Raw genomic sequence first — 72,089 nt, 5'->3', positions numbered from 1 at the left:
CTGTGAAAATTGCTCACAACATCGCAGTTACACGTTCCAAAGGTGCTGCAATTGCTTTCTGCTCCACGAGCCGACACAATAAATGTTTCACTCGCCAGATGGCCAAATACCTTCTGACGTTTTCACGTTGCTGGAAGCCCTTTACCCATCAGATAACAATCCGAAACCACAGTATTAAAAGTACAATGTGGCCCACAGCATCGTTAACAAGCCAGAGATAAATCCACAGTGGCAGATTCATCAGTGCCCAGGACTGCGCTGCAAAACAAGATTGATTAAAGGGGAAACCAAAGCAGCTCTTAACCAATTCCTAATTTGGCAAAGTGGCACGGGTACGGTAGCATAGTGGTTATGTTACTGGACTAGTAATGATTAATGTTCCAGGGACAGAAGTTCAAATCCCACCAGGCAGCGGGGAATTTAAATTCAATTAATGAAATAAATCTGGAATTTAAAAACTTGTGTCAGTAATGGTGACCATGAAATTACTGAATTGTCATAACATAGAAACATTAGAAGATTGGAGCAGGAGTCGGCCATTCGGCCCCTTGAGCCTGTTCTGCCATTCAATGAGATCACGGCTGATCATCTGGAAACCCATCTGGTTCACTAATGTCCTTTAGGGAAGGAAATCTGCCGTCCTTACCCAGTCTGGCCTATATGTGACTCCAGACCCACAGCAATGTGGTTAACTCTTAACTGCCCTCTGTGGTTCAAGAGGATGGCTCACCACCACCTTCTCAAGGGCAATTAGGGATGGGCAATAAAAGCCGGCCTTGCCAGCGATGCCCACATCTCAGCAATTAATAAATAAAAAATGCTAGCTGATTTTAGTATGCCACAAATAGGGGTGCTACAATTGGCCTCACTGCCCTGGGTTAGGAAGGGGAAATATCAGCCAGGGTTCCTGCTCCTGATTGCCATTGCTGGGAAGGGAGCATTGGATGAGGGCAGGATCAGGCTCAACACACATTGGGCCAATTTCCTGTGATTTGTGCCGAGGGAATATGTGAAGAGACCTGTGATATTGAGCCTCACCACCTTTATATTTCCAGGGCTTCCCCCAGTGTGGTGCAGCACCGGCACTTACAATAAGCTGAGGGCAAGCATGGAACTGAGGCAGATGGGTGGGGTGAGTGCGGGTGGACGGGGGCGCAGTGAGTGTGGTGGTGGGGTGGGGGGGTACATTGTTGGATCTCCCACTTCATTTTCCTCCAGCTACACCAGAAGGGTCCCCAGACTGGCCCTTTTCAGCAGAGAACATGTAGAGGGCATTGGTGAGGACATGTTTGGAGGTATTCCACATTCACCCAGCATGTACGCGCGCCATTTGTTATGGTCCTTCATACACTGAACTCCCTTTCAAAATCGTCACAAGAGGGCTGCACTTGCTAAGCAGCTTCACGATGCGCGAAATGTCTTACAGTTTCGCCTCTCAATGTTGTGGGTAGGGCCATGGAAAGGTAATGGGTTTTGGGAGGGGCCTGAAAGATGGCAGATTATCTTCGGTGGAGGGAAAGTGCGGCATGTTCTTGGGGCAACGATGTTGGAAGCTCTTTGTGGAAACCAAGTTGATGAGTGGCAGGAGGGGTGTGTTACTGGAAGTAATTAACAATCTGACATAACCAGGTAGGAATGGTCTGGGCTATAAATATGGGTCCTTGGGTATTGATGGCAGGGAAGATTTCCCCACCCCACCCCGAGGTGTTGTTGGACCTGAAGATGTTGTGCCCTGTCAAACTGGTGCTGCTCATCTAATCCATGCAGCGCCAGGGGAACGGCCAAACCAAATCCTACTCTATAGAGGCAAATATAGATGTTCAATGCACAACCCGAACCCTATGTTCCTATATCTTGAAAACTTCGGTCAAATCATCCTTTAACCATCTAACCTCATTACCCAGTCAAATACTGGATGGTGAGCATTTATGCTTGTTGGCTGAGAACAGTATTATGCCCACTGTGTTTGAAGAAAGAACTTGCATTTATATAGCACCTCTCACATCCTCAGGATGCACTTCACAGTCAAGGAAGTACAGTCACTGTTGTCATGTATCAACACTGGCACCCAATTTGAACACAGCAAGGTCCCACAATGAGACAAATGACCAGATCATTTGCTTTTGATGGTGTTGGTTGAGGATAACTGTTTTCCAGGTCACTAGAATTTCACTGCTCGTCTTTAAATAGTGCTGATGTAAGAAAACTACTAGGCACTTGGTTTAAGCGTTAAACAAAGCTTTAATCAACTGTTTTACAACATGGAGGTCTAGTTGTGTCCTTCACTAGTTCATGTTAAGAATGTCCTGCACAAGCTGGGCCCGAGCCGAGTATTTATACTCTTCCTGGACAGCGCCACCTGCAGGATGCTCAGTATTATTTCATAAGTCTTTCTTTCATGAATGACTGATTCATGTCAAGTGCCATGGGATTTTTTACATCCACCTGAGAGGTGGTGGACAGGACCTCGGTTTAACGCCTCATCCAAAACCGTGCCGCACTCGCTCATCACTGAAGTGCTGGCCTAGATTATGTTCTGAAGTTTATGGACTGGTACTTGAACCCTCAACCTTCTAACAAAGCCCAGGAGGGCTAGCCCTGAGTCAAGGCCGACACCAGTAGCCTGTTGACAATCACTATCAAGCCTCTCACATGAAGAATGGCTGGTTGGGTGAGATACCAGAGACTGGGGAATTTGCAACAGCTGGCTGTCTGTTTCTTGCCTGAAGACCTGGTGGGGTGCTTGAACACCCATTTGCCCGCCTGATCCAATTTTCAGACAGGTCTTTAAATGAGCACCCAGCCCAAAACAGGCGGGGAGGCTGATTAAAAATGCAAATAGGTTGTAGGACCCCGACTGCAATTTTCATGAAGAAATGGCAGAGCTTGCAAAGTCCATGCTGGTCCCAGTTTTGTTCAGGTGTTGAGAGTTCCTTCAAGGGACTGCTGGAGGCTGCTCCGAAAATGGTAAGGGTTTGCTTTTTGTAAAAGATGTTTGTGGATCTCGTTCCCGCCCAGGATCCGCTTTCCGTAATTACTGGCCAGCGGTGCTACACAGAAACTGGATGATTCTCCACCAAGCCAATCCGGGCAAGCTGTAGTGAGCGCCGGTTTACCGTCCACAGCTCTCAGACATTTAACTGAGGCCCAAACTGTTGTGTCCGTCAGTAGTAAGACACAAGACTGCAGGAGAACGGTACAACAGGTGTTTACTCAACGTGGCTCACTCTGGAACTGAACTGTACAGATTACTACTCAGTGCTATACACAGGTGTGGTCACTGCCGGTACTACAGTATACATGAGCTGTAAAAAGTAGTTCCCCCCTTAAAGGTATATACATTACACAAACCTAACTCTGGCCAGAGACAGTCACCGCGGGTGTACCTGCCAATATTGCACCTGTTCCGGGTCCAATCTTCTCCGTTGTTTTGCTCCGATGAAACTGAACTTCAGCGAGGAGTCGGGGGGAGGAGAAGCGAAAGTGGACGGCGGGGGAGGGGGGTGGAAATAAACAACTACTCAAAAGTAATGTTAAACTAAATTATTTATCGGATGCTCCGCAACTCTGTTTCCACAGTCACACTGGAAATCCTGAGGATGGGCCATTCCAGTATCTTTAAATCTCCACTGAAGGAGGGACAAGTGTCATTTTAACTGTTAAGTGGGAAATGGAATCTAAAGATTGGAATCCCCTGATCTGTGCGATAGTTACAGTGCAGGAGTTACAGAGCAAAGCCTACCTCATCATCAGTTTGTATCTCGAGGGGAGCGGGGGGAGAGGGGGGCGGGGGAGAGGGGAGGGGGAGGGGGAGAGAGGGGGGCAGGGAGAGAGGGGAGGGGAGGGGAGAGGGGAGCAGGGGGAGAGGGGGGCGGGGGGAGGGGGAGCAGGGGGAGGGGGAGAGAGGGGGCGGGGGCAGGGGGAGAGAGGGGGGCAGGGGGAGAGAGGGGTGCAGGGGGAGGGGGCGAGAGGGGGGCGGGGGAGAGGGGGGTGGGGAGAGGGGGTTGGGGGGAGGGGGAGAGGGGGGCAGGGAGAGGGAGAGGGGGGCAGGGAGCAGAGAAAGGGGGGCAGGGGAGGGGGAGAGGGTGGCAGGGGGAGAGGGGGGCAGTGGGAGGGGGAGGGAGAGGAGGCAGGGAGAGGGGGGCAGGGAGGGGGAGAGGGGGGCAGGGGAGGGGGAGAGGGGGCAGTGGAGGGGGCAGGGAGAGGGGGCAGGGAGAGGGGGGCAGGGGAGGGGGAGAGGGGGGCAGTGGGAGGGGGAGAGGGGGGCATATAGAGGGAGGGGGCAGGGGGAGGGGGGAGGGGGAGAGAGGGGCAGTGGGAGAGGGGGGCAGGGAGAGAGGGGCAGGGAGAGGGGGAGGGGGCAGTGGGAGGGGGGGAGGGGGAGAGGGGGGCATTGGGAGGGAGAGGGGGGCAGGGGAGAGGGGGGCAGTGGGAGGGGGAGAGGGGGGCAGTGGGAGGGGGAGGGGGGACATTGGAGGGAGAGGGGGCAGGGGGAGGGGAGAGGGGGGCAGTGGGAGGGTGAGGGGGAGAGGGGGCAGTGGGAGGGGAGAGGGGGGGCAGTGGGAGGGGGAGGGGGAGAGGGGGGCTGTGGGAGGGGGCAGTGGGAGGGGAGGGGGGGCAGTGGGAGGGGGGCAGGGGGAGGGGGAGAGGGGGCAGGGGGAGGGGGAGCAGTGGGAGGGGGGCAGGGGGAGGGGGAGGGGCAGGGGGGCAGTGGGAGGGGGGGCAGGGGAGAAGGGGCAGTGGGAGGGGGAGAGGGGGCAGAGGGAGAGGGGGCAGTGGAGGGGGGCAGGGGAGAAGGGGCAGTGGGAGGGGGAGGGGGGGCAGAGGGAGAGGGGGGCAGTGGGAGGGTGAGGAGGGCAGTGTGAGGGGGGAGAGGGGGCAGAGGGAGAGGGGGCAGTGGGAGGGGGGGCAGGGAGAAGGGGGCAGTGGGAGGGGGAGAGGGGGCAGAGGGAGAGGGGGGCAGTGGGAGGGTGAGGAGGGCAGTGTGAGGGGGAGAGGGGGGGCAGTGGGAGGGGGGGGCATCAGCCATCCAGGGTATGTGTTGGTGTTCAGTGGGATGGGGCGGGCAAAGCACATTTCACTGTTCAGCTGAGGGAGAACATAAGAACATAAGAATTAGGAGCAGGAGTCGGCCATTCGGCCCCTCGAGCCTGCTCCGCCATTCAATAAGATCATGGCTGATCTTCGACCTCATCCCACTTTCCCGCCCGATCCCCATATCCCTTGATTCCCCTAGAGTCCAAAAATCTATCGATCTCGGCCTTGAATATACTCAAAGACTCAGCATCCACAGCCCTCTGGGGTAGAGAATTCCAAAGATCCACCGCCCTCTGAGTGAAGAGCAGCCAATGTCTGTCTGGCTGACGTGAATGGGCCTCCAGGGTCCCTATACTGCTTCGTAGAGGGGAAACCAAGACATTTGCTGTTGCTCAGTGGGGGACCCCCTGTCCATACACAGCCAGTGGGGTGGTCTGCACCCCTGGGGTCTCCCCACTTTCCCCGCCACATTCCATGACTGTCCGTGTTTCCCTCTGCTGCTATTCTGCTGTAACCACTTACAACTCCTCTGGTCCCATATTTTGTTTCTCTACTTGTCTCATTATCACCTGCTCTTGCCTTGCACATCAGTTTGGTTATTTAATCGCTCCCACCCTCCACCCCATCACCCTCTTGTTCTTTCCCTGCCCCCTTTCCCTGGCTCTGTATTTGCTTAAAAACGGATCACCTCTAACATGGTCCAGTTCTGAAGAAGGGTCATCGACCTGAACTGTTACCTCGGTTTCTCTCTGCACAGATGCTGCCTGACCTGCTGAGTGTTTACAGCATTTTATGTTTTTATTCTAAGTTGAATGTATTTCAGCTCAAAGCCGCTTTTGACCATTTGTTCTTTGTGTAATTTGTTCACAGTCCCAGCAGATGGCAGCAGCTCCTCGCGTAGCCAGTACATTCCTACAGCGTACATTCAGGGTGTACAAAAAGTTGTTGATCAACTTTTAAACCTTTCATTAAGCAGCTTTTAATGTTTTGAGAGGAATGTGTCTGCTTGGACATTGATGAGCTCGTTTAAATACAGTTTTAAGCAACACAAACAACTTAACATTTTGCAACAGCATTCAAGATATTGCAATTCAGACCTTGATTTTTTTACTTAATTAAAACTGCAACTTTGGAGGTGGGGGGGTGGGGGGGGGGGGGAAATACAGAGAGATAAAAATACAGTAAAGCGAAGAGGTGAAGATCTTCAGCGTAAATTCACGAATGTCCCGCTGCGTGCAGGGAGCCAAGCTCGAAGGCAATATGAGTGGGAGAATGGGTGCTACGTGCTTCCGAGCACAGCCCTCCCTGGGAGTGCAGGACGGAGGGTCTGCCCTTATATATAAGAGAAATGCAGCAATTGCAAAATCCCAGAGCTTCTCTTAACCACGTGTTACTTACAATGGTATGTCCACAATTTAATTAGAGCTGATCCCAAATATCTTCAAATAAGGAAAACTTTGTATCTTTGGGATTCCTCTCAAAACAGCTTGGTCATAAATATGATCTACTCCGCTAGTAATCCAGGGCAGTGCTGGTTAACTCCCACTGGTGCCAGGTTAAACCAGCCAATAGATGGTCGGTTGAAACTATATATTTTTTTAATTATTCTTAAATAAAAGTACTAATGGGACAGTTAAACTATTCAAATCAATATGATGCACTCTATTTCTGTTACAGCACCCAGCACCACTCTATTACCAAGTGAACACTAGGGTCACCCAGCTGCCCATTTCCATTGGAGGCAAAGAGTCATTAGTGCCCATGTAAACACCCACCGCTGCTTGTGCCCAATGCTGTGGGCTATCACTTTCTCCTGGCTGTAATTGGCCTTAGCTGGCAGGCTGCTTGCAGCCCAGTGGCACATGGAATTCAATCCGGAGAAGTGTGAGGTGATGCATTTGGGGCGGGCTAACAAGGAAAGGGAATACACAATAAATGGTAGGACACTGAATAGTGTAGAGGATCAGAGGGACCTTGGAGTGTATGTCCACAGATCCCTGCAGGTAGCAGGCCAGGTAGATAAGGTGGTTAAGAAGGCATACGGAATACTTTCCTTTATTAGCCGAGGCATAGAATATAAGAGCAGAGAGATTATGCTTGAACTGTATAAAACACTAGCTAGGCCACAGCTGGAGTACTGGGTACAGTTCTGGTCACCACATTACAGGAAGGATGTGATTGCACTAGAGAGGGTGCCGAGGAGATTTACGAGGATGTTGCCAGGACTGGGGGAATTTTAGCTATGAGGAAAGATTGGACCGGCTGGGGTTGTTTTCTTTGGAACAGAGGAGGCTGAGGGGAGATTTAATTGAGGTGTATAAAATTATGAGGGGCCTGGATAGAGTGGATAGGAAGGACCTATTTCCTCTAGCAGAAGGGTCAATAACCAGGGGGCATAGGTTTAAAGTCATTGGTCGGAGGTGTAGAGGGGATTTGAGGAGATCTTTTTTCACCCAGAGGGTGGTGGGGGTCTGGAACTCACTGCCTGAAAGGGTGGTCGAGGCAGAAACCCTCATCACATTTAAAAAGTGCTTGGATGTGCACTTGAAGTGCTGTAAACTACAGGGCTACAGACCAAGAGCAGGAAAGTGGGATTAGGCTGGATAGCTTTTTGTCGGCCGGCACGGACAGGATGGGCCGAATGGCCTCTTCTGTGCTGTAGATGTCTCTGATTCTATGATTCAGTGGAGTGTTTTTCTATAGCTCCGCAGCTCCGCTTCCAGTCCATCAAAGTTCGCTGCTGCTGAAGAGGACACAGTGACAGCTAAACAGAAGGCGCAAAGGAGCCGCATTTCCCGAGCCAAGTGATACGTTACCCTAGCCCTAATTCGGGTGGAACAATTTCCTGATCTGGAGTAGCATCAGGATCTCAGGTTACTTCTGATTTCTGGTAATGAATGCGGTCTAGAATTGGGCCTTTACCTCACCCGCTCCATACGTTTGCAATTCCCGATGAGATGATAAAATGAGAGTGGAGAGTTTTCACACACGGCGCAAGAGCCTCATTAAAGCTCCGGATTTAATGGATATTTGTGTCAGCCGATATCGGCCATAATTCCCGAGCTTTCCACCAGGAATGCTCTGAGTTTTGAACATGCAGATCAAACTGGGCCCTGGAGGAAGGGATATTCCGGCCTTTGACAGATGGTTCTCAATGTTGTGCTGCCCTGTTTCTTGTTGCAGTTGAAGTTTGTCTGTTGGTGTTTTCTGCTCTTATTTGTCCTTTTTTTTGCATTTTTCCCCATTTTTGAATATTTTGTCCGTATCTTGCCCCTGCCTTTTCACCGCCTTAGCTATATTCATGCCCCTTTGTCCTTTTAATGGCTCACTGAGATGATCTCAATATCATCATGGTAATGGTTCTGCTGTAACCATTTACTCCTCCTTTAGACCCATCTTTTGTTCCTTTACTTGTCCCATTACCTCTCCTTTTGCCTCGCACCATCATCCCTTTTGTCTCTTAATCTCTCCTGCCTTCCAAGCTATCACAGACCGTCCCTTTTGTTCTTTCCTCCCCTCCCCCCTCTCCCTGCCCCTGTATTAAAAACCAGTTACATCTCCAGCTTATTCCAGTTCTGACGAAGGGTCATCGACCTGAAACGTTAACTCTGTTTCTCTCTCCACAGATGCTGCCTGACCTGCTGAGTATTTCCAGCATCTTCTGTTTTTATTTCCGATTTCCAGCATCCGCAGCATTTTGCTTTTGTCTCAATATCATCTGTCTGTTTTCACCTCTTTCCAGCTTTTCAAAAACTTTGTTTGTTGTCCTTTTAATCAGTAAACTGTGACAAGACTTGGCGTCACTGAGTCTCGACTTTTACTGATTATTTTGAATCTGTTTTGTTTAATCCTATTGAGTCTCGCTTATCCTCCAGCTCTGATGAAAGATCTACTCCAGAAATGTTAACATGTCTTTTTCTCTTCAGATGCTGGCAGACCTGCGATGTATTCCCAACATTTTCTATCTTCATTTTGGATTTCCAGTTATTTTTCTGTTAGTCTATATTTGCGAGTAGACATCCAATAATAGGCTTGTACAGCAGATATTCACAAACAGGTTTACTTTCAGATATTGCTTCAGATATGAATGTTGGGTGGTCTTAGAGAGCTCATTCGGTAAAATCATACTCCAGGTACTGGTTAGTGACGAGATAGCCACCTCTCATAGAATCACAGAATGGTTACAGCACAGGAGGAGGCCATTCGGCCCGTCAAGCCCATGCCGGCTCTCTGCAACAGCACTGCAGCTAGTCCCACTCCCCCGCCCTTTCCCCGTAGCCCTGCAAATTTTTTCCCTTCAGATACTTATCCAACTCCCTTTTGAAAGCCGTGATTGAATCTGCCTCCACCACCCTTTCAGGCAGTGCATTCCAGATCTTAATCACTCGCTGCGTAAAAATGTTTTTTCTTACATCACCTTTGGTTCTTTTGCTAATCACCTTAAATCTGTGTCCTCTGGTTCTCGAACCCTTCTGCCAATGGGAACAGTTTCTCTCTATCTATTCTGTCCAGACCCCTCATGATTTTGAACAGCTCTATCAAATCTTCTCTCAATCTTCTCTGCACCAAGGAGAACAACCCCAGCTTCTCCAGTCTGTCCACGTAACTGAAGTCCCTCATTCCTGGAATCATTCTCGTAAATCTTTTCTGCACCCTCTCTAAGGTCTTCACATCCTTCCTAAAGTGCGGTGCCCAGAATTGGACACAATACTCCAGTTGAGGCCACACCAGTGTTTTATAAAGGTTCATCATAACTTCCTTGCTTTTGTACTCTATGCCTCTATTTATGAAGTCCAGGATCCCGTAAGCCTTTTTAACTGTTTTCTCAACCTGTCCGGCCACCTTCAACAATTTGCACACATACCCCCAGGTCTCTCTATTCGTGCACCCGCTTCAGGATTGTACCCTTTAGTTTATATTTCCTCTCCTCATTCTTTCTACCAAAATGTATCACTTCGCACTTTGCTGCGTTAAATTTCATCTGCCACGTCTCCGCCCATTTCACCAGCCTGTCTGTCTTCCTGAAGTCTATCACTCTCCTCCTCACTGTTCACTATACTTCCAAGTTTTGTGTCATCTGCAAATTTTGAAATTGTGCCTTGTACACCCACATCCAAGTCATTAATATATATCAAGAAAAGCAGTGGTCCTAGACCCGACCCCTGGGGAACACCACTGTGTACCTTCCTCCAGTCCGAAAAACAATCGTTCACCACTACTCTCTGTTTCCTGTCACTGAGCCAATTCCATACCCATGCTGCCACTGTCCCTTTTATTCCTTGGGCTTCAACTTTGCTGGCAAGCCTATTATGTGGCACTTTGTCAAATGCCTTTTGGAATTCCATGTACATACGTCAACCGCATTACCCTCATCAACCTTCTCTGTTACCTCATCAAAAAACTTGATCAAGTTGGTTAAACATGATTTGCCTTTAACAAATCCATACTGGCTTTCCTTAATTAATCCACACTTGACCAAGTGACTGTTAATTTTGTCCCTGATTACTGTTTCTAAAAGCTTCCCCACTACCGAGGTTAAACTGACTGACCTGTAGTTGCTGGGTTTATCTTTACACCCTTTTTTGAACAATGGTGTAACATTTGCAATTCTCCAGTCCTCTGGCACCACCCCTGTATCTAAGGAGGATTGGGATATTATGGCCAGTACCTCCACGATTTCCGCCCTTAATTCCCTCAGCATCCTAGGATGCATCCCATCCGCTCCTGGTGATTTATCTACTTTAAGTACAGCCAGCCTTTCTAATACCTCTTCTTTATCAATTTTTATCCTACCAAGTATCTCCACTATCTCCTCCTTCACTATGTCTATGGCAGCATCCTCTTCCTTGGTGAAGACAGATGCAAAGTACTCATTTAGTACCTCAGCCATGCCCTCTGCCTCCATGCATAGGTCTCCTTTTTGGTCCCTAATTGGCCCCACCGCTCCTCTTACTACCCGTTTTCTATTTATAAGCCTATAGAAGACTTTTGGATTACCTTTTATTTTGGCTGCCATTCTAGTCTCATACCCTCTCTTTGCCCCTTTTATTTTTTTTTCACTTCCCCTCTGACCTTTCTATATAGAGCCTGATTCTCAGATGTATTCTCGACCGGACATCTGTCATACGCACTCTTTTTCTGCTTCATCATACTCTCTATCTCTTTCATCATCCAGGGAGCTCTGACTTTCACAGAAATCACAGAAACCCCACAGTGCAGATAGAGGCCATTTCGGCCCATCGAGCCTGCACCGACACATATCCCACCCAATCCCCGTAACCCCTACACCAACACATATCCCACCCCATCCCCATAACCCCCTGTATTTAATCCCCCTAACACTAAAGGTCAATTTATCATAGCCAATCAACCTAACCTGCACATCTTTGGACTGTGGGAGGAAACCGGAGCACCCGGAGTAAACCCACGCAAACACGGGGAGAATGTGCAAACTCCACACAGACAGTCGCCCGAGGCCAGATTCGAACCCGGGTCCCTGGCGCTGTGAGGCAACAGTGCTAACCACTATGCCACCGTGCTGCCCTTTAGTTGCCTTGCCTTTCCCCCTCATGGGAATGTACCTCAACTGTACCTGAACTATTTCCTCTTTAAAGGCAGCCCATTGTTCCATTACAGTTTTGCCTGCCAACCTTTGACTCCAGTTTACCCGGGCCAAATCCGTTCTCATCCCACTGAAATTGGCCTTCCCCCAGTTAAACATTTTTACTCTCTGCTAACATTAAGGTCAAAAATGACATTTAAAAGGTTCTGGGCCAATGCCAAAAACTGCCTGGAAACTTTATAAACTTCCCTTTTGACCAGTTGCAGTTATAGATTTGAAAACTGAAGCAGTTTCAGACTGGTCTCTGGCCTCTTGCGTTCCCCGATTTCCATCGCTCTGCCATTGGCGGCCGTGCATTCAGCTGCCTGGGCCCTATGGTCTGGAATTCCCTCCATAAACCTCTCTGCCTCGCTACCTCTCTTTCTTCCTTTAAGACGCTCCTTAAAACCTTCCTCTTTAACCAAGTCACCTGTCCTCATATCTCCTTATGTGGCTCGGTGTAAAATTTTGTTTGAGAATGCTCCTGTGAAGCGCCCTGGGACACTTCACTACATTAAAGATGCTAGATAAATGCAAGTTGTTATTGTTATCCCAGACAGTGAAGTCATGCATCAAGACACAACATGTGTCACTAGTTTATCAAAAATCATCCATGAAGAAGGTCGCAGAACTGAACATGCCGACTAATTATCAAAGAAGTTAGCGGCCACAGGGAGGAGTAACTTTCAGGAGGGGGACAAGAGAGAACTTGTAGCCACAAGGATCTTACATTATCCAGAGATGTATTATTAACTGCTCAATGAAAACATCAAACCACACATTTTGTTGCTCAAATATTTTTTTTTAATTTTCAGCTTAGTTGTCACTAAGGTGAGCTTCACAAGAAATGAATACAAAATCTCAGTGTACAAAGTCTATTTAAACAAAGCGGAGTGTCTGCGGAGCGTGCTACCAGACTCAGTGCTCACCTCGGGCTGTTCATCTTCACACGTTGTCTCTCAATTCCCCAAAGAAGTTTTCATTTTTAATGAAGTCCAGTTACCAATCCAAAATAAAATGTAATGTTAACAAAAAACCAACCAACAGATTTGCTTATTTATTCACCATGGGGAATATTTTCTCTTTTTAGAAAGTAAGGTTTTTTTTTTATAAACATGATTTCAAAGTCCGATTATCGTCGAGTGACGGCAGCAGAAGGCCAATCACAACTCATCGGAAATAATGAGGGTAATTTTAACCTAACCCGGCAGGAAACCCACGGGATTGAGGGCAGGGCTGCTCTCACACCCCGCCCCATTTCACTCTCCACTGAAGTCAGTCGGGTGTAATATTGGGCAGGAGTAAACCACCCGATCCCATGGATTTCCCGCCCGTCGAATTAGGTTAAAATTACCCCCGATGTTTTCAAACATCTCAAGCACGTAAATTGGCACCACCGGCATCACTTAAATGTCTTTAACCAGCTGCATCAGCAAACTGGAGTGGGAATGGACTAATGGAGACTTTTGTGAATCTCCAACCCAACCTAACTCATCTATGACAGGCCTCCTGATCAATGTTCCTTCTAATTTTGTTTGGTCCTGTGCGGCCCCTTTAAGGGTCTACGTGGGCCATTCAAAATACCTCATGTTATAAATCTCATCATCAAGAAACTACTTATGAAATAACACTGGACAGCCAGCTGGTGGCGCCGTCCAAGGAGTATAAATACTCGGGCATTGGCCCCAGCTTGCCAGGGACATTTTGTAAGACAAGGAGCTAGTGAAATACAACTAGACTTCCATGTTCTGAAACAAGTTGATTAAAGCCTTGCTTTATGTTCAAACCAAGTGCGTAGTGAGTTTTATTACGTCACCTCGCATGCAGGGTTTTTGTACTGAAAAGTTGGTAAGCCGGCTGCGCGGGTTCCCTGGAGCGCTGCACAGCCGCACAGATTACAAGGAACATTGCTCCTGATCGAACACAACTCAACTCCAAATGATTGGCCCTCCTTACCTGGCCAACTCTCGATCCCCGACCTTACCTGGCCAACTCTCGATCCCCGACCTTACCTGGCCAACTCTCGACCCCTGACCTTACCTGACTTGACTCCCAATATCCACCCACCTGGCCCGACACTCTCCCGATGTCAGGCCTCCTAACCCAAGCCAGCTCCCTCATCCGCCTTCCTGACCTCACCTGACCTCACCTGCCTTCCAAACCCAACCGATTCCCGATTCCCAATGCCAGCCCACCTGACCCAACATCAGGCCTCCTAACTCAGCCCGGCTTGCTCAGCACCCCTCCTGGCCCAACTCAATTCCCGAAGGCAGCCCACACACTCAAATAGTTCAACTTGTGGCTGACCCACTTTCTGTAAGTTGATTGATTGGAGTGTGTCAGCTGCCCTCAGGACTTGTGCTGTGTCACGGTGACTCCCTCGGAGGATCGGGTTGGGTCAGAAGGGCCGTTATCCACAGTCGGGTCTCAAAACTGAAAATGAAGAAAAAAATGCCCTTTCACTCATCACTTTAGTCACATCGAACCCCCTCAGCCTCCTTTGAACAGTTGCAAAGGCTTTTTTTGCACTAGTTTTATTTCTATTATTTATAATACAAAAAATGTTTTAAGCATCACCAAAATAAAATATTTCCTTTTACATATCATTCTGTTTATACCTTTTTCTATCTATCCCCAAATTTAACAATGTATAAAAACTGCCTAACCTAAATGAAGCAATTTATTCTTTTATTTATGATGAATAGAAATGTTTTAGTTTTTTTTTAAAAGCCTCCAACCGTTGGAAAGGGATTGAAACCCGGGGGTGGGTCTGGACTGTGTGCGATAGTGTGGAACAGGTAGCCTGTGTTACATCCCTCACAAATTGTATTCCCAAATGGGGAGATAATAACGGGGAGAGGTGTAGAACGGGCTGCCGACTCGCTGTCACCCAGTTCACACTGTCGCACATCGTCCAGATCGGCCTCAGGCAGGTCTGGCTTTGAGTTATAGTGAGCTCGTGCTCAACACCACCTGCGGACACTGGAGAAGACTGTATAGTTTGGGCATGAAGAGGTCACAGGAGACATCGGAGGGGGAGACAGATCATAAACAGGCTGGGAATTCGACTGAGGGACAACTAGGACACTGCAGAGAGACAATGAGCCCCAGTGTGAGGTCTGGGCAGAGAGGAACCCAGAACAACGCTGCAGCCATGGCAGGGTCTGTGTGTGCCGCTGACAGAAGGTGCTTCACCAGGCTTATGAAAATCGAAGATTTCCAGAAATCATGCAGCGAGCAAGTCTGTTAACTTTGAGGGAAATCATTTAAAAATCCTGGAATTGATTACAAAAAGTCAGTAAAAATTGAAAACGAAAGCCCTTTTGTGCAAGGACATATCCTGGAGGTTCAACCGACCAATATTTGGATAAGCTCAGGGTTGGCACAGGGCTGAAGGTGGCGGCTTTTCACAGGTCAATACTTTACGCCGTTACAGTTTACAGCCAAACATTCTGAAGTCATGTTTGTTGGAAATAATACCTTCGTTTGAAAATGGGACCTTGTGGAAAGTACTTTTAGGAGGAAAACAAATTCATTTGTTTTGCCAACTGCAGCACGTAAGCAGTTGATTTGTCAAAAGCGTCAGGGTGAGAAAGAACAAAATGCTGGTTTCGGTAGCTGCAAACGCCAATCATTTCTCACAAACCTACACAACATCACTAAGGTCCCTGTGAGCTTTTACTGTTTAATTCACCAGACACTTGCATCAAACTGCCTGCAACAGCAGTTTTTGGCACATCAGTGACTATAACCCTCCCACACCACTCCCTTTCCAGCGCACACATCATTTACTTCAAGTGTTTTTAAAAAGTTACTAATAAATTATGTACTACTAGGCAACAGTGTATTTATTGTGGAGGAAATGGCTGCTGGTCATATCGACCTGGACATTGCTGCTGGCCAATATTAAATTCATAGAATGGTTACAGCACAGAAGGAGGCCATTCGGCCCATCCAGCCCGCGCCGGCCAAGTGGACAAGTTCAGATTAACTTGTTTGGATGATGTTCCTCTGTCTGATATTTTAACATCAGCAGAATTATTCTAAGTAGGTTAACAGCTGTGCTAAAATAACACAGAGGAAAGCTACACAAATACGCTCAGCTTTCGTCTGCTAATATCTCCCACAGGAATTTCCAGGCGATGTGAAATGCTCTCCACTTATGGCAAACATTTCTTTTATATATTAAGGGCAGACCTGGTGAACCTGAAGTAGCTTTCTACAATACATGCTGTACAAAAAGTAACTATTCATATACAACTAACCATCAACGGCTATAGAAACTAGAGCATATTCTATGACGTTTGTACATTATAATATCATGAAAGTAGCTCATTATATTTACATTAATTTTAGCTCTATAATTTATTGTACTATAAACACTATAAACATATTCGACATATAAATATTTAATTCTATACATGGAAAGCTTTGAAACATTAATTGATAATTACGTCAGTCAAAACCGTAAGATATTCAAAAAGTTAGTTTTGCTTTCTGACCACAACAACATTTTGCTCAAATGGAGAAGTGTAACTGGTAAACAATCAAAGCTCGCTTCCTACACAACCAGAGGAATCTGCTGACAGGCCAGTCACCCCCATCTCGTTACATATTTTGTCAGTAGTGTGGGCACTCGCTAGTCCCGTTGGCTCCTATTCGGCTGCTCTGGCACCACTCCCCGTTAAACCTGGGAGTCTGCCCCGAGACTGTTGAGCTCCTCCGGGGTCAGTTTCTCTGGAGAGTTGACCCCCACTCCCTGGCGGAAACCGGAGGCAATCTCATCAAATGTCCTGCCCTTGGTCTCAGGGACTTTGAAGTAGGTGAATACGAAAAAGAGGACCAGTAGCACAGTGAAGATGATGAAAACGTAAGGACCACAGAGGATCTGTTGAGAGGAGGGGGGGAAAGAAATCCTTTCAATGACAAAAACAAGTTCTGACATTTGGTGATAAAGCCCCCACCCCTTCCACCGGTGGTGCTTATCAGGGACAGGCACCTATATCGGGCGCTAACCAATTACCATCACCATAGGCGTCAATTACAAAGGTGCCACTTAAAGCCAGCCGGCTATTTTGTCCGGCTCAGTATTTACCGATTTCAAAACTCCACTGATTTCAGGCAAAGTCAGGTCTTCCAGCAGCTTTACTCGAAGTTTGTTCACAACCTTGGTGTCATATTTGACCCTGAAATGAGCTTCCGACCACATATCCGCAGCATAAGTAAGACCGCCTACTTCCACCTCTGTAACATCGCCCATCTCCGCCCCTTGCCTCAGCTCATCCGCTGCTGAAACCCTCATCCATGCCTTTGTTACCTCTTGACTCGACTATTCCAACGCACTCCTGGCTGGCCTCCCACATTCTACCCTACGCAAACTTGAGGTGATCCAAAACTCTGCTGCCCGTGTCCTAACTCGCACCAAGTCCCGTTTGCCCATCACCCCTGTGCTCGCTGACCTACATTGGCTCCCGGTTAAGCAGCACCTCAATTTCAAAATTTTCATCCTTGTTTTCAAATCCCTCCATGGCCTCGCCCCTCCCTATCTCTGTAACCTCCTCCAGCCCCACAACCGCCCCCCCCCACCCCAAGATAGCTGCGCTCCTCTAATTCTGCCATCTCGAGCATCCCTGATTATAATCGCTCAACCATTGGTGGCCGTGCCTTCTGTTGCTGAGGCCCTAAGCTCTGGAATTCCCTCCCTAAACCTCTCTACCGCTCTTTCCTCCTTTAAGACGCTTCTTAAAACCGACCTCTTTGACCAAGCTTTTGGTCACCTGCCCTAATTTATCCTTATGTGGATCGGGGTCAAATTTTTTGTCTTAAAATACTCCTGTGAAGCGCCTTGGGACGTTTTACTACATTAAAGGCGCTATATAAATACAAGTTGTCATCTCCACCTGCTGACCGCCTCCCGCAGCTGTTAACAGAGCGAACAGCCGACTGGCGCTGTTAACAGAGCCAACAGCCGACTGGAGCTGTTAACAGAGCGAACAACCGACCGGAGCTGTTAACAGAGCCAACAGCCGACCGGAGCTGTTAACAGAGCCAACAGCCGACTGGAGCTGTTAACAGAGCCAACAGCCGACTGGCGCTGTTAACAGGGCGGACAGCCGACTGGCGCTGTTAACAGGGCGGACAGCCGACTGGAGCTGTTAACAGAGCGGACAGCCAACTGGCGCTGTTAACAGAGCCAACAGCCGACTGGAGCTGTTAACAGAGCGAACAGCCGACCAGAGCTGTTAACAGAGCCAACAGCCGACTGGAGCTGTTAACAGAGCGAACAGCCGACTGGAGCTGTTAACAGAGCCAACAGCCAACCGGAGCTGTTAACAGAGCCAACAGCCGACTGGCGCTGTTAACAGGGCGGACAGCCGACTGGCGCTGTTAACAGGGCGGACAGCCGACTGGAGCTGTTAACAGAGCCAACAGCCGACTGGAGCTGTTAACAGAGCGAACAGCCGACTGGAGCTGTTAACAGAGCCAACAGCCGACTGAAGCTGCCCGAAGCCTCCATCAGCTCTCTGCACTGTTAACAACGACGGGAGGCACTGGGAAGGTGGAGACTTCGGGCAGCTTCGGTCAGATGGTTTTATCCGCATGGCGGCCAAAATCTCGTTAGCGCGGATACGCCCGCTGTTTGTGCTGGGGGCTGCACCTGGTCAGTGTTGTATTTGATACATCGATACCAATGCACCTAAATACACTTGGTGAGGCTCCACCCCAGTGTAGAGCCTCTCTCAGTGAGATGTGCAGGACAGTGAACCCAATCCACAACACTTCCAAATTACCCTCACAAAAAACATCGCCTTTAATCAACAGGCTTTGGTGCTGTGTGATGTTCGCTATTCATCACCTCAAATTACTCCAGCGCCACTGGAAGACCTGACCCTGTTGGTGTTCTTTCTCCAGACACAACCCAAGTTTGGATGGATCATACTACTGCTGGGTGCTTGTCCCAGTTCAAGTGACAGAGGGCCCAATGTTTCAAATATGCATTACTGGTGGAGAGCTTCGCCCACCAGCCATTCATGGGCACCGCCCCCAATTCCCCAGAATGCATGGCCTGCAGTCGAGGTTCCCTGCTGACTCCAAAATGAAAATTTACCGTTTCATTGAAATCTCGGTCGTATTGTCTCCATATTTTCCCACTCCAGATAATCATTCTTTAATGCTTCCCCCCCGTCCCAGCAACCGTCCCCACCACCCCCCTCCGTAATTTGGGGCCGTGCTTAAACGACACAATACACCTACCTCAATATATTGGAAGCCCATGCCAACGATGAAATTTGCGGTCCAGTTGGACAAGCCCGACACGGCAATGGCTGCTGGTCTGGGGCCTTGGCTGAAAAGTTCGGCAACGATAAACCACGGGATTGGACCAGGGCCAATCTCAAAGAAGGCCACAAACCCAAAAATGGCAATAATGCTTATGTAGCTCATCCAAGCCAGTTGGTCCTACGCAACAAAAAACAACATATTAAGTGTTATATATTTACAAAAATCCAGCTCATTCCCAAAGTATAAAATGCAACAAAATCTCCTCAGTGTCCATTTCTTTTTACAGCATTGACTTTCCATTTTGGGGGGGGGGGTGGTGGGGGGGGGGGAGCTTTTCTTTGATCTCCTTTTGTTGCGCATCTTCCCAAGCCAATGGACTGAAGTCCTGTTCTCGGGCTCTTGCTGGCTGCTAGGAGCAATCATAGAATGGTACAGCACAGAAGGAGGCTACTCGGCCCACTGTGCCTCCGCCAATGCTCGTCCTCACTGGGACAACCCTCCCCACAAAATTGGGAACTCGCCATGTGAAGAACTATGGGCACGCGCCCACCTCGTGCTACCATTCGCTGCCACCATGCTGGTCCTATTTAAAATCCTGCTTATACCACAGCTACCAATTGCAGCCGATCCGAAGTTAAATTTCAATGGCGAGGGAAGAAAACGCCCAGTGGATTTCTTTGATTTCCGGTTGTGTTGCAGCAGTTTGATTTCATCTCTGACAGAGTCACCCTTCCCATTTTATGCAGAATTAATCAAATATCTGGAAACCCACCGTTGTATAACTGACAATCAGCCTCTCTTCGGAACACAGGAACAGGAGGAGGCCATTCAGCCCCTCAAGCCTGTTCCTCCGTTCAATTAGATGACAGCTGATCTGTATCTCAACTCCATCAGGTTCTGTAACCCTTAATACCCTTACCCAACAAAAATCTATCAATCTCAGTTTTGAAATTTCCAATTGACCCCCAGCCTCAACAGCATTTTGGGAGAGAGTTCCAGATTTCCACTACCCCTTTGTGTGAAGAAGTGCTTCCTGACTTCGCCCCTGAACGGCCTGGCTCTAATTTTAAGGTTCTGCCCCCTTGTTCTGGACTCCCCCCACCAGAGGAAATAGTTTCTCTCTCTCCACCCTATTGAATCTTTTAATCATCTAAAACACCTCGATTAGATCACCCCTTAATCTTCTAAACTCGAGGGAGTACAAGCCCAGTCTGTGCAACCTGGCCTCGTAATTTAACCCTTTAAGTCCCGGTATCATACTGGTGAATATCTTCTTCCTGGAACTGCACACAACATCAGGGCAACACACTAAATAGGCCAAAAGTCTAAGCATAGCTGTCGTGAGCCACAATTACCCCAAATTGAAGCTAAAGAGGAAGTGTTAAGTAATCTGGGCTAGAATCAACTTTATTCAACCAAATTCTGCTATTGTAAATAGTGCTCAACACAACTATTTAACCTGTGCCGCCAGCAGCCAAACAGTCTTTATACGGTCCCTCAAAATGATCACCGAGGAGCAATCACACATTAAATTAGAACGTTTTACATCTAGTTATGCTTCTCACCGACTACCCATTTACTTAGAATTGTACAGCACAGCAGGAGGCCATTCGGCCCATCGTGCCTGCGCCGGCTCTTTGAAAGAGCCCTCCCATTAGTCCCACTCCCCCTGCTCTTTCCCCAGAGCCCTGCACATTTCTCCTTTTCAAGTATATATCCAATTCCCTTTTGGGATTAAAATGTTGGAAGTATTATATCTGACAATCATTTGGTTTGAATTAAAATGGGCATAGAAAAAATTTCACAGAGCTTTATTCATGGTTATTCAACAGGAGATTAAATAAATTGGATAAAATCCATGAATGTGCAAGTTCTACATGGCCTTTAGAAGGAAGGGTTTGATAGACTTATTTTGTTCTTTCTTATCTCTGTCCCTGAAAAATTTCTTGTAAAATAATCTCATAGTTGAGCTAATTACTCAAATAATAGTTTTTGTTTGATGTGCTGGCTTATAGTGAACTCTCTAATATCTTTTTTTTTTAATGCATCTGGCAGCCCCTTTATATTTGTTTAAGTAATTCCCGTTAACTGCCTCTTGTTGATCAATAATGGGAGATTGGAGGGGATGGAATGAACTGGATGCTGATCGATCATCTCTAGGACCTGGGCCCCAACCCAGAGTGATGGAATGACAGTCTCCTTTATCCACTGGTTATATGAAGTGAGTTTGGGCTACCTGACCACTGTTCACAAAAGTTATCTTTAATGTTGTTTATCTTTGACTTTGGCGTTCTTTAAATGAAGCAAGTTCTTTTAACAAGGTAAGCGCTGCAGAATGAATCGCTGAACATGTCTCTCACCAGAAGGACGAGTGCGATGGTCATCAGAATCGCACATCCACTCATACCAGCCAGGCCGATCAGGTGAAGAGTTCGCCGCCCAGCCCGCTCCACCACAAACAGCTGCAGAAACAAAAACAGCAGATTGGCAACTTTGGCCTAGACACTCGATCCTGTCCGTTTACGGGCGCAAGGACGGTCGACCGGTTGGGAGCGCACGCCAGATGTCAGAGGCCCGAGGCTTGAGCCAAATCGGCCCTCGGCAACATATTTGTTCAAACGAGCTGTAAATGCCAATCGGGTGCCCAGAGGTCTGAGGAGGACCAATTTGGGCCGGCGGTGGCCCTCAGGTAGGTCCTGGGGTGGGGGAGGAGAACGGGCGGGGGGGGGGGCTAGCGCGTGACGGCAGTGGCCCTCAGGTAGGTCCTGGGGTGGGGGAGGAGAACGGGCGGGGTGGGGGGGGCTAGCGCGTGACGGCAGTGGCCCTCAGGTAGGTCCTGGAGTGGGGGAGGAGAACGGGCGGGAGGGGGGGGCTAGCACGTGACGGCAGTGGCCCTCAGGTAGGTCCTGGGGTGGGGGAGGAGAACGGGCGGGGGGCTAGCACGGGCCGGCAGTGGCCCTCAGGTAGGTCCTGGGGTGGGGGAGGAGAACGGGCGGGGGGGGGCTAGCACGGGCCAGCAGTGGCCCTCAGGTAGGTCCTGGGGTGGGGGAGGAGAACGGGCGGGGGGCTAGCACGGGACGGCAGTGGCCCTCAGGTAGGTCCTGGGGTGGGGGAGGAGAACGGGCGGGAGGGGGGGCTAGCACGGGCCGGCAGTGGCCCTCAGGTAGGCCCTGGGGTGGGGGAGGAGAACGGGCGGGGGGCTAGCACGGGACAGCAGTGGCCCTCAGGTAGGTCCCGGGGTGGGGGAGGAGAACGGGCGGGAGGGGGGGGCTAGCACGTGATGGCAGTGGCCCTCAGGTAGGTCCTGGGGTGGGGGAGGAGAATGGGCGGGGGGCTAGCACGGGCCGGCAGTGGCCCTCAGGTAGGTCCTGGGGTGGGGGAGGAGAATGGGCGGGGGGCTAGCACATGACGGCAGTGGCCCTCAGGTAGGTCCTGGGGTGGGGGAGGAGAATGGGCGGGGGGCTAGCACGGGCCGGCAGTGGCCCTCAGGTAGGTCCTGGGGTGGGGGAGGAGAACGGGCGGGGGGGGGCTAGCACGGGCCAGCAGTGGCCCTCAGGTAGGTCCTGGGGTGGGGGAGGAGAACGGGCGGGGGGGGGGGGGCTAGCACGGGCCAGCAGTGGCCCTCAGGTAGGTCCTGGGGAGGGGGAGGAGAACGGGCGGGGGGGTGCTAGCACGTGACGGCAGTGGCCCTCAGGTAGGTCCTGGGGTGGGGGAGAAGAACGGGCGGGGGGCTAGCACGGGCCGGCAGTGGCCCGCAGTAACACTCTTGCTCTCCCCACCCCGCGGTTCCACATGAAGGTAACTTCGGAAGAAAAGTTTAGCTTTATTGTGACGGCTTCCAGCAGCCCCTTTAAGGACCACTGGTTAAGACACTGAAGAGCCCAAGATCCTGAGCAGTGCTGGCCTGGCACATGCGCTGCTCAGTCTGAACGAATTTCCTCACATTGGCAGCCACCTAAAGCAGGCGTTGGCCTCACATTGGCACATGTAAGGGGCGTAATGCCTGCTTCAGGCGGCCGCCAGGGATGCCTGAACATTGCCGGACCCAATGTGGCATCGGACGTACTTCAGGCGCACTTGGGCGCGGGTCACAGCTTTGGGAAATGGGTCCCCATTCTACGCCCAAAAAACAGGCACAGTGGGATCCAATTTCTACCCCAGAGAATTTTAATATCCACACTCTGCTAAAATGAGAGAACACTTTCAGCTGCAATACATTTAACTTTCTAATTTTTCCTGCCTGACCAAAACAATGTTCTCCCCTCCTCACTTGAAGGTTCGGACGTGTGTTGGCCTCCAACTCGAATGGCACTGCCGCTGGGCTGCCTCTCAGACCCCACTCAAGGGGCCCTTCTTAATGTGTGGGCCGAGGTGGTTGATGTTGGCGGACTGAGGCTGTGGGGCACAATCCTGCCCTTAACTAGAGTCCGCACGTGCGAACGACCCAACACAGGTTGTTAGTAATGACGGTCAGCAATCCTGACTGATCTCACCTAGCTCAAGGCACTGAGGACAATTGTAATGCCCCTACTACAACCGCAGCAGAGATCAGCTAGCTTAGCACAGACAAGGGACCAAAGCTGGGATCTCGGTCTGTATGGCCCAGTTTCACACTGGAACTGAACTTATCAACTGAGCCTTGGAAGAATTATCTTTCATGTTAAAGGTTAATTCCTAATTTTACTGCAGTACAGTTGGGAAACTCAAGTTAAAGGAGTTGGAGATGTGACACATACTGATACGACTGTGAAGGCGGTGTTGACCACGCCGGTACCGATCGTGGCGTAAACAGGCTGTCCAACGCCCGCTTTTTTGAAAATGTTGGTGGAATAGTAAAAGATCTGCGGAGAAAATAAAATGCATATTGAGAAAACACTGACATAAACAATGGTGCAAGCATTATTTACAATCTCTAAAACACACGTTTTCAGAACAGAATCAAGCCTAATTCGGACTGTTTGTACTGACAAAATAAAGTAACGAGAAACCCAAGATACAGGGAACAGAAGTTCAGTCTATCGCAGGAAGTAACCAAAAGGTGAATCTTCCGAATTTTCCCACCAGGAGGAGCAAATCGGGAGTCCGGGCAATGAAGGTCAGTGGATCCCACAGGAGTTTCACCGACCAGGAGCAATATCGGGAATTCTGGGAGTGGAGCTCTGTGGGCCTGCAGGTCTTCCCATCCATTTTGGGGTGACCTCTATGCCCAAGTTCCCAACAGGTGCCATTAGTGGATGAAACTCCACATTGAATTGTAAAATTCACCCACAAATCTAATGAGTCATAGAGTCAAAACGGCACAGAAGGAGGCCATTCGGCCCATTGAGTCCGTGCTGGCTCTCTGTAGAACAATCCAGTCAGTCCCATTCCCCCGCTCTATCTCCGTAGCCCTGCAAGTTTATTTCCCTCAAGTGCCTATCCAGTCTCCCCTTGAAAACATTGAGTGTCTCCGCTTCCACCACTTCCATCAGCAGTGAGTTCCAGGTCCTCGCCACTCGCTGCGTATAAAAGTTTTTCCTCACATCCCCCCTGTATCTCTTGCCCAAAACCTTAAATCTGTGTCCCCTAGTCCCTGTACCATCAACTAGTGGGAACAGCCTTTCCCCGTCTAGCCTATCCAAACCCATCATAATCTTGTACACCTCTATCAAATCACCCCTCAACCTCCTTTGCTCTAATGAAAACAAATCCAGCTTCTCCAACCTGTCCTTGTAGCTAAGATCCCCCACCCCCGGAACCATTCTGGTAAATCTCCTCTGCATCCTCTCAAGGGCCTTCACATCCTTCCTAAAGTGTGGTGACCAGAACTGGACGCAATACTCCAGTTGAGGCTGTGTTGCTGTTGTATAAGGCAGCCATCCTCCGCCAGTTGGAGTACTGAGATTTGGATATCTGGTTGCCTTAGCCTGTTACTTCCCTCAAGAGGTGGACAAAAGAGACCATTCCAGGAGTCAGGAAGCTTGTGTCCTTTGGCAAAAAAGGAGACTTTGAGCTGACCTAATTGAAGTTTTCCAGATTATGAAGGGAATTGTTTGCTCTCGGACAGGGATCAAAGAGCAGGGACACAAATTATAAATGAGGAAGTTAAAATGTATAAGGGAAGTCACGTGTATTTTTTAGCCAATGGATAAGAGGCTTGTGGGGTGAACGGGACAATGAGATGAATGTCTGAAGACAGTTGAACTGAGGGGTTTGATGAGAAGGCTGGTGGGTGGGTTTAAGGTACCAGAAAAGAACAGGCTTGCTGGGGATAATAATCCTTTCTTGCTCACACAAAGATTCTTTTGCTCATATCACTTACAGCATTGATGCCGGACAGCTGCTGGGACAGCTGCAGCACAATTGCGATGATGATTGGCTGGCGGTACATTGGCGAACGGAACAGTTCAGGGATGGTGACCTTTTTCTCTCGCATCATCTGTCTGCTCTCCTCCTTCATCTCCTGCAGGTCACTGCTGACATCCGTCGTTCCACGAAGCTTCTTCAGAACTAAAAATATTCGTGAGTGTTATTTTAAGAAATATTACTTCACTAACTCAATAAAATTGTGGCAAGCATATTATCCCCCCCAACCCCCAACTTTCTCCGCTTATTGGATTCAACAATTCGATGGAATATTTTCAGCGTTGACACGCTGGAGGGATTAAAATGAATGGACAGAAAATCCCGGGCTGGGAGCGTGCAATTTCCCAGGGATGCTGAAGTGGAAAATCTCCTCCAGAGCTCCACGGGCACCAGTCGCTCTCCAGAATCTCTCCCACGGCCGCTCCTCATTCTCAGCCATAGCGTGAGTGTCAGCTGACTCTTTGGCACGGAGCATGTTGCAGTTAAGGCCAATCTTATCCTCAGCTGATATCCACACACGTAAACTGCTTGGCAGGAGCTATTGGTCCGTAATAAGGAGCAGGAACCCCAGCTGAGTTTTGCTCTCCCTGACTCTTAGACACTGAGGCCAATTGTAACAGCCGCACTGCAGCCCAAAGCCCAGCACAGACTCAGGATCAAACTTGCAATTACCCTGGCCTGTATAGCTCAGTATCCGCACTACCTGGGAGTATTTCCTGAGACTTTGGGAAGCCCATTTTATGCTTTATGAACAAGTCAAAGACAGAGAATCTGGGCAGGAGCTCGGTACACAGAGTTGCTGCGCTATCAAGGTGCTGTCTTTCAGATGAGATTTTAAACTAAGGCTTCATCCAAGAGAAAATTGTCAAAGATCCTGTGGCACTATTTAAAGAGCAAGGTTAACTGTGGCTGTCTGAGCCAACATTTGTCCCTTAATCAAAAGCAGATTAACTGGTTATTTGTCTCCTTTGCCGTTTGTGGGATGTTGCCACGTTTGTCTATGTAACAACAGAGACTGCACTTTAGTGACCTGCTGGTGGTAGAGTGCTTTCAAATGCACTGAGGGTGCGGTAAGGTGCTTAAAAATGCTTTTTTCTTATCAGTCCATTTCTAACGGGTATCTGGCACAGACCAATCACAACAGAACCGTATGCAATCCATCATGGCAAGAATTGGGGGCGTCAGCGTTGTGTAAGGGAGATAAACATCACTCAGAGAGATGTGTATGGTCTGTGCATATTGTTAACTCAACACTAGATGGCCCCTTGATGGGAGTAAGCCCACTGCAGCAATTACACTTCCTCTTGTATTACTTTGTTATCGCTTGAAGGGTCTGGAAATAAAGCAGCGGCTGGTTATTACCCCACCAAGTTGAGTATCTATTTGGACATAACACATTCGAGCCACTTCGAAGGAGAAGGCAACTTCAGGAATGCTTTCAGTATGAAGCATTTACTCTGTGCTCCGTGTCATTCCTTTGGATTCTCCCAAAAACTATCCATTTCCTTGAAGAAGTAAAGAGGACATTCTCTGGTTCCCTCAGCCATGGTCATCTCCAGCCTGGTGTTAATTTAACCTTGCTTGTTCTGTTTGTAAATTGAAACAGTCTTATTTTTAAGTGCGTGTCCAGTGAGTTGTTAACTGCTTTTGAAAAGTCAACACGATAAACCCTGATCAGTCTGTAAATAGACAATTGTCATTTGGATCAGTAACTAGTCAATGCACCCCACACGAATGCAGATAATGTCACCAGAGGTTTCTTCTGGACAATATAGTAGAGACTTACAACTATGGATTTCTCTGAAAACAATAAGCATTGTTTAGGAAACACACTCATAGAATCATAGAATGGTTACAGCACGGAAGAAGGCCATTCGGCCCGTCGAGCCCGTGCCGGCTCTCTGCAAGAGCACTTCAGCCAGTCTCACTCCCCCGCCCTTTCCCCGTAGCCCTGCAAATGTTTTTCTTTCAGTTACTTATCCAATTCCCTTTTTGAAAGCCGCGATTGAGTCTGTCTCCTCCTCCACCACCCTTTCAGGCAGTGCATTCCAGATAACCCCAGCTTCGCCAGTCTATCCACGTAACTGAAGCCCCTCATCCCGGAACCATTCTTGTAAATCTTTTCTGCACCTTCTCTAAGGCCTTCACATCCTTCCTAAAGTGAGGTGCCCAGAATTGGACACAATACTCCAGTTGAGGCATAACCAGTGTTTTATACTTGATTAAATATCTACTTCTAACATATATTAAGTGTCCTGTGTATGGCACACACTTCCTGTCTCAATTATCCTTACTTCCTGTGTCATGATTTTTGAGTTGTGCATGTTAGGTGCATATTTATAATGGCAAATCCTATATAAGCCGGTCAAAATTTTATATTTTCCTGTCTTGTTGTAATTATAGGTTTCCCAGCACCCTATTCCATCACGCACCTTCTCCTCCACTCTTGCCCCATTTTAGACCCACTTTCCTTTCTCGCCTCACTGCTTTAAGCTCCCTTGCGTTCGTTCCAGCTCTAAGCGTTTCTCGCACCAATTCCCCCTCCAGGCCATGTCCTGCACCTCTCCTGTCCTTCGAGGCCCTGCTCCTGCTTCTTCCCATTCGTGGCCCACCATTCTGCCACTCCGATATCCCAACCCCTGTCTCCCCCTTCTTGGATTGAAACTGTTTCCTGCTCCAAGCCTTTCCAGTGGCCCCGAAGCCTCTTGCCCCAGCTAGCTAATCTCCATGACTTTAGCCACATCACAAGGACCACATCCTGCCCTGAATCCCTCTGTCCCATTTCTGCTATCTGACCTTGTGAGACACCCACAACATTACAGCCACCCGTCCCTGGAGATGCCAACCATCCCTAGAGACATCAGGCACCCCTAAAGGCATCGGCCATTCCGAGAGTTACTGGCCAACCTCATTTACCTCACACAATCTGTAACATGTTGATTGTGTTTCATAATTCACCCAGTGACCAATAAGCAAATGAAAGTCCATAAACCTTCACTCGTGCAGCAGTTTGTTAAGTAGGTGGACTTGTATTATTCTGACAAATAGCATTACACAGTCCCTCAGCTGGCGAGAGATTATCCGCGCCATGTGCTTAAAGTGCAAAATCTTACCACTCTTTGCCTTGCTTTCTTCGTTCCTGTTGATGAGGAGGAAGCGTGGGCTCTTTGGGCAGAATGGTAAAGCGATACACTGGATCAGTGCAGGGATGAAGATAAAGCCAAGGAGCAATGGCCAAAGGGATTCATTACCCATGATGGAGTCCAACCCAAAGATCTGCAAATACAAAGAAAGATTATTTTAAGTCGTTTGTGTCTGAAAAGAAGTAGACAAAAATGTTCATCTTATTTTATTAGGTCACATCAAAGGATCATAGAATGATGGAATTTGAAGAGGTTTAGCCACAATAGAGAGGATTGCACAAAGGCTCCCAGTGAGTAAGAGTGCAATATCACACTGTTACTCTGTGTCAGCTGTGGCAAAGTGTGTAGAACCCTTGCTTCTGTGTTAGAAAATCATGAGTTCAAGTCCAGCTGGAGACACTTGAGCATCTAAAGCTAGGCTGATACTCCAGTGCAGTACTGAGGGAGTGCTGCACTGTCGGAGGTGCTGTTTTTTGGATGAGACATTAAACCGAGGCCCCGTCTGCTCTCAGGTGGATGTAAAAAATTCCATGGCACTATTTCGAAGAAGAGCAGGGAGTTCTCCCCGGTGTCTTGGCCAATATTTATCCCTCAACAAACATCACTAAAACAGATTATCTGGTCTTTATCAAATTGCTGTTTGTGGGAGCTTGCTGTGCGCAAATTGGCTGCCGCGTTTCCCACATTACAACAGTGCCTACACTTCAAAAGTACTTCATTGGCTGTAAAGCGCTTTGGGACGTCCAGTGGTCATGAAAGGCGCTATATAAATGCAAGTTTTCTTTTTATACACTCATGCTTGGATCAAATATGCAATAATCTATTTTTCAATATTAATCTACAATCGTTAAATATACTTCCTGCATTTAAAATTATTGTATTAATCCAGAAGTGGAAAATAATGTTTGTAGCTATAGGCTGGACAGTTTTCCGAGACTATCACAGATAATAGGAAATGTGAAGCGGAGCTGGAGTTGCAGCCGGATTCTATTGGGAGCAACTGTAGAGAGTACGGATTGACTGGTGATTACTCACCTGTGCAATGAGAATTCCAACCACAATTCCCAGCTGATGGAGGGTTCCCAGAGCTCCTCTTAAAGCCGTGGGAGCTATCTCACCGACGTACATGGGAACAAAGCCTGTGGTCAAGCCAGAGTAGACGCCAATAATAAACCGTCCCAATATCAGCATTTCGAACGAGTCTGCCAGTTTGGAGAATCCCATTAGAACTGCTGCGACGAATGCCAGTGAATTAATCATCAGCATCGAATTCCGCCTGGTGTGAAGTTAAACAGAATTAGGTCTCACAGTCTTTAAAATATTTAATCTGGAGCTTGGAATAATTAGTGTTTATCAGATCGAATGACATGTTTCTCAGTGTTATAACTCGCCATTCACTGGAAGGTACATTCTGCACTGTTTTCACAGATTATTTTACGATATCTTCAACAACCTTGTTTCATTGTTCGGTCAATATCTATGCTCAAGTGTGACCAACTTTATCACTGTGCCAGTGTCAGCTGTGGTTCAGTGGGTAGCACACTCGCCTCTGAGTCAGAAGGTTGTGGGTTCAAGTCCCACTCCAGGGACTTGCGCACATAAAACTAGCCTGACACTCCAAGGAGGTGCTGTCTTTTGGATGAGATGTCTGCCCTCTCAAGTGGACGTAAAAGATCCCATGACACTATTTCAAAGAAAGAGCAGGGGAGTTATCCCTGGTGTCCTGGCCAATATTTATCCCTCAATCAACATCACAAAAGCTGGTCATTATCACATTGCTGTTTGTGGGAGCTTGCCGTGCGCAAATTGGCTGCCGCTTTTCCCACATTACAACAGCAACTCCACTTCAAAAAGTACTTCATTGGCTGTAAAGCGCTTTGAGACGTCCGGTGGTCATGAAAGGTGCTACATAAATGCAAGTCTTTCTTTTAGAGGATTCCCTTACCGATCCCGACATATGTATCACAGCAAGGTGGGCCTCCATTTATCATGACCCTGTGGCGGAACCACCAGAGGATTACGGACAATTGTATATAATTCCTTTTACAGCAATGTAGTACAGCTGGGCCTGCACCTTTAATGTATCTGTTAACTGTACTAGGGCTTCTTTCCTGTACTCCGCGTGATGACGTCATGCCGTCTGTCACGTGATCTCTCAACGGCAGGAAGAACGTGATGACGTCATGACGTCAGAGCTCGGAACCTTCTAGCAGTAGAGCTCGGAACCTTCTAGCAGTTGAGCTCGGAACCTGCTAGCAGTTGAGCTCGGAACCTGCTAGCAGTTGAGCTCGGAACCTTCTAGCAGTTTCCAGAGAGGCTTTCAAGCAGACCAGACCTATTTGCATTGTATCCTACAGTTTCCTGTACAGCTTCGTTTGTTCATTAAATTTTATTGTTTTTGATTTTCTGAGTCGATCTCAATTCTTCGGCTAGGAACCCCAGTTCCTACATTGGTGATCCCGATTTCTTCGAACAATTTTCGTTGAAGTTACATCATGGACAAGAACGCCGTCACCCTCAAACTGCCGCAATTTTGGGAGCAACAACTGGCCGCGTGGTTTTTCTAGGCGGAAGCCCAATTTGCAATCCGGGGAGTAGCAGCGGATTCGACCCGTTATTATTACGTGTTCTCCGCCCTCAACAGCGCCACGGCCTCGCGGGTCGTCAGCCTCCTCGAGAGTCCACCGAACAATGGCAAGTACGAAGCTTTAAAAACACGTTTACTGCAGATTTTCGGTCTGTCCAATTCGGAGCGCGCTCGCAGAATTATCTCAATGCCCGGCCTCGGGGACTCAAAACCCTCAGAGCTCATGAGTCAAATGCTCACGCTATTGGGCTCGGAATCGCAATGTTTTCTGTTCCGCGAGCTGTTTCTCTGTCAACTACCAGAGCCAGTACAGACGGCCTTGGCCAATTCCGCGATCACGGATTGTGCTGAACTCGCCGCGGAAGCGGATAAAATATTCACCATCTCACAACAATCTTGTGCAGCCAATTAATAACTGTATTTACAATCCTCTGAGAAGTCATACATCCAGATAAGCAGTTCATTAGATTCACTACAAGAAATCAGCTTTTTGAACAAGACATGAAAGACTCAAATGTTGCAGACTATTGCTTCATGTTGAACAGTCTAGCATGAGATCATCAGCATTACAAGTCAACAGTGTGAAACCAAATCGGTGACTAAACAGCGGGTCCTTGTGATTGAAACCTTACAACAGCTTCGCAGTCACGGACTTACATTTGCTTCAGTGTGACTGATAACTCTGACATGAGGGATGACTTTCATCACTTCCTCTATGATATTTTTCTGTTTCATTCAGATGATATAACACTATTTGATATGCAGGTTGAAATAAATGTGCCAAAGGAGGAATTCATTCCTCGCATTGAGCTGTAAGTGCCCAAGCCATTGGGGCCAGAAATATTCCTGGAATCAGAATATGAAATGAGGGGCTAGAAATTCAGTAGGCTTTGCGCCCAGTTTTCGCCCAAAGAGGGCTTTTGCGCCACTTGCTGAGCTTTCGCCGATATTCAGCGCTGCGGTAATGGCGGCGTTAGCCAGTAGCGCTGCGCCACCACCGATGACGTCATCGGTGTGCGCAGTGCCCCGCTACCAGCCCAACCGCCATATTTAGTTGCGGCCGCCTCTTCCGCAGCGGCCGCAACCAGCGATCAGAAAACGGGGCCGTCCTGTAGCCTTAGTGGGGCGCTTTAAGGTGGAGGTGCGGCCGGCCGCTTTTTCGGCGGCTGCCTGCCCGCACCTCCTTCCCCGGCCTCCTCCACCGCCTCCCCCCCCCGTGGCATTGCCGGCTGCTTTCCGCGAACCCGGCACTTCTCCGTGGTGCCGGGCTCATTTGCCGGCACTATCCAGCGGCGATCTCCCCGTTGCAGGCACCTCCCCCTTAAGAGAAGGAGGAGGCCTGCAGTACCGCAGCCTGCCGCTCCGCAGCGGGTGGCGCAGCGGCGCCTAGAGCGCTGAAATTCAGTTTCAGCGCCCCAAGCGGGGGCGGGCACACCCTGGAATAGCGCCCGGTTCCGACTTGGGGCGCAAAAACTGAATATCTGACGGGCGCAACTTGCTCCGCGCTCAGCGCTAACTTTTGGGCCCACGCCAGCTGGCGGGCCCAAAGTGAATTTCTAGGCCGAGATCTTTAACTTCCTTCTGCCTTATTTTGAACTGATTGCTTTGGGTTCTTATTCTTTTGTGCAACTTTTGGTAAATAACCTTGGAAGCATAAAGGAGCATTCAGTAAGAATGGCATTCAGTAACGTCACCTTTTCCATCAGTTCCAAGAGGGGGGATTTGGGGATTATTCCTGATACTGCAAACACCTTACACCAGTCCCAGCCTGTCTGAGAATCCTGCAGTTTGGAGTTCAGAGCTCTGGTGTGCTGATGACAGGTTCTGCTCATTACTGGGACTTGGTGTAAAGACACTCTTCTTCTCCATTTACCAAAGATAATACTGTTATATAACTTTCTTCAAACCAATGCTGAAAGCTGATACAACGCTGTTTAATGAGGTTTGGCACTGTGCAGCACTGAGTGTCATGTGCTTGGTAAGGATATGTTAGCTAGCAGATGGGATGCCAGTCCAAGTAACAGGTTCCAGCTTGAGGCTGTTCCACTTGGCCTGGTCATACAGCCAGTCCATGCCGGCCTTTATGCTCCAATCCCATCTTTCCTCATCTAAATCTATCAGCATAACCCTCTATTCCCTTCTCCCTCATGTGCTTATCTCGCCTCCCCTTAAATGTATCGATACTATTCGCCTCAACCACTCCCTGTGGTAGCGAGTTCCACATTCTCACCACTCTCTGGGTAAAGAAGTTTCTTCTGAATTCCCTATTGGATTTCTTGGTGACTATCTTATATTGATGGCCTCTAGTTTTGCTCTTCCCCACAAGTGGAAACCTTCTCTCTGTATCCACTCTATCAAAACCTTTAAAGACCTCTATTAGATTACCCCTCAGCCTTCTTTTTTCAAGCGAAAAGAGACCCAGCCTGTTCATCCTTTCCTGATAGGTATACCCTCGCATTTCTGGTATCATCCTTGTAAATCTTCTCTGCACCCTCTCCAGTGCCTCTATATCCTTTTTATAATATGGTGACCAGAACTGTACACAGTACACTAAGTGTGGTCTAACCAAGGTTCGATACAGGTTTAGCATAACTTCCCTACTTTTCAATTCTATCCCTCTAGAAATAAACCCTAGTGCTTGGTTTGCTTTTGTTATGGCCTTATTAACTTGTGTCGCTACTTTCAGTGATTTGTGTATTTGTACTCCGAGATCTCTTTGTTCTTCTCCCCCACCCAGACTTGCACCCTCCAAGTAGTAAGTGACCTCCCTATTCTTCGTACCAAATTGTAATATCTCACATTAATCTGTGTACCAGCTGTTGGATGGAGATGAGCGATGATCAAACATGTCCTTTGGTTCTTTAAAGTGATCAGGACAGTTGGTCAATGTTAAACTGAAGTAGGTTTAACCTCTATTAAGGAAGCAAACTGGCTGAAGAATCGACTGGCAACCATGGGGAAGAATGCAACACAGTGGTCGGGACTGTTCCTTTGATTCTCAGCCAATGGTCATGGTGGAGATTGAAGTCATTGATTAGGAGAGTTGGGGGGTCACATTGAAGGACAGATGGCAAATGTCTGACGCTGGTATTTGAAAGTAGAGGAGCGAGGAATCATCAGTAGATATGGAACAATTAACTGCTTCTTGAAAAGGACATCCGTCTTGAGGACTTCAAATGTATTTGTTTCCGAATGTTGCCAACTTGTACTTGGAATAGAATGGAACTCCCCCCACCAGCTGTTCCACAGTCCTACTATCCAGTGACCATGGATACAGCCTCATTTACTACCTGTTTGTTAAGAAGAATTCTGAGATAGGCGGTATATCAGGACTGCCAGAAGCTGCAGAACCAGTGAGAGATAACAGGTCGGCCTACTGTAAAAATGTAAAAGCTTAAGTTGTTAAACGACTATTTCCCCTTGAGTTGTGTCAGGGTTTGTGATATGGTAAAATACTGAGTCACATGTCACACACTGGGATATTACACCGTGTATTAGTCAGTGAATGAGGCTGTTACATATATTAGAAATATACATGTTGCATGTCAAATATTACCTTCCAAACCGGTTGACGAACAATCCGACTGAAAATGATCCGAACATGCCGCCCACTGAGAAAATGGCAACAGCCAAGGACCAGAGTGTGGTGAGTGTCGATGTGTTGATGGGTGTACTGTAACGCAGCAACCAGGTGTCATTGATGAAGCTTTCAATCACCTGAAAGAGAAATCAGCAAAACATTGAACAACTGCCTGATGTCAGAGGTGAACGGTCCTCACCAAGACCTTTGGGAGCAAGGCTTTTCAAATACTGAATAAATAGTTAAATCCAAATGCTGATAATTATGACGATTTTTGATTAATATTACAGCGTTTCCTTTTGTTTAGGAGAAAAGTAAAGTCTAGTTTTTTTAAACGATTTTAAATAGCCTGTAGCAAGGCAATGAAATGGATGCTGCTTCCTGCACAGCCAGTGCAAAGTGGTCTCCAGGTGGCAGGAGTGTAGCGTTTGCTAAGAACTTTGTCGTGGTCTGTAATTTTGTGTGTAGTTTCACGCTTTATCTGCTTGTGTTGACATGACTTGGGTTTGCTTTTAATAAAAGGTCACAGCAAAAGGATATCTTCCCATCTTGGAATAAAGCTGTCTGCCTCTCATGTGGAACACAGACTCTGGTTTCAGGTCAGACTCTGGCTGAATGTCACAAGGATCTCAGCAGTTAGTCACCAGTGATGAGCTTTGCCACAGTCATGGCTCTAAGCTGATCAGCTGCCTCGCAGCCGTTTTACTACAGCAGCTAATCTCACCTTTGAAGTCACGGAAAGAAAATGTTGAGTATTTGATTACCACGCCTTGAAACTTAAATGAATTTCCCGGATTCAGTGTGGTCTAATTTGGGCTTTAGTATCTTTCTCTCGCGTTTTCAAGTAACTTTCTATGAACCAAACTGTTTTCATTCTTTAGATAATTCAAAATGATGGTGATCTTTGACGGAGGGTAGTGTTGGGCTGTCTGATCGCTGGCCCTTGCACATCCTTCCTCACAGACTCTGTACCAGTGAATGATACAATCTAAATATTAATACACAGTAAAAATAAAGTAATCCATTCCCAATGTACACGAAATTGAAAAATAAATGTTTGGAGCTTTTGCATTTAGTTACACGCAAAACATCATTGTTTGCCCACGTGGAGTTTGTTCCTAATGATATCACTGTCCAGTAGCCAGAAGCTAGAGGTGTCTGTATTCCAGAAGTAACCATCGGATCTAATTATCTTTGATAGCTAACGGTTGTGTAGACTTTCTTTAAGCAATGTTTGAGCAGATATTTACTCATTTATTTTAGACAGATTAACGACTGCACTAAAATGGTGTACAGGGGATTTTACCTGAAAGCATGAAGACGTTCACTGCCACACTAAGAGGTATCGGGAACAAAGTGGAATGCTCCCTCCCTGGAAGCTGGGAAATAACAAATGATATCTCCACCCATCATTCAATTGATTGTTTGCAGAGAGACCTATTTTGACAAGATTTTCTTAAAAGTGTAGGTCTCGATGCTTAACTGGGATGGGCAAGGGAATGGATGGCACACTGTGCTTTCACCAATGGGACAGGGGTTTGAATGCTGCCCAGGTATACGGAATGAAAGTCTCTTTTTATTTACTGCCTGCATGGCTTGTAAAGTGAAACAAGTTTGGGCAGACCCAGTCAATGTGCTTGCAGCTCAAAACAGGCCACAATTTGGCAATCTCACTGAAGAGACACCATCAGCATGACTGCAACAACTGGGAAAATGTGACGTGGGGCACTTCCACAGTTGAAGGTATGAGGCTGATAGAGCGAGCTTTGACTCAGCTTTGGGCAATGCTATAGCGGTGGTGGTGGTCGGACAGTGGAGTAGCTTTTTTTTTATTCGCTTATGGGCTCTGGGCGTTGCTGGCAAGGCCAGCATTTATTGCCCATCCCTAGTTGCCCCTGAGAAGGTGGTGGTGAGCCGCCTTCTTGAACCGCTGCAGTCCGTGTGGTGAAGGTGCTCCCACAGTGCTGCTAGGGAGGGAGTTCCAGGATTTTGACCCAGCGATGATGAAGGATAGGCGATATATTTCTAAGTCAGGATGGTGTGTGACTTGAAGGGGAACTTGGAGGTGGTGGTGTTCCCATGCAGCTGCTGCCCTTGTCCTTCTAGGTGGTAGAGGTCGCGGGTTTGGGAGGTGTTGCCGAAGAAGCCTTGGCGAGTTGCTTCAGTGCATCTTGTAGATGGTACACACTGCAGCCACGGTGCGCCGGTGGTGCAGGGAGTGAATGTTTAAGGTGGTGAATGGGGTGCCGATTAAGCGGACTGCTTTGTCCTGGATGGTGTCGAGCTTCTTGAGTGTTGTTGCAGCTGCACTCATCCAGGCAAGTGGAGAGTATTCCATCACACTCCTGACTTGTGCCTTGTGCTAACTGCAGTAGCTGATGTCAATGCTCCATCTCGACATGATGGCCATTGGAGCCAATATATATACTTATCTATTGCTACAAGTTTGACTCCTCTGGTCAGCAATGCAGGTTGAATCTGAGAGCATGAATGCCGATAGCCAGATACATAAATAACACACGTGCAGTGGTGTTCTGATCAATCCACAACACACGCCTGGTTGGTGCGAGGCTGAGGTGAAGTTGTTCAACATCTCCCTCATGCTGCCAGGTTAGATGTGACAGGAATCTGTTACAGTAACACACATTTTTAATTTGACTTTTATGACAGGCCAGTGACTTCGGTCAGCTTCCAGTTTTCCTGTCTCCTAGCCAAAATGGTTTTGGTGCAACACTGTGTTTAACCCAGTAATTTTGCATTTCAGAGTCAGCATGCTAATAATAGATTCAGATCATGGAAACACAGTTGAACTACAGTCGTGTTAGAAGAAAGATATTAGCACCAACTTCAGCGAGTTATGAAATGCCTAGAATATATTTTTAATAAGAATTTCCTTTTCAAAGCATTAGCATTCTTCATCCTCTTTCAATAAGAGATATAGGAAGAATTGGTGAGATAACAAAAAACAAGCTGAAAAACCAACTTCATCCATTTAATACTGATAAGATCTACAAGCTTCTCTCTCTACACTGCTGATTGCATCGGGTCCCATTGATATGCCATTCTGAGGCACTGTTCTCTGTGCACCAGGAGACCTGATTGATCCAATTATCAATCGACCGCTCTGCTGTATACAGTGTATGGAAAGGACATCAAAACAGCAACATTATTTAGGGAAGGGAATAAATTATATTAATTTACATTAGTTCCTTCAACATAGAGGTATTGAGTACAAAAGTAGAGAAGTTATGCTGAAACTTTATAAAGCGCTGGTTAGGCCACAACTGGAGTATTGCGTCCAGTTCTGGTCACCACACTTTAGGAAGGATGTGAAGGCCCTTGAGAGGGTGCAGAGGAGATTTACCAGAATGGTTCCGGGGATGGGGGATCTTAGCTACAAGGACAGGTTGGAGAAGCTGGATTTGTTTTCATTAGAGCAAAGGAGGTTGAGGGGTGATTTGATAGAGGTGTACAAGATTATGATGGGTTTGGAAAGGCTAGACGGGGAAAGGCTGTTCCCACTAGTTGATGGTACAAGGACTAGGGGACACAGATTTAAGGTTTTGGGCAAGAGATACAGGGGGGAAGTGAGGAAAAAAAATTTACGCAGCGAGTGGTGAGGACCTGGAACTCGCTGCCGACGGAAGTGGTGGAAGCGGAGACACTCGATGTTTTCAAGGGGAGAATGGATAGGCACTTGAGGGAAATAAACCTGCAGGGCTACGGGGATAGAGCGGGGGAATGGGACTGACTGGATTGCTCTACAGAGAGCCGGCATGGACTCGATGGGCCGAATGGCTTCCTTCTGTGTCAATATGACTCTATGTTAAGAAACAAATTTACAAACCAGTTGGATTCACACCATAACCAAAAACGTCTGTATTCCCAAATATTGTACTTCCAATGGCTTCAAGCTGATGTTAACAGAAACTATTTCACTCAAACTATTTTGAGTATATTTTTTTTAATGTTGCAACTAGTTTTGTGAGTATTTCCCTGCAAGCTCTGGGTGAGAAGTTCCCCTATCATGAATACACTTTGTATTCACCACCTTTGGTTATCACTGACACACTGCTCATCGCCACAGCTACCCTGTAGTGAGTAACTGCACCATCACAGTGAGCCATATATCCAGAGAGTCTTAGATCAGTCCCTGGTCTGTGCTGAATTATCTGAACTCAGCTGCAGTGAAAAGCCCGGAGAATATATTTATCAGAGGCCTACAGTTGACTTGTGCAGTTCCGAGATGAGGAGGAGAAACCGGGCAGTGTTCCTGTTCTGGGTCGCTGTCCGCTGTCCCCTGTGGGAAATTGAACACACACTGAGCAAGAGATAGGATGATGCCAGCCTACGGCCAATTAACCTGCTGGCATTCGCTGTCTGCGCTCACACTTTAAGAATGACCACTTGAGCAAGGTACTGAAGGGCTGCAAGCTGTAACTGCAAGCGTCAGGGGGGAAATATTCACCACAGTAATGCAGCCTAGGTGCTGCTAATATTACAGTGGTTGCAGAAACAAACCGTCTCCTAGGGATAAATAGAAGCGGCATTCTCTTAACATTTCATTTTATTCTACATTAAAACTGAAGAATTCAAATCCTATTAACAGAACGTGGTTAACATTTATTACCATAACTTATGCCAAGTGAACTGAATTTCTCAATTTTTACCACAAAGTGCACAATCCTGTTATAAAACCAATTGGGGGAGAAATTCGGTGGATCCGCAAACGGGGCGCCCAGCTCGCCTGGGCGCGGGAATTACCGCTGCGATCGGAGCAGTTGCGACCGCCGGAAATTCAGCTTGAACGCCCCAAGAGGGACGCGGGGCGTTGCTCGAGGCGCCCCGCGTCCCTCTTAGGGCACTGAAACTGAATATCGTAGCGCAAAGTGCCGCAGCGCCACACGCCGCAGCACGTACTGCAGGCCTTCCTCCGCTTCTTAAGGGGGAGGGGCCTGCAGCAGCACGATCAGAGATCGCGAGTGCCGGCAAAAAGGCACCGGCACCGAGGAGAAGTGCCGGGCTCTCGGGACACAGCCAGCACTGCCCGGGGGGGGGGGATCAGGAGGCCGGGGACAGAGGTGCTGGCAGGCGGCCACCGGAAAAAATGGCCGCCCCGCGCCTCCACCTTAATTTGCGCCACTGCCGCCACAGGTAGGCCCCGTGAACCGGGTGCGATTTGCGAATGGCGCTACAGAGGCGGGCGCTACCAAATATCGCGATCGGGGCGGTAGCGGGGCGCTGCGCACACCGATGACGTCATTGGTGGCGGCGCAGCGCAACAGGCTAACACCGCCATTAGCGCCCCGCTAAATATCGCGGGAGGCGTGGCCAGTGGCGCTAAAGCCACTGAGTGCCCTCTTTAGGCGCTAACTGGTGGTGCAGCCCACCGAATTTCTGGGCCATTGAGTTTTTAAATGAATATTGTATTTTTGAATTGAAGCCGTGATTAGCAGCTTACCTTCTGTGGAGCATTGATAACTCCCGTGTTGTATCCAAACTGCAACGACCCCAGCACCGCCGTGCCCACCGCAGTTATTAGCTTCCTAGTAATTTTCTGAAACAAATTTAAAAGAAAAAAGATGAAATCACATTCTGTACTCTGTGTGCCAATGTAAACATAGAACTGCGATGAAAGAGACCAGAGGCCTGGAGAAACTTGGGAACATGGTGAGATTCAGAGTAAAACTTTTCCTGGAGGCAGGTTTCAGATATTTTATTGGATGCAGATGTTTGGTTTGTGGACACGGTTTTTTGTTTTATTTCCTTCCCTCCATTCTTTTCTTTCTTGTATTTCAGTGTTGCAATTAATAATAATTTTGTATTTTATTAAAGTTTCTCCTATTTTCAGTTTACCCTCAAACTGAAACATTATTCTTGGGGAGAAAGCCGGGTACCGACCGTTCCTGAGCAAAACCCCCAACTTTGCTGCAGCCTCCCACATTCGTAGTTTATTGGCCAAAGTCCTCTTGCATCTTTATTCCGCTTCATTAGCAGAACAATTTCTCATCTGTTACCGTTTAAAGGTTAACTTCCCACTCGCTGGTCACATTGCTTAATCTCTTCACTACGGCTCAGCAAGAATTACAGAATGGGTACAGTAAAAACTGTTTGCACTTGTCAAATTCCAAGCAGCTTGTTTTCAGCATGTACATTAAGCTGCTTATTTACTTCCCTAGTAACACAAAGCACTGAATTGATTGAAAAACACATCAGATTAAACCCCACGCAATAAACTTGCACAGTTGTGCAACTAATTAATGCACTCCCTCCCCTATCCTCCTAAAAATGTCATAATTAAATGAGAATGTAAAACTCTTTCCTTTTAAGTAAAGTAATAAGATTACTTTAATGAAGGTTCTATTTCAACACAAAACAAAACATGCAGTATTTTTGAAGCATAGCTGGAATTATGAGCTCTGACATCTAATTAAGAAGCTCCCTTAATTGGATATCTTTGTCAGCCATGCCTCAGTGGGAAGCACCCTTGTCTCTGAGTCAGAGGTTATGGGTTCATAGTCCCCACTCCAGAGACTTGAGCACAAAAATCTAAGTGCAGTATTAAGGGAGTGCCGCACTGTCGGAGGTGCCGTCTTTTGGATGAGACATTAAACCGAGGCCCCGTCGGGTGGACGTAAATGATCCCTTGGCACTATTTTGAAGAAGAGCACGGGGAGTTCTCCCCGGTGTCCTGGCTAATACTTATCCCTCAACCAACACCTAAAAGCAGATTCTCTGCTAATGATCACACTGCTGTTTGTGGGAGTTTGCTGTGCGCAAATTGGCTGCCGGGTTTCCTACATTACAACAGTGACCACACTTCATATGTTCATCATTCGCTACAAAGTATTTTGGGATGTCCTGAGGCCATGAAAGGTGCTACATAAATGCAAGTCTTTCTTTTTTCTTTTCCCCTTTTTTTGTGAAAAAGTCGAGTTTCTAATAGCTTCAAAACAAAAGCAAAATATGTGAAAGGAAAATAGAAAATGCTGGGAAGACTCGGCAGGTCAGGCAGCATCTGTGCAGAGAGAAACCGAGGTAACGGTTCAGGTCAATGACCTTTCATCAGAACTGGACGATGTTAGAGGTGATACAGAGCCAGGGAAAGGGGGCAGAAAAACAAGAGGGGAAGGTTTGTGATGGGGTGGAGGGTGGGAGCGATTAAAAAACCAAACTGATGGTGCAAGGCAAGAGGAGGTGATAATGAGACAAGTAGAGAAACAAATGATGGGACCAGAGGAGGTTTAAGTGTTTACAATAGAGGGCAGGAAAGAGAAGGCTCCTGTGGCCCGGGACTGTGTGGAAAGAAAGGCAGGTCGACCCCAGGGGTGTGGACCACCCCAACGGCTGTGTCCCCACCTCAAGCACCAGTCCACACCTCCTCCACCCCAAGCACCAGCCCACACCTCCTCCACCCCGAGCCCCAGCCCACACCTCCTCCACCCTGAGCCCCAGCCCACACCTCCTCCACCCCGAGCCCCAGCCCACACCTCCTCCACCCCGAGCCCCAGCCCACACCTCCTCCACCCTGAGCCCCAGCCCACACCTCCCCCACCCCGAGCCCCAGCCCACACCTCCTCCACCCCGAGCCCCAGCCCACACCTCCTCCACCCCGAGCCCCAGCCCACACCTCCCCCACCCCGAGCACCAGCCCACACCTCCCCCACCCCGAGCCCCAGCCCACACCTCCCCCACCCCGAGCCCCAGCCCACACCTCCTCCACCCCGAGCACCAGCCCACACCTCCCCCACCCCGAGCACCAGCCCACACCTCCCCCACCCCACACCTCCTCCACCCCGAGCACCAGCCCACACCTCCCCCACCCCGAGCACCAGCCCACACCTCCTCCACCCTGAGCCCCAGCCCACACCTCCCCCACCCCAAGCACCAGCCCACACCTCCTCCACCCTGAGCCCCAGCCCACACCTCCCCCACCCCAAGCACCAGCCCACACCTCCTCCACCCCGAGCACCAGCCCACACCTCCTCCACCCCGAGCCCCAGCCCACACCTCCTCCACCCCGAGCACCAGCCCACACCTCCTCCACCCTGAGCCCCAGCCCACACCTCCTCCACCCTGAGCCCCAGCCCACACCTCCCCCACCCCGAGCCCCAGCCCACACCTCCCCCACCTCAAGCACCAGCCCACACCTCCCCCACCCCGAGCCCCAGCCCACACCTCCTCCACCCCGAGCCCCAGCCCACACCTCCTCCACCCCGAGCCCCAGTCCACACCTCCTCCACCCCGAGCACCAGCCCACACCTCCCCCACCCCGAGCCCCAGCCCACACCTCCTCCACCCCGAGCCCCAGCCCACACCTCCTCCACCCCGAGCACCAGCCCACACCTCCTCCACCCTGAGCCCCAGCCCACACCTCCTCCACCCTGAGCCCCAGCCCACACCTCCCCCACCCCGAGCCCCAGCCCAAACCTCCTCCACCCCGAGCCCCAGCCCACACCTCCCCCACCCCGAGCACCAGCCCACACCTCCCCCACCCCGAGCCCCAGCCCACACCTCCTCCACCCCGAGCCCCAGTCCACACCTCCCCCACCCCGAGCACCAGCCCACACCTCCTCCACCCTGAGCCCCAGCCCACACCTCCTCCACCCTGAGCCCCAGTCCACACCTCCCCCACCCCGAGCCCCAGCCCACACCTCCTCCACCCTGAGCCCCAGCCCACACCTCCCCCACCCCGAGCCCCAGCCCACACCTCCTCCACCCCGAGCACCAGCCCACACCTCCCCCACCCCGAGCCCCAGCCCACACCTCCTCCACCCTGAGCCCCAGTCCACACCTCCTCCACCGAGCACCAGCCCACACCTCCCCCACCCCGAGCACCAGCCCACACCTCCCCCACCCCGAGCACCATCCCACACCTCCCCCACCCCGAGCACCAGTCCAGACCTCCCCCACCCCGAGCACCATCCCACACCTCCCCCACCCCGAGCCCCAGCCCACACCTCCCCCACCCCGAGCACCATCCCACACCTCCCCCACCCCGAGCACCAGCCCACACCTCCTCCACCCCGAGCACCATCCCACACCTCCCCCACCCCGAGCCCCAGCCCACACCTCCCCCACCCCGAGCACCATCCCACACCTCCCCCACCCCGAGCACCATCCCACACCTCCTCCACCCCGAGCACCATCCCACACCTCCCCCACCCCGAGCACCATCCCACACCTCCCCCACCTCAAGCACCAGCCCACACCTCCCCCACCCCGAGCACCAGCCCACACCTCCTCCACCCCGAGCCCCAGCCCACACCTCCCCCACCCCGAGCCCCAGCCCACACCTCCTCCACCCCGAGCCCCAGCCCACACCTCCTCCACCTCAAGCACCATCCCACACCTCCCCCACCCCGAGCCCCAGCCCACACCTCCCCCACCCCGAGCACCAGCCCACACCTCCCCCACCTCAAGCACCAGCCCACACCTCCCCCACCCCGAGCACCAGCCCACACCTCCTCCACCCCGAGCACCAGCCCACACCTCCCCCACCCCGAGCACCAGCCCACACCTCCCCCACCCCGAGCACCAGCCCACACCTCCCCCACCCCGAGCACCAGCCCACACCTCCCCCACCTCAAGCACCAGCCCACACCTCCTCCACCCCGAGCACCAGCCCACACCTCCCCCACCTCAAGCACCAGCCCACACCTCCCCCACCTCAAGCACCAGCCCACACCTCCCCCACCTCAAGCACCAGCCCACACCTCCCCCACCCCGAGCACCAGCCCACACCTCCTCCACCCCGAGCACCAGCCCACACCTCCCCCACCCCGAGCACCAGCCCACACCTCCCCCACCCCGAGCCCCAGTCCACACCTCCCCCACCCCGAGCACCATCCCACACCTCCTCCACCCCGAGCACCAGCCCACACCTCCCCCACCCCGAGCCCCAGTCCACACCTCCCCCACCCCGAGCACCATCCCACACCTCCCCCACCCCGAGCCCCAGCCCACACCTCCTCCACCTCAAGCACCATCCCACACCTCCCCCACCCCGAGCCCCAGCCCACACCTCCCCCACCCCGAGCACCAGCCCACACCTCCCCCACCTCAAGCACCAGCCCACACCTCCCCCACCCCGAGCCCCAGCCCACACCTCCCCCACCCCGAGCCCCAGCCCACACCTCCCCCACCTCAAGCACCAGCCCACACCTCCTCCACCCCGAGCCCCAGCCCACACCTCCTCCACCCCGAGCACCAGTCCACACCTCCTCCACCTCAAGCACCAGCCCACACCTCCTCCACCCCGAGCCCCAGCCCACACCTCCCCCACCTCAAGCACCAGCCCACACCTCCTCCACCCCGAGCACCAGTCCACACCTCCTCCACCCCGAGCCCCAGTCCACACCTCCTCCACCCTGAGCACCAGCCCACACCTCCCCCACCCCGAGCCCCAGCCCACACCTCCCCCACCTCAAGCACCAGTCCACACCTCCTCCACCCCGAGCCCCAGTCCACACCTCCTCCACCCCGAGCACCAGCCCACACCTCCCCCACCCCGGGCCCCAGCCCACACCTCCCCCACCTCAAGCACCAGCCCACACCTCCCCCACCCCGAGCACCAGCCCACACCTCCCCCACCTCAAGCACCAGTCCACACCTCCTCCACCCCGAGCCCCAGTCCACACCTCCTCCACCCCGAGCACCAGCCCACACCTCCCCCACCCTGAGCCCCAGCCCACACCTCCCCCACCTCAAGCACCAGCCCACACCTCCCCCACCCCGAGCCCCAGCCCACACCTCCCCCACCTCAAGCACCAGCCCACACCTCCCCCACCCCGAGCACCAGCCCACACCTCCCCCACCTCAAGCACCAGCCCACACCTCCTCCACCCTGAGCACCAGCCCACACCTCCTCCACCCCGAGCACCAGCCCACACCTCCTCCACCCCGAGCACCAGTCCACACCTCCCCCACCCCGAGCACCAGTCCACACCTCCTCCACCCCGAGCACCAGTCCACACCTCCTCCACCCCGAGCACCAGCCCACACCTCCCCCACCCCGAGCCCCAGCCCACACCTCCCCCACCTCAAGCACCAGTCCACACCTCCCCCACCCCGAGCCCCAGCCCACACCTCCCCCACCTCAAGCACCAGCCCACACCTCCTCCACCCCGAGCACCAGCCCACACCTCCTCCACCCCGAGCCCCAGCCCACACCTCCCCCACCTCAAGCACCAGCCCACACCTCCTCCACCCCGAGCACCAGCCCACACCTCCTCCACCCCGAGCCCCAGCCCACACCTCCTCCACCCCGAGCACCAGCCCACACCTCCTCCACCCCGAGCACCAGCCCACACCTCCCCCACCCCAAGCACCAGCCCACACCTCCTCCACCCCGAGCACCAGCCCACACCTCCTCCACCCCGAGCCCCAGCCCACACCTCCTCCACCTCAAGCACCAGTCCACACCTCCTCCACCCCGAGCACCAGCCCACACCTCCTCCACTCCCAGTGGCTCTGGTGGAGCCATCCTCCATTACCTGCACCTGCTGTCTGAGAGAGAATGGGAGTGCTGGTTAAGAACATAAGAAATAGGAGCAGGAGTCGGCCATTTGGCCCCTCGAGCCTGCTCTGCCATTCAATAAGATCATGGCTGATCTTCTACCTCAACTCCACTTTCCTGCACTATCCCCATATTCCTTGATTCGCTTAATATCCAAAAATCTATCGATCTCTGTCTTGAATATACTCAACGACTGAGCCTCCACAGCCCTCTGGGGTAGAGAATTCCAAAGATTCACCACCCTCTGAGCGAAGAAATTTCTCCTCATCTCAGTCCTAAATGGCCAACCCCTTATTCTGAGACTGTGACCCATGGTTCTAGACTCCCCAGCCAGGGGAAACATCCTCCCTGCATCTACCCTGTCAAGCCCTGGAAGAATTTTATAAGTATCAATGAGATCACCTCTCATTTTTCTAATCTCTAGAGAATATAGGCCTAGTCTACTCAATCTCTCCTCATAGGACAATCCCCCCATCCCAGGAACCAGTCTGGTGAACCTTCGTTGCACTCCCTCTATGGCAAGTATATCCTTCCTCAGGTAAGGAGACCAAAACTATACACAATACTCCAGGTGTGGTCTCACCAGGGCCCTATATAATTGCAGTAAGGTTGAGGTCTAAAGTTGTTAAACTCAATATTAAGGTCAGAAATCTGTAAAGTGCCTAGTAGAAAGATGGGGTGTTGTTCCAATGAAGCTCAATGCAAGCTCGAGGAACAGTGTAGCTGGCCAAGGACAGAGGGGTCAGAGTAGGAGTGGGATGGAGAATTAAAGTGGCAAGTAACCGGAAGCTCAGGGTCACTCTTGCCTGAATGAAGGTGTTCAGCAAAGCGATCACCCAAAATGCGTTTGGTCTCCCCAATGTAGAGGAGACCGCATCGTGAGCAGCGAATACAGTACACTAGATTGGAAGAAGTACAAGTGAATCGCTGTTTCACCTGGAAGGGGTGTTTGGGGCCCTGGACAGTGGGAAGGGAGAGGTCTCTAATAGTTTCTTCTTCCCCATTGGTTCTGTACTTTTTTTCTTTCTGATTGGTCACTTTCTGCTATTATCCATCAATTATCCTTAGTTTCAATTTTCCCCCCAATCACATTCTACGAAACAGCATTCTAGCATAATTTAAGAATACAGCCCCCAAGACTATTCCTCACCCACCTCACAATGTACCTCTCAAAAACTGCAACATTTTTATAACTAAAGTACAAATTTGCCCATAAAGTTGGCCCTGACAACTTCCCCGCCCCCCATCCCCCGGCCACTGGCCACACGGGACTGAGTACACTTTTTCCTCCAATCTTCATGGTTCTTCCTCTCCCACCTTGGCTAACTGAGTCGCCACTGTGAGGGTGCCGGTTAGTTCTCCTAGTAACCCCTAGGTGGCACCTTCATGAGTGGTTACCCCTGTGTTAAATCCCTAATTGACTGTTATTGGGCTTATGAGTTTCACCTGTGATTTGTAGTATATTAGTTCTGTTTTTCCCCTTCTCTGTGCTCAGTCTTGATAAGCCTTTGTGCCAAGTGGGTGCTTGTCAGAGCTTCTAAAGTGTAATTGTATCTTTGTGTTTATTAAGTAAAGTACTTTGTTTGAACTTTATACCTGCCTCAAGCCTCGTCTCTGCACTTGGGTCCAGAACCAGCCTCGCCCTGACAGCCACAGTCTCAGGGAGGCCAGTGTACCAGCCCCAATGTAAATCAACAAATACAAAGGCACCTTAACTTACTGTGTTAAAGTTACTATATAAATGCAAGTTGTTGTTGTTGTGAGGAAGTATCTTTAGCTCCTGCCAAAGCAGGAAGAATGGTTAATGTTGGGGTTTAGTAGTAGATCCAGTGGGTCCAATGTTGGGGTTTAGTAGTAAATCCAGTGGGTCCTTTTATAGATACACATGTCAAGTCCTGATAACATCATCAGGACCCGACTGCAATTTTATATGGGTGGCCTGAGCAGGACTCTGACACCAAGCCACAGAAGGAGACATTAGGACAGGTGACCAAAAGCGTGGTCAAAGAGGGAGGTTTTAAGGAGAGTCTTAAAGGAGAAGAGAGCGGTGGAGAGGTTTAGGGAGGGAATTCCAGAGCTTCGAGCAACTAAAGACATTCTGTTGAAAGGGGTATTTGTTCCCTCTGTATCAGTTTGAAGTTCGCATTCTAAAGGATTCAGAAGACCACCCATTGCAGTTGACTATCAAAGGAGCTCTGTCATCCTCGGGAAACATTTTTTCATTAGTCACAATACCCAATTCAATGACATTGTTTGATTTCAGATGTATTAAAACATCATCCTTGCTTGTATCTGATGTCAACAGGACAAAATTGAGATGTAGTTGTGTCTCTTGCCCCTTCCCGGCATCACTGACGCTACTCTTTAAACATCATTACTCACTTTGTGGAGGGATTTTCACCCACCTGAAACCGCGCTGGAGCTGAACAACAACTTAAAAATAAATAAGTGTAAGTTCTATATCCTAGAGCCTGAAAGCTGTTTTTAAAGTTTCCAAATACATTATATTCCCCAGGATTGGTCACATTACTGCAATATCCCCATCTGATATTTGTGAAGCCCAGGTCAACTGGCAGGAGGTGCTGATTATCTCCAAGGGGAGGGAGCAGGCCCGAGGGGCCAAGTGGCCTATTCCTGCTCCTATTTCTTATGTTCTTATGACACCGTGCCATGACTATGAACGCGATCCCAGTGGGACTCCAATAATTGACCCGAGTTGCCATACATTATACATTCCCAAGGTGGTTTAACGTTGATAGCACGAGTCAATGGCTGGCTGATGTGTGGCCTGACTTCGGCAGACCCACATTGGCGACTCACAGTTCACGGGTCTCGCAAGCTGCTGTCGTGTTCTCAGTTAAACCTTAAATTGTGGAGCCAGATTCCCTCCCATTTAACAATGGAATTGCATGACTATGGCCTTAATTACAAGCAGGAGCAGGAAGAAAAATAAATATGGGCACGCAGCAGACAAAAGGTCAAGAGTCTCTATTTGCGTTCTGCTTTTCCTGGTCCACGTCACAATGTAAATTATGTCCCATTTGTCATTTCCATATCGCGACTTAAATGCAGTCAGAGTTCCATGGCACATGTAGCTACACTTAAACGGTGTTTCTATTCCTTTAATTGCAGCACCAGGGATTGCCTCTCACTCGCTGTTTGTGTTAAATGCAGAGACTGTCCTGAGCAACAGGCTCGCAGACCCAGTTTGACTTGTGTCCTCCACCTGACGACGGAAAGGCGTTAAACAGCAAAAACTCCAGGTGCTGGCGGAAGGGTGCGGGGGCTTCTGCCGTCCAATTTAAAAGAATAATATAAGAACAACTTTTGAGAAATGTGAGAGAGCTGGGGGACGGATTTTAACCCTTCCCGGCTGGTGGAAACAAGGCATGTGGGCATTTAAAATAACCCGGGTTGTGTCCCCGCCTTAAGCTGTCTGGGCCGGGCCGTTTACAATTTTAACAGACACTTCGGGACAGGCGGTTAAGCCGCCCATCCAAAGCCGCCAGGATCCAATAACATCATTGGGCCCCGATAGCGATTTTAACTTCAGCCCAAGTGGGGAAGCTGGCTTGACTTTCTCACCAGGTGTGAAGGGGATGGGAGAGCTGCACAGGCCTTACCCAGGTTCGTGTTTTCACTTTTCCTTTATGTGGGGCCAGGAGGAGCAGGGGTACTCCTGCGGGCCCCACAAGGAAGGTTTAGGCCTCCCTCACCCCAGACACCAAACCCCTCCCTCCCACTCCCTACTGCGGGACCCCCACCTGAGTCCCCGTCCCCGAGAAGCAGCGGGCAGTCATGGTCCACCCAATTTTTCCGGTGGCCAACAGTTGCTTCCAGCGCATCCCATGTTGATGAGGCACAGCAGTTGAAAGCGCCATGGCCTCATAACAAACCGAAACTAGCGATTTCCCACCGGAAACCGGCAACTAAAATCCCCACCGAAGGGGATTTCAAAATCATGAGGGGTCGGGACAGAGTAGATAGAGAGAAACTGTTCCCATTGGCGGAAGGGTCAAGAACCAGAGGACACAGATTTGAGGTAATTGGCAAAAGAACCAAAGGCGACACGAGGAAAAACTTTTTATGCAGCGAGTGGTTAGGATCTGGAATGCACTGCCTGAAAGGGTGGTGGAGGCAGATTCAATCACGGCTTTCAAAAGGGAATTGGATAAGTACCTGAAGGAAAAAAATTTGCAGGGCTACGGGGAAAGGGTAGAGGAGTGGGATTAGCTGAAGCACTCTTGCTGAGAGCTGGCATGGGCTCGATGGGCTGAATGGCCTCCTCCTGTGCTGTAACCATTCTATGATCCTGTGAAGGGGATTAATTTCTCTCTCCATAATTGTTTAATACCACATTAAGTAAACGTACCAAATACATTTCTCCCTGACAGTCCTCAAACGTAACTTAATCACTACCTCCTGATATATCTTGTCCTTTTAACCTTGGCGATGTCCTGCGTGCGGGCAAGTCAAGTGACTTTGCTGCAGCAATCTGATAGTGCTCAGCGTCACTCGGGCCTCCGAGAGGTTTTATGCCAAATTGCATAATGGGGGCAGCAAATTACATCAGAGCTGTAATTGTAGAAATTTGCGGGATCTGTTGTACGATGCCACCCCACCGTGACACATGCTTCTTTTGCCATTTCTCCCATTTGACTATTTTTCTGTTGATATAAGATGGATTATTTTGTGATACTGTGCTCCCAGCACATAGCCATAGTGAAAGAAAGGCTTGCGCCGTTCACAATCACCGGACGTCCCAAAGCGCTTTACAGCCAATGAAGTACTTTTTGAAGTGGAGTCACTGTTGTAATGTAGGAAACGCAGCAGCCAATTTGCGCACAGCAAGATCCCACAAACAGCAATATGATAATGACCAGATCATCTGTTTTTAGGGATAAATATTGGCGGGACACTGGGGAGAACTCCCCACCCCCCCCCCCCAACCCCGCTCTTCTTCAAAATGATGCCATGGGATCTTTTACGTTCACCTGAGAGAGCAGACGGGCCACGGTTTAACGTCTCAGCCGAAAGACGGCACCTCCGGCAGTGCAGCATTCCCTCAGCACTGCGCTGGAGCATCAGCCTAGATTTTGGGATCAAGTCTCTTGAATGGGACTTGAACTCGCAACATTCTGACTTGGAAGCGAGGGTGCTACCCACTGAGTCACGGCTGACACTATAGTGGCCAACGTGGATTGGAAAATCAGACTAGAGTATTGAAGCACCAAGCTGTAGTGCCAATGCAGCCTCGCAAAATGACCTCCAACTTCTAGTTGCAGGTGATGACGCCAAGGCTGTATTTCACAGCGCCCGGTAACACAGCAAGCACCAGGAACAGTGCAGTGTGTACGTGAGCAAGTGCGTGCATTTCTCCAGCTCATCCACTGCCACTCCACAACTACCTTCCTGGAAAATTATCAGCCACTTTTATCTTCGATTTCAGGAATCACTTTTCTGTCCCTGCTGTCATTGTTAGCACTTTACTCTTCTCAAATCTCTTTGCAACTTATAACTTAAACACCAGTGCAAATACATGTCTGTGTATCTTTACATTAAGCAGCACAAAACCTTTAAATCTTGTTGGTTTACAACTACATTTGGGGGGTATATAATTATTGATTTTTAATGTTGTACTATTTTGATTATCAATTTATTATTTTTTCCGCCATGGTACAGTTGGAAACTACATCAAGGTAGATCCATTTAAAAATGTAACCGTTTTCTTTTATTGCGGTATTTAATTAAAAAATGTAAGCAAACCGTTTATTCGAAATATTCGCTGTGACTAATTCAGTGGTAGATGAGCACCTGATTTCGCTCCAGCTTTCTGGATGTGACTGTTAACACCACACACAGCACAGAACTGACCAACCTAAAGGGTACAATTATCCCCAGTCCTTGTATATGAAATGAAGAGTCGATACATATTTAATTGGTATGACATGATGTTAATCAGGAAATGGATCTCATTGTTTTATGGGTAAAGTACCCTTATAATAAATGCCTCACGGTGTTAATTCGGTTGAGTGAAGGGTTTTTTTCTGGTCTAGTTGATGGACTTAGATGTGGATTTTGCTGATTAAGAATTTATGAAATTCATTGTTGCTATAGCAACAGATCCCTGAAAGCACTCAAGCTCTATTATTCCTTTCACATGACTTAGCGACCACACTTCCCCTTCACATCACCCAGTAATTGCTGTCTCAACTCTGCTTACATAAGATAAGAAAAATAAATCAATGCTGGAAATGATTAAAATCACTTTCATTATAACTTAAACACCAGTGCATGTACATGTTTGTGTATGTTTACATTAAGCAACACAATTCCTTTAAATCTGTTGGCTTATAACTAAATTTGGGGGGTATATAATTATTGATTAAATTAAACCTTAATCTTTCAAAAAAACACACATTTCAAGTGATATATCACTAACTACAATAGATTTATTGTAAACCAATAATCAAAATAGCACACTAAAAATCAGTAATTATATACCACCCCCCCCCCCATTTAGTTATAGGCCAACCAACTTTAAAGGATTTGTGTTGCTTAATGTAAGCAGACACAAAGAGGCATGTACACACACTGGGGTTCAAGTTATAAGTTGCAAAGAGATTTGAGAATAGTTCGGATGCAAAGTGCTAACGATGACAGAGGGGAGGGAAAAGTTACACATTCCTGAAATCTAAGGTAAAAGTGGATGAAGATTTACCAGGAAGGTAGTTGTGGAGTGGCCTCGGATGAACTGGAGCAGTAAACGCAAACTGGCTCACGTACACACTGCACACTCCCTGCTGCACTACCTGAGGCCGCACAACTAGTCTATCGCCTGCAGATTGCTTCATATTAAATCTACAAAATGGCTTAAAACAGTTACATTTTCATATTCCACTAAAATTCGAAGCGGAAATGCTATTTTAAAATGTCTTCCTGTGCAGTGTTTAAATGTATGAGACGGGATAGAGAGCAGCGAACCCAAAACAGAAAAATGCTGGAAATACTGAGCCACAGTAACTCAATGCACAAATGATTCATTCATTGACAGTTCCCAGCTTTCTTTATGTGATCAACTAAAGTGCAGTTGTCCGCATATAGATAGACTGTGCGATATAACAGTGAATAAAGGGACCAGATTGCAACAGATCCTCTGAATTGACTCCGAACTCTTTCCACCCAATGTGAAATTGATTAGTTTTTGCCCAGACTTTTAAAGTCTGCTCAGAGACGGTATTTTGCAAGATGCGCTGAAGGTGGGATTTTACTGATCACTAATCCGCTTTTCCAGTTGGCAAACTTTCCGCAGGTTTGTTCCCAGGGGATTCAGTGGGTGAGGAGCTGCCTGAATATTCTGGTGTGAAGGGGGGGGAGTTTTGTGGTGCTCTGCTCGTCACCTAACTATTTTTAAATATATATAAATTATATTTAGACCGCTCGCCCCTTTTAATGAATATCACCAGTTTTTGAACTGACTTTACATCTGGTATTATATACATAAATGGGCATTAAGTAAAGGGGAGCCATTCTTTCAATCAGAACGGTGGCATAGTGGTTAGCACTGTTGCCTCACAGCGCCAGGGACCCGGGTTCGAATCCGGCCTCGGGTGACTGTCTGTGTGGAGTTTGTACATTCTCCCCGTGTTTGCGTGGGTTTCCTCCGGGTGCTCCGGTTTCCTCCCACAGTCCAAAGATGTGCGGGTTAGGTTGATTGGCTATGATAAATTGACCCTTAGTGTTAGGGGGATTAAATACGTGGGGTTACGGGGATAGGGTGGGATATGTGTTGGTGTAGGGGTTACGGGGATCAGGTGGGATATGTGCCGGAGCAGGCTCAATGGGCTGAAATGGCCTCTATCTGCACTGTGGGATTTCTGTGAACTATTTTTGCATTATACACAAATAGACATTTCGTTTATTATTTTCATTCTTGTTGAATTTTGGTCCAGTGGGATTTAAATCCCGATTGAAATTGGCGAGTGTGCTGTATTCCTGTGTGTGAGAGTTATATTAGCCCATTGAAAATAAACAGGAGATTCTTGTCTTCTGGTTGTGGCCTCAATACAATGACCTCTGAACTCTGGTGGCACGTTGGTGCCTTTTGTTTTCCGAGGAGTCGCAGAATGACTCTTGGACTTCTCGCCCCTATCATTAACACAACCAGTTCTTGAACTAAAATAACAACAGAAAATGCTGGAAAAACTCAGCAAGTCAGGCAACATCCGTGGAGAGAAATTTGAGTTGACGTTTCGGGTTTGACCCTTCTTCAAATCTTGAACTAACTTTACTTTACATCTGAGAGAATGGCCTCGCCCTTCCAGCATTGCAAGATATTCTTGGTAACTGGAGTGAACCTTCCGGATCCAACACTTTACCTTAGAGTCATTGATCCCAATCCTGTTAAAATCTTCCTCGTGCTTTGCCTTTTTTTAAAAAAAAGTTCCTTGGCTTTGAATTGCTTTATCTGTTCATTATCTTCTATGTTTCTATGTAACATGAACTCCTGCCCAGGCCATTGTGTTTCCTTCTCTTCCTCCAGACAGGCCACAGTGAGTAATATTTAGCTCCCCCCTGACTGTACAGACACATCATTCACACCATTAGATTCAATCAGCCCCTCACTCACTGCCTACTCCCAATCACTACCACCGCCTCTTTCCCTCCTCTTTCCCTGCTGCTCCCAGGCACAGCGACTTTCAAACACAAAGAATACTGTCAAGAGCAAATTCACTCCCACTTACTGGTCTTGATAGTTTAACGATCCTAAACAATTTAGAGCCTCAAAGAAGTTACACATTTCTTTTTAAATACTGCTGGGGGGTGAAACACCATCGCCAAAACATAAGAGTTAGTAATGTAAACCTCCTTACCTTTTCTGAAGACATCCTGTTGTCAGACAGTTAAAACCTCCCTTGATTGCTGGCCACTTTTTAATGGCTTGTCTTGGGTGTTTTTTTCTGATTCACTGTAATGTTCAAATCCTTTTGTAATTAAAATCCTTCAATAAGTCCTTGCAACAAATGCTCTTGGTATGTTTGTTTAGGGCAGAGAACAGTCTCCGAGATTGAGTGTGTGTAGAAAGTTCCTCCTCTGCCTTTCTGTTCTGCAATGGCTTATGCACTCGGTAAAAAACGGACCTGCTCTTTGTGTGCCCATACTTTGAATGGGATTGGATATCAATGATGACGTCTGAGGGGGTGTGTGATGGGCTTGCCGCATTTGCTCAAAGACACCATTACAAATGTCTCCTGCAGTGATGGCCGCATTTTCCCTTCCCCCTCGGTGCTGACAGGTAAGCTGCAGTCTCCAGAAGCAAATGCTGCATTCAGATTCTGCCTGTGCGATTCTTATCCCCTCCACTGGCGTCCCAGAACATTTCTGAAGTTATGAAAACAGTTCTAAGTCAATGAAAGATGTTAAAAGTCACTGTACAATATATTATAAACCAGCAAACACTGACCAGGGACAGCACCCACTGGTATGCGGTGTTGCCGGGAGATCCCAGAAATTCGACCGAACGTGGGCCTCACAAACCCTCAGGGTAGGTTTGGACTGGAAAATCCAGTTTCCTGAGTGGGCAATCTGGATGTTTCCTGAATGCAAATCAGACATCCAAACTTTCTTTATAACTTTTCTTCCGTTTACTTCTGTGTTTTAACTTTCGTCTTTCAGTGAATTTTTGGCAACAATAAAGAAACCTTCGCACACGAGCCATACCCCCACCGCGCTGCACACTCTCAGAAATACAGACTTGCATCTAGAGAGCGCCTTTCACCACCTCCAGACAGGCCAAGCCACTTTACAGCCAAAAAGAACAACTTTCACTTATATAGCGCCTTTAACGTAGTAAAACGTCCCAAGACGCTTCACAGGAGCGATTCTCAAACAAAATTTGACACCAAGCCATATAAGCTGTGTCAGCGGTGGCTCAGTGGGCAGCACCCTTGCCTCTGAGTCAAAAGGTTGTGGGTTCAAGTCCCACTCCAAGAGACTTGAGCACAAAAATCCAGGCTGACACTCCCAGTACAGTGCTGAGGGAGCGCTGCACTGTCAGAGGTGTCGTCTTTCAGATGAGACGTTAAACCGAGGCCCTGTCTGCTCTCACAGGTGGATGTAAAAGATCCCATGGCGCTATTTCGAAGAAGAGCAGGGGAGTTTGTCCTGGGGCCAATATTTATCCCTCAATCAACATCACTAAAAATCATTATCAGGTTGCTGTTTGTGGGAGCTTGCTGTGCGCAAATTGGCTGCCACGTTTCCCACAATACAACAGTGACTACACTTCAAAAAGTACTTCATTGGCTGTAAAGCACTTTGGGACATCCGGTGATCATGAAAGGCGCTGCAGAAATGCAAGTCTTTTTTTATATAGGGAGATATTGGGCCATAATTCACTGTAGCAGGGCATCGAATGGCAGCTGCCGTTAGTTAGACATGCCCTTGCATATTAGATTTTTGTGTGCAAGTTGCTGAAAGTCCGAGCTGATAACGGCGCAGCGAGGGAAAGGGAGCATCTAGAACCTGAGTTAACAGGGCACGCAACTGGGTATCTCCTTAACCAATCAGATTGAAGGATTGGGAAATAAACAGTGACTGAGCAGAAAATGTAAGTTAGGGTGAGTGAATTCAATGTCAACTCAGGTACAGAGAGAGGAATAGAGAGAAAGGAAAAGTTTTAAACTTTTTTAAAATTTTACATTTTTAATATCTCCAACAACAATTAAAACCTTAAAGATTGAGATTACACTTTTGTAATAGTTCAATCTTCAGTGTCAGCGAGGTTGTTTGGCAATAATTAGCATAGCTGTGCGAGTCGAGTGGTTAAGCCGTTGGACTTGAAATGGTGTTTTCTCACCAAGGTTTGAACCCTGCTCACAATGGATAAATTAAGTAATCTGTAATATGTTCTTGTGTTTAAATCATGAAGGATTTAGATAGAGTAAATAAAGAGAAACTGTTTCCAGTGGCTGAGGGGTCGATAACCAGAGGGCACAGGTTTAAGGTGATTGGCAAAAGAACCAGAGGCGACAGGAGGAAAAACTTTTTTATGCAACGAGTGGTTAGGATTTGGAATGCGCTGCCTGATAGGGCGGTGGAGACTGAGTCAATAGTAGCCTTGAAAAGGGAATTGGATAAATACTTGAAGGAGAAAAAATTGCAGGGCAATGGCGGGAAAGAGCAGGGGGAGTGGGACTAGCTGGATTGCTCTTCGAAAGAGCCAGACTCGATGGGCTGAATGGCCTCCTTCTGTGCTGTACTATTCTAGGATTCTATGTATCACATTGTCAAAAGGGTACTTAGACTGAAATGACAAGACTCAATTTTCTGTGGCAAGTTTAATTTGCGGTGCCGCTAATGCCTCCCGCAAAATTCAGTGGGAGGTTAGCAGCGGCAGTAACCGTTAGCGCCCTGCTGCGCTGCACCTCCGGTGATGTTGTCATCGCCATGCGCAGTGCCCTGCTCACGCCCTGGCCGCGATCTTCGGTAGCGCCCCCTGACTTACCACCGGACGCTATGACCGACAGGGTCAAGGGGCCGTATGTGCGGCCGGGGCGGCGCAAATTAAAAGGGAGGTGCCGGGCGGCCATTTTTGTTGCTGGCTTCCTGCCAGCACCTGCCCCCGTTGCCGTCCCCAGCCTCCTGTGGAGCCCCCCACCCCGCGGAGTGTCGGCTGCGCTCCGTGAGCCCGACACTTCTCTTCAGTGCCAGGCTATTTTGCCAGCTCTCCGATCCCTGGTGGCCCAGCTGGGCCGTGGGTCGCGCCATGCTAGGCCCCTCCCCTTTAAGAAGGGGAGGAAGGCCTGCAGTATCGCGGCACATAGCGCCGCAATATTCACTTGCAGCGCCCCAAGAGGGAAGAGGAGTGCTTCCAGAAGCGCCCTGCCTCGCTCTTGGGGCGCTACCAGTGAATTTCGGGCACGGGGGAACCAATTTTGCCCCCATAGGCTTTAAGGAGCATCTTAAAGGAGGAGAGAGAGGCGGAGAGGTTTAGGGAGGGAATTCCAGAGCTTAGGGCCCAGGCAGCTGAAGGCACAGCCGCCAATGGTGGAGTGATTAAAATCGGGGGACGTGCAAGAGGCCAGAATTGGAGGAGCGCAGAGATCTGGGAGGGTCCTGGGTTGGAGGAGGTTACAGAGATAGGGAGGGCTGAGGCCATGGAGGGATTTGAAACAAGGAGAACAGGGGTGATGGGTGAATGGGACTTGGTGGGAATTAGGATACGGGCAACAGAGTTTTGGATGGGTCTACGAAGGGTGCAAGTAGGGAGGCTGGCCAGGAGAGCCTTGGAATAGAATTTGAATGCAGAGACATGCAGTACCTTTGAAGAAAGAAAGAAAGACTTGCATTTCTGTAGCGCCTTTCACGACCACCGGACGTCTCAAAGCGCTTTACAGCCAATGAAGTACTTTTTGAAGTGTAGTCACTGTTGTAACGTGGGAAACGTGGCAGTCAATTTGCGCACAGCAAGCTCCCACAAACAACAATGTGATATTCTGTTTTAGTGATGTTGGTTGAGGGATAAATATTGGCCTGGAGTGTGCATTCCTCTGATCTTCCAAATAGTGCCATGGGTTCTCTTGCATCCACTGGGAGAGCAGACAGGGTCTTAGTTTAGCGTCACATCTGAAAGACGGCACCGACGACAGTGTAGCACTCCCTCAGTACTGCACTGAACTCTCAGCCTAGATTTTGTGCTCAAGTCTCTGGACTGGGAATTGAACCCACAACTTTCTGACTCAGAGGTGCACCACAGTTGACACTCTGCCCTGCCCATTATTTGGTTTTAGTCTTGGCAAAAGGTATCAGCTCTGCTTGAGGGTTCAGTTTATTATTAAGTTTTCACCAGGCCATCGGGAGAATGGAAAGAAGACTTCTCAAGTAAGGTGCCTGTCTATTGCTCTTACTGATGGACCACCCAAGGAACAGCACTGAGCGATCGGCTGGTGACATCATACGGCTGGCCTGTCCCAACCTGCTGACTGGTGAGGAGAGCACAGATTGAAAATGAAAACAACTGGACAACTTTTTTAAGACCAACTACAATCATATCGTGAGGCTGTAAGGGAAACCAATCATTCTGGGCTAACTATTACAATGCAACTGAAAGGACAGTGACATTGAAAATGTGCATTATTGGGGTATCTCTGAAGTGCGCGGTCCAGGGTGGTGCTGAGCCATACAGATTATGACAGTCTTGGCCTTGATTCTTGGTCTTTGCTAAGTTGGGATGGCAGAACAAACTAGACAGTTGGCCTCAGAGCCCCAAAGCTAGTCAGGGAACAGTTAGATCCCTAATGAGAACGGTTCAAGTTCCTGCTCCTGATTATTGTACAGTAGCCACCATTTGTAAAGTGGTTGTCAGGTGGGGCAAAATCGGGTTTGGCTGTGAGGATCCCCATGGTTGAATACCCCACTGGCAATCGCATATGAAGAATATCTACTTAACGAGGTGCCTGAGAGTGATCATACACCAGCAGTCTGAAGCGGTAAGAAAAAAACAGAAATAACAACAGAAAATGCTGGAAAAACTCAGCAGGTCAGGCAACATCCGTGGAGAGACAGCTGCCAGGTGGGAGAGAGAACAATATCGAGTTCAACAATTTCAGATCATAACCTCGGCCCTATTACTTTTTTTCTTATATTTTTTTCCACCCCTTTGTTTTGGGTCTTCCTTTCCCCCCCCCCCTCCCCTTTCCTTTTGTTTCTCTCTCCCACCTGGCAGCTGTCTCCTATCCTGCCAGCACACTTCACACCTAATCTCAGCTGCCTTTTGTCTCCACTGGCCTATCACCATCTCATCTGGTTTTGAATACCTTTTAATGTCTCTTTTTCTTCTTTTGTCTCTTTTACTTCTTTTGTTCGATCACAGCCCTGACTTTGATCTATTTTATTTTCTTTCCAGTTTTGAAGAAGGGTTTCGACCCAAAACGTCAACTCAAATTTCTCTCCACGGATGTTGCCTGACCTGCTGAGTTTTTCCAGCATTTTCTGTTGTTATTTTGGATTTCCAGCACCTGCAGTATTTTGCTAAGAAAAAAACGGAGTTGGGAAGGGAACTTTGCATTGTTAAAATAGTTTGATGTAACACATGTCTGTAATACTGCAGTGATAAAATAACATGCAACGTGAAGAACCAGCACCTCATCACCGACCCAACAGCAGAGGTCCCTGTCTTCGACCTCCCTCGCAGCCAGCGGACGGCGCTCAACCCAATCGGCACGGGGCACGGCCGATGCGGCCGCCTGCTCCACAAGTGGAAGCTGAGGGTCGGCCCGAAGTGCGACTGTGGCCAGGAGTGTCCCAGACCGTGGAACACATCACATCAACCTGCCCGCTGAGATCCGTGGCGGGAGGCACCTCATTTCCCCACTCGGCATCGCAGGAGGCCATTGAATGGAGAGCCAGACTAGACGTCCCATGATAAGCTACTCCCCTCATATGAAACAACAACAACAACTAGCACTCTCATTCAAGAAGGATTTCACCTGATCATAATGCTCAGAACAATCCTCAGTGTACGAAGCAACATGTGAGGGAAGAATCCTGAATCGAGTATACCATTCACTGTGTGTGGAAAGACGGGAATCCTCCACCCAGCGATGGTATCAACACTTTTTTTCCAAAATTGGTGGATATTCTCGGCAGCTGACCAGGAAATGGGATCGGGTCCTAACCTGGGTTAAACTATTCTAATGATGCTATACACAACTCTCAGCCGCACATGTACACACTTGGTTCAAGGTTAGCCACTCAATTATACTTGAATGCTTATAAGGCAACAGAGCCAGATGGAATGTGTTCAAAAATGCTTAAAGAAATGAAGGGAAGAGCTGAAGCCGAAGTTTTTCACATTTTATTGGTCGTGTTGAAAGCAGCAAATGTAATTTCCATTTGCGATAAAGAATCAAAACCTGATCCTGGGAACCACCGCACTAATATTAAACACAATTCAAAGAGTCTTTAGCCAGAGTAAAAAACTCTAAAACAAGCAGGACATCCCTAACAAATGTACTGGATCGATTTGATCTGCAGCAGAAACACCAGATGAATGCAATGTGTTGGATATTACACGTCAAAAACTTCACGAGGCATTTCATAGCATGCTTTGCAACTTATGGCTAACATGAAAGTTGTTGGGATAAAGGAAGATGCTGTAAACTGGAAAACAAATTGGCTAAATGAAAAAAAGGGTAGTAGCTGTGAGGGCCAGACACCACAGGGTTTAGTCCTGGGACCGCTGGTGTTTCCAGGATTTAATGAAAGCATTAAAAGTAGACTAAAGTTTGCACCTGGTTTCGAGCCATGTGGGAAGGCAGGGTGTTCACTGGAGAAGGACAACTGGGAGATGATTGGCAAATGATACTTATGGAGGAATGCACCCATGCATTACGATGCTAAAAAAGGTAACTGGGCTTGCAAGGTGAGGCTAAATCATTAACTAAAGTGAGGTAAGAAAAACGCCCAGGTGTAATAGTCGACCAGACATTGACCACTTTATGCTGCGAGCTCAGAAATCACAGAATCACAGAAACCCCACAGTGCAGATAGAGGCCATTTCGGCCCATCGAGCCTGCACCGACACATATCCCACCTGATCCCCGTAACCCCTACACCAACACATATCCCACCCTATCCCCGTAACCCCACGTATTTAATCCCCCCAACACTAAGGGTCAATTTATCATAGCCAATCAACCTAACCCGCACATCTTTGGACTGTGGGAGGAAACCGGAGCACCCGGAGTAAACCCACGCAAACACGGGGAGAATGTGCAAACTCCACACAGACAGTCACCCGAGGCTGGATTCGAACCCGGGTCCCTGGCGCTGTGAGGCAACAGTGCTAACCACTATGCCACCGTGCTACAACAGAATCCACAGAATATAACCCAAGGAACAGTTACTGAGACTTTATAAAGGATTAACAAGACCACATGAGATGCAACAAAGAGGATTTAAATCAATGAGTTATGAAGAGACGCTAAAAAATTTAAATCTATTCCCATTTGGGAAAATAAATTGTGTGTGATACAACAAAAGGGTGTGGAGAGGTATTTTGTTTAAAACCAGAATAGAAGCAGCAGAGGAAATGATTATAAACCAGAGAGTAGGTTTAGCGCAATATATAAATTATTTACCTTTTGAGTTAGTGACTTATGAAATAGACTGACACAGAGTGCAGTTAATATTGTGTTAGTTAGAAGAAAATTCAATTGATTGCTGAATTAGCATGGAATGGAAGAATATGGATTCATAGAATCATCGAAACTTACAGCACAGAAGGCGGTCATTCGGCCCATCATGCCTGTGCTGGCTATTTGAAATAGCATGTCGTGCTTAGACCCACACCCCCGCTTTTTGTCGGTAACACAATTGGTTTAGGATGGTAAAACAATAACAAAGGGTTAGATGAAGTCCTGAAAGTGGCCATGGCTCGTAGGGTGAGCTGGATGAGCTAATAGTCTTTCCTCATTCCTATCTTCCTACGCTTCTTCATGGTTTAGAGCTCCCTCAGAACATCGGCTCCCTCACCACCGCCTCAAACAATACCCACCATGGTGCCAGAGAGCCAGCCGCGGCCGTGTCCTCACGGGCTTCAGCTCCCACAGGTCACTGGCCAACACCATCCACCGCAGCCTATCACCAGCTCTGCTGAAGCCATTCAGGGAGCTCCTTGTGGAAGTAGCAACAACAGCCTGCATTTAACACCCAGTAAAGCGTCCCGAGACGCTTCACCGGAGCGTAATCAAACTAAATTTGACACCGAGCCACATAAACAGATATTAGGGCAGGTGGAGGTCGGTTTTAAGGAGCGTCTTAAAAGAGGATAGAGAGGCGGAGAAGTTTAGGGAGAGAATTCCAGAGCTTGGAACCTAGATATCTAAAGGCCAATGTTCCCGCTAAGGTGCGCGGCCGCGCAGTAATCTGAAAGGTCCCGCGCAGACCGCTCACCGGCTTTTACACTGTAAACACATGCATGCGCAGAAATCTAAAGGGACCGCGCATTAAAAGAAATAGGTCATGCAGAACAAAGTGCAGCTCTCGGGGAACGTCGCTAAAGGCATGGCCGCCAATGGTGGAGCGATGAAAATCGGGGATGTGCAAGAGACCAGAGGAGCGCAGAGATCTCGGGGGGGGGGGCAGGGTTCTGGGGCTGGAGGAGGTTACAGAGATAAGGAAGGAGCGAGGCCATGGAGGGATTTGAAAACAGTTTAAGAAAGCCTCTGCCGTAGGTTACAGGATTGAGGACTGAGGTTATCAGAACTGTTAATGCAGAGGGGCTTTGTCTGCGATTTCAGGGGAGAGAACTGAGCAGTTTACCTGAAGTGTTGCGCTATTAATTCATTCGTTGCATTTCTGGCTGCATCTCCTCTGTGTCTCCCCGACCTTCACCCAACTGTTCTTCATCTTGATGATGAGTCTTCTTGTAAATGTGCCTCCTCCAGCAGTAATTCTCTCTATATTGTGTCAGATACGGCAGGTCACAATGGTGCAGGAGACTGTCTCCAGAGCATATTGCAGGGAAACTCCGGACCTGCCCAAGCATTTGAAGCTTGGCTTCAAGATCCCCATGGTGACCATAATGATGTTCCTTGTGGTGCCATGGCTCTGATTGTACCTGAGGAGTTCCTTGTGGTGCCATGGCTCCGGTTGTACCTGAGGAGTTCCTTGTGGTGCCATGGCTCCGGTTGTACCTGAGGAGTTCCTTGTGGTGCCGTGGCTCCGGTTGTACCTGAGGAGTTCCTTGTGGTGCCATGGCTCCGGTTGTACCTGAGGAGTTCCTTGTGGTGCCATGGCTCTGGTTGTACCTGAGGAGTTCCTTGTGGTGCCATGGCTCCGGTTGTACCTGAGGAGTTCCTTGTGGTGCCGTGGCTCTGGTTGTACCTGAGGAGTTCCTTGTGGTGCCATGGCTCCGGTTGTACCTGAGGAGTTCCTTGTGGTGCCGTGGCTCCGGTTGTACCTGAGGAGTTCCTTGTGGTGCCATGGCTCTGGTTGTACCTGAGGAGTTCCTTGTGGTGCCATGGCTCTGGTTGTACCTGAGGAGTTCCTTGTGGTGCCATGGCTCCGGTTGTACCTGAGGAGTTCCTTGTGGTGCCGTGGCTCTGGTTGTGCCTGAGGTGTTCAGGCATGGTAGGTTGCGACGGGGTGTCATCAGCCATGTTAGAAGGGGGTAGGCCTTGTCCCCAAGCTGCCATTTTCAAACATTCCTGGTAGGGTGGAAAAGTAGGCGGAAGTTTGACTGTCGCAGGATGACAGCTGCCTGGGAATTCGGCACACATTTGATCACTTACAAGCTGCATATTAATGGTGTGAAACCCCTTCCTGTTCACCAAGGCCCCTGGCTGGTCTTGTGGTGCCCCGATGGCAACATGATGCATCCATGGGAAGCCAGCCATTGCTGCAAACCCCAATGCTTTCTCATTTTGACTGTTCTCATCCATAGGGAAAGTGATGTACCGCTTCAGCCCCACAACCCCCTGAGATATCTGCGCTCCTCTAATTCTGCCCTCTTGAGCATCCCTGATTATAATCGCTCAACCATTGGCGGCCGTGCTTTCTGCTGCCTAGGCCCTAAGCTCTGGAATTCCCTCCCTAAACCTCTCCGCCTCGCTACCTCTCTCTCCTCCTTTAAGACGCTCCTTTAAGGTGGTGGATGGGGTGCCAATCAAGCGGGCTGCTTTGCCCTGGATGGTGTCGAGCTTCTTGAGTGTTGTTGGAGCTGCACTCATCCAGGCAAGTGGAGAGTATTCCATCACACTCCTGACTTGTGCCTTGTAGATGGTGGAAAGGCTTTGGGGAGTCAGGAGGTGAGTCACTCGCCGCAGAATACCCAGCCTCTGACCTGCTCTTGTTGCCACAGTATTTATGTGTAATTACAAGTACAGTAATACACGGAGCCTCGCGCAATATCTGTCACTTTTTGAATGGTGCATAAAAAAGGAATTGTCCACCTTCAATGTAATGCTAAAGTTTGAAGTCTCCAGTCCAGGCTCCCGGGCTAGAGGGATTGCATGTTGTTAGCGTAGGAAGGAGAATCCTGTGGACACATTCTATTTGGTTCCAAGAATTGTTGAATACATGTGAACGGCCTTTGAGGATTGAAATGATATTCTGCAATAAAACAGTAACATTTTAATGTGTTTTACTCTCTTCAATTTTCCCTTTAGTTTTTTTTCTCCCCCTCTTTATCACCTGTTCTGAAAACTGTGCTTCACAAATGCTGGTGGCCCTCCAGTTCCCTTTGTCATGCCTGAGCCTAGACAGTAAGAGTTGGAAAGCAATTGCACTGCAGGGATCATCACAGTTGGTGTCTTCACCGGATAGCCAAATAAATGCCGGGGGGCGAGTGGTGATCAGGAGCTCCGAAGCCTGGACGATTTCTCCAGCCCCTAACCCAGAGATACTGATGCTATACATAGCAACTGGCCGCGGCGGGTTAACTGGCCACGGCGAGTTAACTGGCCACGGCGGGTTAACTGGCCACGGCGGGTTAACTGGCCACGGCGGGTTAACTGAGCACAGACCAAGGATGAAACCGGAGACCTTCCTGGTTTGTCTAGTTCAGTGACGCTCTATGTTGTGCATTTACAGACTGACCCGTTTGGAAAGCTCTGGGTTTCAAAATTTTATTTCACGAATACTACAAACTAGGAATCATTGGGCAATTCAATTTCTAGCATCAACTATCTTGTATAGATTTTGTTCTGGAGAAACACTGGAGTAAACCTCCCAAACCTGCAACCTCTACTACCTAGAAGGACAAGGGCAGCAGGCACGTGGGAACACCACCACCTCCAAGTTCCCCTCCAAGTCACACACCATCCTGACTTACAAGTATACCGTCGTTCCTTCATCATCACAGCTCTGATGGATGGGCCACATCATCTGCATGCCCGATACGAGACTCCCAAAACAAGCGCTATACTCGGAGCTCTGACACGGCAAGAGAGCCTCAGGTGGACAGAGGAAACGCTTCAAGGACACCCTCAAAGCTTCCTTGAAAAAGTGCAACATCCCCACCGACACCTGGGAATCCCTGGCCCAAGACCAGAGCACAAAGTGAAGGAGAAGCATCCGGGAAAGCGCCGAACACCTCGAGTCTCTTCGCCGGGAGCAAGCGGAAGCCAAGCACAAACAGCGGAAGGAGCGCACGTCAACCCAAGCACCCCACCCACCCGCCCCTTCAACCACCGTCTGCCCCACCTGTGGCAGAGACTGTAGGTCCCGCATTGGACTCATCAGTCACCTGAGAACTCATTTTTAGTGTGGAAGCAAGTCATCCTCGGTTCCAAGGGACTGCCTAAGAAGACTGGGTCAAAATCTTGGAACTCCCTCCCTAACAGCACTGTGGGAGCACCTTCACCTGATGGACTGCAGCGGTTCAAGAAGGCGGCTCACCACCACCTTCTCAAGGGCAATTAGGGATGGGCAATAAATGCTGGCCTTGCCCACAATGCCCACATCCCATGAATGAATAAAAAAATGTCAAATTAAGTATCCCTGCCCCAAACCTGCTACCATTTTAAATGGATAAATGTAATAGTACCATTGAAAAGTCATGCATCAGGCGCTCAGAGAAAGGTAGGTGTCTGAATCTTTGGGTTTTCTTTAGGAACATTAGAGGTAAGGGTCATGAAACCTTTTCTGAAACTTTTAGCCTTTGCACTGCACTAACACCAACCCTCAGCTGAACCAAGGCAAACACAGACCACAAACAGGGAGGAAGACTCGGCCAATTACCCTGCGCCTGGCCACACTGTTCCTGACCTGGGAATGCTTCGAGCTGATGAAAAGTGAGAAATGTAGCAGTTTTCCAACCAGGAATCCTAACCGTGAAAAGCAGAAATTTCACGTAAAATTTCTGAAACTTTCTGCATTGGGCGAGACCGGCCCGTGTTGTTGTTGTAACATTGGAATCTCAACATGTGACACTGCATTTTATGAGTCTGCATTTTATGAGTGATGTATATTTCCTCCTGATTCTGAGCCATGCTGGGTCCAGGTTCATTGTAATGGTGCATTGATGTCGCAGGGACCCTAGAACGGTGCAAATGAAAGAGGAAATTATGGAGTAAGTGACTTGCACCATTAACTCTGCCACCTCACCAAAAACAGTAGGACGGTAATTATCGTAGCTCTGCCCAAATTAGAATCAATGGCGATCACAATTATCCTGCATTTAATCCAGTTGTCGTGCCACTCAGCAGCCTGGCCGGGGCTTGATTTACTGCTCCAAGGTCAGGTTCAGACACCCAGTTGTTAAAAAATGTATTCCTGTTGCAAAGATTAAATCTCTGAGTATCCATATCCTGCACCTGGAATTTTCAAGTTTAATATTCCATGCCACATGTCATTCAATTGATGAGATCATTTTCAGAATTTAAATGGCCCTTTCTCTGTTTATCCCCACAGTATTCAACCTTACTAAAGCCTCTAACACAGCAAACATCGATTTCTGATAATCCTGATTTGCTTATTAATCACTATTGTTTCAATCGGTTATGAGTAAATTGATTTGCACATACCTACAACAACAACAACTTGCGTTTATATAGTTCCTTTAACTTAGTAAAATGTCCCAAGGCGTTTGACCTCAAAAACATTTCAAACCCATCTGCTCCGAGGAAAGCCAACATGTCATTGTGTGAAGCTTCACCGTCCAGGCAGGTTTGCGATCTTCAGACACGTTCAAACCCAGAGCTTTTCAATAAGTTAAAAATTCAAGCTTGGCTTATTTTACGCCCTCGTAATCCATAAAAATAAAAGTCAATAATTATTTTATTCCTTAATCTATATATATATAAATGGATCAATCTGTCTGTCTATCTGTCTATCTGTCTGTCTATCTGTCTGTCTGTCTGTCCGTCCTCCGGTGTGCGTCTGTCCGGCTATGCACTCGAAAGTTATAGAGCGTACCTACGCGTGCGATACGTCGAAAGAAAGCTTACCATTCCAAAACGTTCGTAAGCATATTTACGTTTCGGCCGGACAAAAATTGCGCCCGCGGTATCCAAAAAACGTTCAAAATTCCGCTCATTAGCATCTCATTAGCGATAGAGTGACCTCGAGGTCGACCAATCGTACGCCGGGTTCCTGGCGCGTGCGGCCGGGCCCTCCTACGGTCGAGTGATGGGACGATTGACCAATCCTACGCTTTGGTGACCTGACGGTCAACCAATCGGTGCGTGTGTGGGCGGGCCTTATCGTTCTGAACCGAGGTGAGTCGCCGCCATCTTGATTCCAAACTTTTCATTTCTTTTTCCCGCTTTCTGCGTCTTTAAAAAAAAAGTTGCTTTTAAAACACATAGGCCTAGAAATTCAGTTGCTTGCGCCACCAGTTTGCGCCTAAAGAGGCCACTCAGAGGCTTTAGCGCCACTGGCCATAACCACCGCGATATTTAGCGGGGCGCTAATGGCGCCGTTAGCCTGTAGCGCTGCGCCGCCACCGATGACGTCATCGGTGTGCGCAGCGCCCCGCTACCGCCCCGAGCGCCATATTAGGTCGCGCCCGCCTCTTCCGCGCCGGCCGCAAATAGCGACCGGTACACAGGGGCCTACCTGTGGTGGTAGTGGGGCGAGTTAATGTGGAGGTGCGGCCGGCCGCTTTTTCGGCGGCCGCCTGCCCGCACCTCCGTCCCCGGCCTCCTACACCGCCCCCCCCCCCCCCCGCGGCATTGCCGGCTGTTTCCCGAGAGCCCGGCACTTCTCCTTGGTGCCGGGCTCATTTGCCAGCACTCGCGAGCGGGGATCGCGCTGTTGCAGGCACCTCCCCCTTAACAGTGGGAGGAAGGCCTGCAGTACCGCAGCCTGCCGTGCCACAGCGGGTGGCGCTGCGGCACTTTGCGCGCCGATATTCAGTTTCAGCGCCCCAAGCGGGGCGCCGAAAGCCTTGTTTAGCGGCCAGCTTCCATTTGGGGCGCTGAAACTGAATATCCTGATGGTGCAAGTGGCTCCGCGCGCAGCGGTAATTCCGGCGCCCAGGCGAGCTTGGCGCCCCAAACTGAATTTTTAGCCCATATTGTTTTTTTAAAAAGTTAATTACTTTCTAAGGCCTAGAAATTCAGTTGGGCGCGCCAGCCGTTAGCGCCTTAGGAGGAGTAGATCTCGAGCGCTAGGCGCTTAGCGCCCGGGCGCAGCGCGATCTGCGCCTCGCCCCAACTTCAGTAGACATTTAGCGCCGGCGCAAAGTCTTAGCGCGCGCCCTGCTGCGCGCGCAGATCATGACGTCATTTCGTCGTGCAACACCCTTTGTGCGCCCGGAACCGGAACTTCACTCGCGCCGCCCCATTGTGCGCCGGGCGGCCTTAACGACTGTGAAGTGGAACGGTACACAGCCGAGGTGGGCCGCGGGGAGCGCAAATTAAAGGGCACTTACCCTGCACTATAAAGGCCAGCCATTTTGCAGCATTCACTCTTGTGCCACGGTTTTTTGGAGAGAGACCAAGGAAGAGAGCTTACTGCTTTGGCCCAACACTAGGACAGGTATTTTTGGCTCAGGCCAGAGCTTACCAATTATCTTTGCCTTCATTGAGATCTCAGTGTTTGCCAGCATATAATGGGGGCTGCATTGGGTGCCAACGCTGAGTTTCAGCCTTATGCCGGAAGGGCTTACAGACGCCGTGAGAGAGTGGCAGCCCTGGCTAGACGCAGAGGGGGCAACAGGCGTCGCCAACTGAGGCCTTACCCACCCAGGGTATACCGCCAGCAGTCCTCCTATCTGACCATGTCTGCCGCGCAGTGTGTTAGGAGGCTGCGATTCAGAAGGGAGGTGGTTGCAGACATCTGCCAGCTGCTGCACAGAGATCTGCGTCCACAGCTGATGCGCAGGACGTCTCTGTCGGTGGCAGTGAAGGTGACGGTGGCTCTCAACTTCTATGCCACCGGCTCCTTCCAATCCGCTGCTGGGGACATCGCTAACATCTCCCAGTTCGCCGTGCATTGCTGCATCCGCCAGGTGACCAATGCCCTTTTCAGAAGGAGACGTCAATTCATCTCCTTCCCCATGACCCTGGACAAGCAGCAGCAGCGTGCAGTGGGATTTGCAAGAATAGCGGGCTTCCCCATGGTGCAGGGCGCCATTGACTGCACGCATGTGGCTTTGCGGGCACCTCTGGAGCATGCCGAGGATTACTGCAACCGGAAGGGCTACCATTCCCTCAATGTACAGCTGGTGTGTGACCACAGGCAGCGCATCCTAGCTGTCAATGCCCGCTTTCCAGGCAGCAGCCACGATGCCTTTATCCTGCGACAGACAACTGTGGCTGACATGTTCCAGGCACAGCCTCACCCAAGAGGATGGCTTATCGGGGACAAAGGCTATCCTTTGTGTACCTGGCTCATGACCCCGCTCCGCGCGCCCACGACCCCTGCTGAAGAGGCATACAACGAGAGCCATCAAGCGACTAGGGACATCATAGAACAAACAATCGGCGTCCTCAAGCAACGGTTCCGCTGTCTGGATCGCTCCGGGGGAGCCCTCCAGTATTCGCAGGAGCGAGTCTCCCAATTCGTCGTCGTTTGCTGCATGCTGCACAACCTGGCTATCCGCAGGACTCAGGCACTGCCACCTCACGTTGGACCACCACCTCAGGAGGAGGAGCAGGAGGAGGAGGAGGACGAGGAGTACCAGCCCAGGAGGGAGGCAGAAGGTCCAAGGGCCGCCCGTCGGCAGCTTATTGACCGTCACTTCTAGGCCCCCTGTCAGGGAATGGCTTGTGCCAATGAAACAACATGATTGCAGCCGCTCCGCAAGCCGTCAGCCGGTTAAGGCAACAAACACTTCAAAGATCAAACATGGACAATGTGAATAAATAAAATGCTTTATTGTACAAACTCAGGGCCCTTCCCACATGAAAACCAAAAAACAGACGAAACCCCCAAAAAACACTCACACACATGACTCACTCCCACAACCTGGGGAGCATTAACAAAAGATGTAAACAAAAATGGCCTTCATCCTCGGCCTTCACAAAACACACATTCCAGAAAACACAACATTTGGACACACCCTCTACTTAGTGGCCCGCGAGGGCGATGCCTTCTGCCAACTTTGGCAGCCCCTGCACGCCCTGCTGCTCCTCCTCAAAGTGAGGCCATTGGCTGCTGCAAGGCTGGGGGCAGGCTCCTGAGGGGCACATGTCGTGACGGCAGATGCCCTTGGGGGTCGGCCTAGACGAGGTCTGGCCATCGAGGGGCCGGCTGGTGAATGCTGCAGCTGTGGCTGGCCAGGATCAGTCGCTGCAGCAGCTCCTGGCAGCTCCACTGGGGGAGTGGCAGTGGCGGCTGGAGGAATGGGGGCAATCTGGCGGATGGCAGGCGCTCGCTGGTCGCCTGAGACACTGGCACTCGGCCAGGCCAGCACTGCAGCATGCGCACCAATCTGCCGAGGGACAGACCGCTGTGCTGCTGCAGCGCGCCGGGTGTCCTGGCGATGCCTGGCTGACACAGCGAGTGTGGCAGCAGTGAGTGCCCGTGTTGACCTGTTCAGTGACCGCATCAGAGCACCCAGTGACTGCACGGCACCACTGATCACCTGGCCACTCGCTGCCTGAGCTGCCCCGAATTCCGCCCGACTGGTGGCCTGTGAGGCCCCAAACTCGGTCACACTCCGAGACAGGGACTCGATGGCCTCAGGCAACCGTGCCACTACCCCCATGAGCTCCGTGTGCCGGCGCTCCGAGTCCGCGGACAAGTCCTCGAGGCGGCGCATCTCCTCGGCGTTGGCCATCTCCGGACTGGAGGCCGGACTCTCCCTCTGGGGAGAAGGCCGCCGAGCTGGCTGACCCTTCCTGCGTTGCTGGACGCCGCTGGGCCCAGCAATTGGACTCCCCTCCGACCCTTCCCCCCTCTGGGGAGAAGGCCGCTGAGCTTCCACCCCCCTCCCGCGTTTCTGCAGGCCGCTGGTCCCAGGAGCTACCCTCCCCTCCGACACTTCCCCCACGCTCCCCTCCAGGGAAGACGTGTCCCCTACATTGGCATGGGTTGCCGCGGCT

The 72,089-nt window shown here is 49.5% G+C and overlaps 1 protein-coding gene across 1 annotated transcript; it reads right to left on the bottom strand.

Moving 5' to 3' along the window:
- Positions 1-12,419: 12,419 nt before the first annotated feature.
- On the bottom strand, positions 12,420-60,069 carry LOC147100916 (solute carrier family 2, facilitated glucose transporter member 1). Its single transcript, XM_085967524.1, has 11 exons — positions 59,910-60,069; positions 54,966-55,473; positions 40,036-40,131; positions 34,551-34,711; positions 29,443-29,683; positions 28,378-28,540; positions 25,221-25,408; positions 23,656-23,760; positions 21,280-21,381; positions 18,893-19,096; positions 12,420-16,526 (listed from the first exon to the last, which is right to left on the bottom strand). The coding sequence occupies exons 2-11, from the start codon at positions 54,978-54,980 to the stop codon at positions 16,323-16,325; spliced, it is 1,479 nt and encodes a 492-aa protein (XP_085823650.1). The 5' UTR covers positions 54,981-55,473; positions 59,910-60,069; the 3' UTR covers positions 12,420-16,322.
- Between the last annotated feature and the right edge of the window lie 12,020 nt (positions 60,070-72,089).

This window comes from Somniosus microcephalus, chromosome 25, assembly GCF_052327205.1.
Source record: "Somniosus microcephalus isolate GS21.2 chromosome 25, FLI_Smic_1.0, whole genome shotgun sequence".
NCBI classification, from domain to species: Eukaryota; Metazoa; Chordata; class Chondrichthyes; order Squaliformes; family Somniosidae; genus Somniosus; species Somniosus microcephalus.
Note: the sequence above shows the minus strand (reverse complement) of the source record. Positions and strands in the feature narration are given on the sequence as shown.

Bases quoted from the DNA above. Each gene is read 5' to 3' on its own strand.
- LOC147100916 (XM_085967524.1), bottom strand. The intron at 21,382-23,655 runs GTATGTGTCACA...TTGTTTCTGCAG, and splicing joins CCGCCTTCACAGTCGTATCA to CTGTTTGTGGTGGAGCGGGC. The intron at 19,097-21,279 runs GTGAGAGACATG...TTTGTTGCGTAG, and splicing joins CCATCGCACTCGTCCTTCTG to GACCAACTGGCTTGGATGAG.